We start from the raw sequence: 67,854 nt of genomic DNA on the forward strand, positions 1-67,854 counted from the left end.
TCTGGAAATAGCCGTCAAGAGAAGAGCACACTAAGGCCAAAAAGGGAAGGATATTGTCAGTAACAATATTACGGTGGTAGGCTGTGGCATTTAAACAATGTTCAGTTGGTACCAAGGGGCCCAAAGTGCAAAGAAAACATCCCTCACAACACTACACCACCACCAGCCTGAAAACTTGATACAAGCCATGATGGATCCATGTTTTCATGTTTGATGCCAAATTCTGACCCAACCATTCAAATGTTGCAGTAGAAATTGAGACTCATTAGACCAGGCAGTGTTTTCCCTCTCATATGTGAATCAGGTTCCTGTTCCTAGTCAACAGGAGTGTAGTCTCCTGTAGTCCATCTGCTTCCAGTTACAATGTGTTCATAGATGCTCCTCTGCATACCTCATTTGTAGCAAAGTGATTTTTTTTTATTGCTGTTGCCTTTCTATCAGGTCAAACCAGCCTGTCAGTCTCCTCTGAGCTTTGGCATCAACCCAGAGAACTGCCACCCATTTGGTATTTTACCTTATCTGGGCCATTCTCTGTAAACCCTAAACATGGTTGTGTGTGAAAATCCCAGCAGGTCATCACTTTCTAAAATACTCAGACCAACCCACCAGGAAGGAACCAACAACCTTGGCACGCTGAAAGACACTTCAATCACATTTCTTCCATATTCCGATGCTCAGTTTGAATTTGACAATGGCTACATAGCTAAATGCATTGAGTTGGTGCCATGTGATCAAAGTGTCTGGTGAGTGTATATGCAAAGAGATATACTGTATATAAAATACTATAAAAAATACTATATAAAAATACTATATCAAATACAGTACATTGGTATTATTATTAGCAGTAGTAGTACCAATGTTGCTAATGTTGTTACTACCATTAAGTCTTCTAAAATGTAAGGTTTAAATAGCTAAAGGCATACCAATATTTTTTGTTTAAACATATATTTTATTGAAATTGGTATTGAAAATATATTATGGGGATTTTTATACTAAAGTGAGGGAAGAACTAAAGCATACACATTATTTGTATCAGTATATTATCTGTATCAGATCCGTGATCTGATCTGCTATTTTATAATAATAAATTGATAAAAGGGCAATCTGATTTTGCACAGTGGTGGTAAATGCTTTGATCATTGTAAGTACCTGAAAATAGTGATTGGACTTCTTTTAGGTGAATAGAGTAAAATTGATTGCGTTATTTGAAAGTGTCTTTACACGGTTTATTCAGTTCTATTGCGGCTGCATATACTACTTATCAAAGGTAATGATCATTACAAAAATGTTGATCATGTTGAAATGTTTACAGTAGGGTGAGACATACAATGGCCTGCAAATTAACAATCCCCAAAACCTTAGCATACTCATGCACTCCAGCATACAGATGGGGAGTAGGTAAGTAATATTTAAAGTTAAGCAAGTATAGTGCTTTAAATGTGTACACCCATGCATTGAAAAAAATAAATGATACTGAGAATAGCGTTCATCATTTCAGTGAATTGTTCTCTAAATCTGAACCTATTGAAATAGTGCTTATACAAATTCTGAGTACAGAAGATTTAATGATCATGATACAGTGTACACCAGTACAGTATTTCCTATAAAAAATGAAACTGGTATTATTATGCGACTGGCCTAGAATCCCTAGACAAGGGCCCTGCCGCCATAATGTCTCATTGAGGCTATATGTAGTCATAAAACAAGTACCTGGTGCAAAACTGTCATGAGTTTATTTCACCCCCTCCTCTCAGTGTTGTGGTTATAATAAGGAAGTCCCCATGTTTCTGTTTCCTCTGGTTCCTCTGCATCTCGGTTTAAACAGGAAACTGCAACACACAGAATAAGAGAACTAGAAAAGTACATTTACACGGCAGAACTTGATGGTTTATCTGAAGTTACTGAGGTCCTGACGCTGTAGTCAGAGGGGTGTCCTCTGCAAACACTGCATCTAACTGACACTTCCTGAGATGCCACTCTCCTGGTACCATGGGAATATTACTCGCTCCAAAGCTGAGGATCTGTTGTCACATGCTGGCAAGGATGGCAGTTACCTAGTGCGAGACAGTGAATCGGTTTGCCGGGCGTATGCTCTTTGTGTGCTGTAAGTGACATGTTACGTATGGTTGGTTGGAGATGTGTCATATAGGGGTACATGGATATATGTTTGTAGTATGCTTTGCGTAAAAGCTGTAGGAAAGAGTAAAAGTAGTTCATATCAACCGATCAGTTGTCTACTTTCATTGTCAAAACTCAACTAGAATTAAAGAATCATAATCATTATTGGATGCAATTCTACATTTTCAATTCCAGTTTTCTGTTTTCTTGTGATGATTGACTTTGGTGCACAACTGGTAGATAGGTTTTAGCATGATTAGACATTCATTGCATCTGTTTTTTTTTTCTTTTGTTGGAAAGACTTCTTCATTGTCTTTCTCTAATTTAGTTTCACTTTATTATTGGGCTTGACCTGTCCTGACTTCATTGCAATGTTCCACTGATCATCCTTATCCTTGATCACGGATAATCACTCCAATTAGGGGAATGTTCTTCTAGATAGTTGTCAGCAGAACAAGTGTCCCCGTTACAATGGTTTCCCTTATCTTCTGTGACAATTCAAAACTAAAAAAAACTATAAAATGTTTTATTTTCTCCAAGTTATGTTCCAGGGACAGTATCACCAGGACAAATAGTGAGGGTGAATCTCCTCATTGGGGAAATGGACAGTAAAACACTTGAAACTCTCCCTGCTCTATCCAAACTATAAAAAACATCCTTGATGTAGGTATGCTTTAAATCCCATGTCTGGTGACCAGGCTTATCTTCACTAGAAACTGGGCAGTGGAACCGTACATCCACTTTTGGTGCAGGTTAATTGTTTAACTACCAAAAGTATGGAGACCCAGCATGGGAGGTGCTCTGTTGAGTTGTTCCTGCAGTTTATGTATCCTTTTTTTATATTTCTATTTTGTTATATTCTCTGGTATTCTAAAGGTAGAATCTAGCTGTTGGAATTCCTGTTACTGTCCTGTCCCTAGCAGTCTTATTCATTCTCCTATAGTAGAAAAAAATTCACATTATCAACAATATTCCTATCAATGAGAACATAAGAATTATTCAAATTATATTTATAGATTATTTTTTACAGAGGCAATTGTTTCATTTATGAATCTCTCTGCTTTTGTTTGTTTTTTGCAGCAAATTTACTACCATAAGGGTACACTTCCTTTGGAATTAAGCATTTAGGAACATATCCTCTCAGTTTTAAGTTTTAATCCTTCTTGTTCCCTTATGTTAGTAATTTGGTGATTTGAGAAGCCCCATGGTATAGGAACAGGTTGGAGCTTCTGTTGAGAGGTTCCAGGCCAACTTTAGGCCTGTCCCTGATGAAATGAATGTAGAGCTCATCAAGTAGAGAGGCACTGATAAGAGATCCGTTATGGGACATCTACATAAGATATCTGGTAATGGCTAATATAGTAATCTTTTTTGCAGATCACATGGCCATCTGCAAAGAGTGTATATCAATGACATGTACAGCAGCTATCAAACGCTTTCCTGCATGCACTGATTTTTGAGGATAGTTTGATAGTACTTTTGCATTTAGTTTGATCTGAGCTAATTGTAATTGAAGGGTTTGGATAGTAAGGGTAAGAAAGAAGAAGAGAATTATAGGGGAACCCAGCGAGGGGGGCCTAAACTTACCACTGGGGCCAGTACATCTGTACCTTTTAACTGAACTGTTTGTAATGTAGTTGTTGTATTGCCAAATACACTCTCTATTATCACATAGAGAAAGCCTGAATAAAAGTTCCACATTAAGAGGTTTATCATGACCACCATCAAACAGATTCAAACTTTCCTTGGAACTTTGAATTAGTATGGTTATACATTAAGCAATGAAAAAGGAAGTTATACAACAGAGGTTGTGCAGGTTTTACAAAGGACACACCAGATATAAAAGGAGTATTCAGGGTTCTAACCACAGTGGATTATCTAGAATTCAGATCAGGGAACGAACAATGTCATTGAAGAAGTATATAAGACTGCCATTGCTAACCACTTCTAAAAGTTGCCTGGTTGTCCCAGTTTTACAATGCTCTCATTATTGATTCAGAATAAGTGGGCAGACCAGGTGTTCTTATTTCACAAGTTGCATACTTATAGTTATGGGCCTTTGTTCCAAAAAATACTGAACCAAGTTAGAGATTTTTAAAGATTATCAACATTGGTGACCAATTTTCTTCAGTATAGATTTATTGTAAGGTAAATGTAAAGACTTTCTGCCAGTAGCTACAGTGTTTTTTTAAAGTACCCATAGTTTAATGATTGATATCATTTGTTGCTAGGAATACATTTTAAATTCTGACTTGGTTTGTGTTTTTAGGTTCCAAAACTGTGTCTACACATACCGAATATTACAGAATTCTGAATGTCACCTGTCGGTTGAGGTCAGTGTGATTATCATTACCTAAATGTCTGCCATAGTTATATTCTGTACTTCCATTTTCTTAGACTGAGTTCACAAAAAAGGTAAAAATCATTGTTTATCGACATTGGCAAAGCTTAAAGAACACCAGATGAATATAACTGTTAATCATACAATGGGTTTCTCAATGGAGCATTCAGACTAACATTCAGCAACAGGTTTTTGATTGGCCGTCTGACAGGTAGAGGAATAGGCTGACCATCTATCTACTCAGCACAAATGCTATAATGGACTTGTATGGAAGAGCAGCCAATACGCCTTTCAGTATTCCATGGGATGCTTTTTCAAGTTTCACAAGGCGATCTGGGGGTCTGACATTTACAGGAAATGGCAAAGACTAATTCCACTTTAAACTGACTGCAAATAAGCATCTGAATTTTATTTCGCCTAATACCAACCAAACATTGTTGAAAATCAAGCAACCATTGTTCCTGAATGCAGTATAAATGTCCACAGTGTTTTTTTCTCATGCTTCATAGGACATACATAGGAATGACTACTGTAGTTCACAGCAGAGTTGTATTCACTTTTTGTAAACTGAATAAATATATATATATATATATATATATATATATATATATATATATATCCTGTATGTGTGTGTGAGTGTGCGTGAATGTGTGCACCAGTACAAAGAAGGATAATTCTTCCCAATAAGTACCCTTCTGTGATATTCCAAACTAAAAACGTTCTAGCCAGATATCATGTGTTTAGGCAGCAGGTTCTACTATTCTATTCCCATGTTCTACAATAACTATTGGGGTAACTATTGTATTAGTTGACTTTAAAGCAAAACTCCAGCAGACATAAAAACACAAATTAAGGCAGCTGTGTACTTTTGATACACCAATAAATGTAAACTGTACATGTAAATGTTAAATACCTGCATTTGACCTGGTATCAGCAATCCCCTGTACAGCACACCAGAAGAAGGAGAAAAAGCCCAGTCGTGCTGCAGTGCTCATGTGCTAACAAGGAACATTCTGATAGAAGGAGAACAAAAGGACAGGAATATCTCATCAAACAGTTCCCTTGTATATATTTGTGTAATTAACTGGTGCCTAAAATTTTGCTTCAAACAAAGTGAATGTTGGACTACCAATATTTAGGAAATGTAAAGGCTTTAAAAGATGCCATGCTATATAATTAGTGACCTTTTTGATAACTGAGCACTCTTTTATGAACACTTTCTTTTAAGGAAACCTTTACAGGAGCTATTTTACTGACCTAGATTGATAACTGCCTGGCAGTCCTAACATTTTTATTGAACTCAAAACAAATATATGCCTTACTGCAGGTATGTAGTCTAAAATCCTAATTTGCAAGCATGTTTCATGTCAGTGACACAGAGAGCATTACAGCCATAGGTTCATCATAACAGATGGATAATTAGCATTCCTGGTAGCAGTGGGCATGGGCCAGGGTTCCCTTCTATCTTGGATTAACAATAAATCCCCAAATTCCTAAAATAAGAAGATAGTCCAGCTGAGTCACCAAAGCCAAATATGAATGGATAATACAGCCCCTTTAAAAAAAAAGGTGAGTTTACAGAAGAAAGATTGTTAGCATTGGAAGCATATGTGTTTCAGTTGAAAATCAAGCTGTTTGGTTGGAGAGGAGCTTTAGTCTATAGGTGTGGTAAAGGATCAGGGGGGAAAAATGCACCAGATTGACATTATCTTTATTGAGAATGGAGCTGGAAGTGTATTGTGCATGCACTGAACTGTGTATGGGCCACAATCTGTGCACAAACAATAAAACTTTAACTGCTGCCAAAGTTGTAATTTGACTGGTTTAGCTCAACTTCATTTCTGCAATATAAACCAAGCTGTCACAATTTTTTTTTTAATCAGAAAGATAATTTTTTGCAGAAATTTTCCATCAGATTCTCTGAGTTTCAGTATACATTCTTGTCCTCTTTACTCACTTTTCAGCTTTCTTCCCACCTCCCAAACTGTTATGTTGCTTCCTCTTTCATTTCATTAACAGGTACTAATTTCATGATTATCAAAAACCAGAACACTTAGCTGTTGTATTCAGAAAGCAATGTGCCTTGATTGAAACACATCAGAATAGGTTTTTCTTGCTTGCTATTTTTTATTGGGATAAAAACATTGTTTTGTTTTGGTGTGCGGTGTTCCCATTGCTGCTAAAGTCCATTGCTTTGGTAGCTGAGCCAGCCGCTGAGAGGTGACTGTAGAACATGAAATTCAGTCTCATCTGGAGTGACATGTGAAATACTTACTAGCTAGCTATTCAATTCAATACTTTAAACAGCATAAGGACAATGGTATTTGTTGGTAAGGAAAGGTGGAATTGTTGTTTAGAGCAATCAAATAGATGCATCCTTTCAGACCTGCACCAACTAAATGACAGCTGTCATGTGATTAGTTCCTCTGCGTAGAACTATCCTTTGTTTCACAGCAGGGGTCCCCAACCCGGCCGGCCGTCAGACTCCGCTTGGGGGGGGGCGCACCGACCAGAGCCGCGGACCATGTCCCTGAATGTATCGCAGGATAAGGGCAGTGGGCGGGTTGTGTCTTTGGCGGGTTCAGGCATCATGACGTCACTCTGGGGGATGTTTCTTCCCCTTTGAGTGATACACGGCTCCCCGCGCAGGTGCAGTCGGGAGTCTATACATTTAATGGTCCATAGGTCCGAAAAGGTTGGGGACCACTGTTTTACAGAATAGCCCTGTGACAGTCATAGTCCTGCCATCATCGTTTAAGTAATATGTTTTATTTACCTCCTTATTTGTACTTTAATTTTGATAATGTGCAATTAGTGTAAATATTTTTTTCCTTTCCTATTTACCTTCCCAATTCTATACCTACCTCCAACCTGTGGTTGCAGGATTTCACAATGTTACTATCCTGTAAAATTTTATTTGCTCTGGCTGCATCCTCACAGTATTATAATTACATGGGCAGTTGCCCTTTCAGCCTGAGAAAATCACAGGTTCACATTAGGATTTTAGGCAACAATCATTTTAAATAGATTGGAACCCTTTTTATCATGATATGTTGTTTTTCATAACATAACACTCAAGCTGATGGACTTTACTTTTAACATTACATGTCACATACTTCGCATTACCCTCCTGACAATTTCTAGTATTTGGGCCACCCTCATATTTAATAAGGGAAAATACTCCTTACTGTCAATTGCACACAGCAATTTTACTTTCTTCACCCCTCACTGCCTGGTGGCCAGCACACCTCTTCTGACTTTCAGGTCTTAGGTAGGCCTTCACCGACCTCAGTGCACCATGTTTCTGCATTGTAGGGAATGACTTGATTGCGTGTAACTGCTGCTTTAAGTGTCTTATGGAAGAAATTGCAGGGGGACAGTTACACAGAGTTGAAGTCTGCAGAGCAATGAAATAAATGAATTAAAGTTGCTGATTATATTACCTATAGAGCTAAATAAGCATTTAACTCCTGAGGTTCATAACCCTACCACAAGGTACATATTTGGTAATCCTTTATATAGGTCCGAACTTCAGGCAGGCAATAAAATTTCAGTTACCAAAAAAAAATAGAGATGGGACATTTCTATCCTCACACTGATCACCACTGACTCTTAGCAGCTATCAGTATTTCTTCCTCATTTCTGAAACCACAACAGTTTTGCATGTTAATTTTTTATATACACCTACATTCTAGAAGCTAAAAAAACTTGAAACTATTTCATGAAACCCTGTGTTAAAGTTTTAGCTTGAATGATGAGAATATACTCAAATGATAAAATTATTATCTTGATGAAATCTGAGACAATAACGGCTGCTAATTTTTCCTTCCTTACTGTTATATAGTGGTTTAACACAACTGATGACATTTAAAGTAGAAGTAAATACGAAAAGAAATTGCAAGCAGGCAGTTAGTTTAGTGCAGGACAGAAAATGTCCTTTCTGCAGTAAAATTCACTTTCCTGACTGATCACAATCTTCTTCTACAAAGTACATTGATCAGTACTGTATAGCTCATATACAATATAATAAAAGACATAAAAGTACTCTTGGCAAACAACTAAAATAAAAAAAAAAAACATTTGTATGAGAGAACTGTTGTATTTGTATTTCTGTAATCTTGTTGCAGGACCTAATCTTGTTCTTCTGCAATTTTACTTTTATTTATTACCCTCCAGCTCCTTTGCTGTGTCTGGGCAGTGAATGGAGAAGATCCTACTATTAGTATGCTTGTTGTAACACACCATATTGACTTCTTGGTATTGACCCTCTGCAGTGGATTTATACCAAGTTATCCAGCTACTCTCACTGCTTGTATGTAAAATGTATGTAATGTATGTATTAAAAATTACAGAGCTGCATTTATTTTTACCTTTTTACTGCCCTGATTATATTTCTAACAATGCAGCGCAGATGTGAATGGTTTGGGGTAACTCTGCAACAGTTATCAATAAGTACAATGGAAGTAAATGATTTGCCTCTTCTATGTTATTCTTGTCTGCAATTTTTGTCTTTAGGCTAAAAGACCACATGGGACTAAGATTAAAAATCTAGTGGAAAAAAAAGCAATGTTCACCTTAAAAGCTCTCCATGTGTTCAGGAAATGCCATATTCACTTCCCTAATACAGGCAAATCTGAACCCTGTTGCATAAGACATATTAGATGCAATATAAATATAAATAATCTATACATATATTGTACTTACAACTATAAAATGTCTTTCTGATCTGTAAATTTAAGACATAATTTGGTATAATAATGTGGTATTACAGTACCTGGTTTAAACTTTGTGGCAGTTCTAGTTCATTAAAGCTGCCATTATTTATAATATATATTTGTCTTTAAATGGGCTAGGCTGCTACTATTTTTCAACTCTTACCTTGCTGTGTTAGTGCCTTGGTGTGTGCAATATAAAATACCACCTATTTTTTTGTAATGTCACTATAACAGGCAGTGGGGTCAGAACATTCCAGACACTACTTTACATGCTGCCATAACATTGTGACATGGGTGGTTCTACAACATAAGACCAGCAGTAGAATTATGAAAATCGTTTCCAATGACAATATTGCTGGTGTTCAGGAGGAAGAATGCCTCTTACATTGCAGGCCATTGGGAAGAATGTCACCCCTACAGATCATTGATATCCAATAAACTGACCTGAGAGTCAAAAACTGCTAATTGTTTAGGAAACCTTTGGAGGCGGTATAGGGAGTGCTGTTCCAATAAAGTGCTTAAGGAGTGTAAGGCAGAATAATTTACAGTATATAGCACAGTGCTTTGCAAAGTCCATAGTCAGGTCAACAACTGTCCTTGGGGTTCACAATCTAATGTCCCTACCATAGTCATATGTCATTAACACAGTCTTAGGTCAATTTTGTGGGTAAGCTAATTAACCTAACTGCATGTTTTTGAGATCTGGGAGAAAACATGCAAATGGTGTTCTAACCGATATTCAAAGCTCCAATTCTAGTTCACCAACATCCGATACCAGCCTAACTCAAGTCTAATGATAGAAAGGGTGGGTAACTTGCTCCTTATAGCCAACTGACCCCCGACTACCTGTCAGCACCCTATTAATCTTTCTCTTCTCCACTCCTCGCTTTATCCACCTTCTGAACCTTTCTCCTCCCTGCATCTCCAACTACTAGCCTTCCAGCTTCTCGTAGCACCTGGTCATGCTGGCCTTTCTCCTTACTCACTTCTATCATTTGCTCAGGATTCCCCTTTTTCCACATTTTTTAATCTATTTTTACATCTTAACTTAGTTTTATTATAGCCGTGAGGAATCTGTAGTCCAACAGAACACTTTAAATTATGTTTCTGGGCATTCCTAAATCATGAGCAGAATGGTTCCAAATGATTGTTAAAATGGATTAATGATGATGCACTCACCAAATCTGTATGTAATTTATGGATAGATGCACTATTCACTGGCGTTAGCCTTTGGTAAAGCAACAGAAATGAGACTAGAGGAATGGAAGAAAGTAAGAGTTTTCGGCCATACCGTAGGCACTGCACATGATTGGGACTTACAATGGTAGCTCTTGACCAAGAAGAATGCTTTTATTGTGAGCATTTTATTCCAGTCTCCATCTAATTCTTTTTTTACCTGCCTTCTGCAATATCCATAGGGATTTTTTATCCCATTTCTGGGTATAAGGGTACCACAAGACCTAAAGTTTGGTAAGGGTGTCATGTGAATGTTTTCTTGGATCCCTATAGTGTTTACATAAAAAAGGCTTGAAATCCCCAAACCAGTCATCAGTTACCATACACTTTACAATCTAATCCTTGGTAAAACTGATAATATGCTTGTTAGATTGGCAGACACTAGAGATATGTTGCTAACTAGAGAAAGTTTTAAAAAAAGCAATGTGAGGCTTGTCAACTTACTTTCGCGCTGCATTCTGTCTCCAGCTTTCCTCCTTAGTTTGTTGTTTTTCTGTTTGCAGAGGTGACAATGGTTATTCAACCCAGCTACAACACAAAACACTGATACACTCTTTAATGTCCGACAACCACTAGAAAGTGCTCCCCCCCCCCAATAATATTACTATATGGCTTAATAGGCTTGGTACCTTCCTGGATAGGAAATGAGGACAACAAGCATGTATGCTTCCCATCAATAAATGCCCTCTTGAATTTGGCTTACCAAAGAACAAAGAAGGCAGTGTGAAGCCATCTTCCCTTTGCTGGTTGTACTAGAGGCACATCACAAGAGTAACAACACTGGTATTTAATATTCAGTCATTGTAAAAATTGCAATCTTATGTCTGAATAAAAGCAGAACTAGCCTCACATCTTCTCATTCCTTTGTGAGCACTGACTTCTTCACCCAGTGTTCTTCCAGGTTTGGTCTTTAGCCATTTTTAGCCAGGCTGGAATAATGTGACTCCCCAACGCATGTGTTCAAATATTCTGGCCACCCGCTGTGCTAGGATCTCATGTGCAGCTCATCAGAAGGTGGTGAACAGACACGTAAGTTTATCCTTTTACAGAAGGGGCATATCATTTCCCTTCTGCAATAAACAGCTGCCTGCTCACAATTTTTTGTTTTTACAGTTTAGGATTGTTTTATTCAGCATGAGGTGCAAAAACTGGTGTAATTATTATTATTAGCAACACTTAAGAAAAACTGTGTCTAGGAGGTTGACAATTAATCGTTTTCATATTTTTCACAAATGTTAAAGGAACTTTAAAAATTACACTAGTACAAAAAATGGTGTTATGTAATGTTACAAACATTTAAAAAAAGCAGTCTATATATATATATATATGTATATATATATATATATATATATATATATATCTTTACTTATAAATTCCAGCACTTTACAAAGTCCATGGTCATATCATTTGCAGTTTCTCAAAGGGGCTTACAATTTAGGGGAAACTAATTAACTTAACTGCATGTTTTTGGTATGTGGGAGGAAACCGGAGTGCCTGGTGGAAACCCACACAAACATGTAGGGAACATGTTTGTTCTATTGTGTGATACTTCCCCCAAGCTCTTCAAGACAGGGTCCTCCCCTCCTGTGTCACTTACTGTATTTGTCTGTCATTTGCAACCCTTATTTAATGTACAGGGCTGCAATATATATTGCTATTATATAAATACTGTTTTTTATTATTATTATTATTATTATTTCTAATACCATGCAAACTCCATGCAGGAAGTGTCCTGGCTGACATTTGAACCTGGGACCTAGTGCTGCAAAGGTGCGTCTGAGCCCCTGTGTATACGTTTTATAAACTAATATAAAGTTTTTTTTTGTACACATTAGGTATTTCTTGTAATTTGATATACCCATAATAAAGTTCTACCTTATTTGCATGGAATTAAAATGTGCACATACAAATCATTTTACAGTTGAACAGATGGAAAATAAGCAGCATCCTAATTTTAAAAAATGGCCTAACTGCCATTTAACATAACATGAATTAAGAAAAGAGGAAGTAATATCTGACAGTGATGTGAGGCAATTTTTCTCCACGAGGAAGTAAGGGTTTTAACATAAGTCAGCGATGCCAGGAAAATCAAGACTTTTTTTTTTACTATTGAAACAGACAGTGCAGGAAATGTGATAACATTGAAAGAGGGTATCTTTTTTTACTTTAATGGGTCATCTGTGGTACATTAAACACAATGTCACCAAGTAGTTGTGATGATTTTATTGATTTATTTGCTACTATGTGCTATAAGGCGCTTACAGAGACTCTGGTTTAAGAAGTGTCTGTTCCTAAGGTAAACTTAGTTGTGAAAAGCAACTAAAACATGATCTTTAAAATCACCTACTTTACCACAGCCAACAGTATAGACAGGACTATCCATTAGTTTTCCTTCAAAGTACTTATAGAGCAATGAAAAGATTGGGGCTGGTATGCCTGGCAGTCATCCTTCCGTCCTTCAATACAAAAGTCCAGCGCAATGGCAGCAGAAGGGATAGATGACGTCTGCCCCTATGGCTACCTGCCTGTTCACAACTCTTTAAGTACATTTACCTCTCCTTAAGTGGGCAGGCCAGAATGATTTAAATCCCATGCATTTGGGTTTAATCCTTCCTTATAGCTAGGGGTACGCCCGGATACCCAGCATCATACATTGTACTGTGCATGCATGTATGTTTATTTAACAAATATTCATGCACAGCTTTAACCCACCATTGTTCTTTGCTGATATTGTAGCCTGCCCCTGCATGATTAGGAAAGAATAAGCAGACTCCAGGCATGCCTACCCCAATCTATTCATTTCTGTTTCTTAAAGGAAATGTAAGGGGTCTATTTATAAATTCTTCACTCATCAATTAGAGTTAGAGACCACACTTTACAGTGGTGCCTTGCCGGGGGAGTGTGGCTTTAATGTATAAGTTCAAGTGTATGTAACTAAAACCTCATTTTTAATGTAAATAGTTGAAGCATTGTTTTTTTGCATGCTGGCTGGTAAGTGTACTTGTTGGTTAAGTTCATAATAAATATAGATTAAACATGTAATTCCCAGCAAATACTTCTATGGAAGTAGAACTAAAGGTCACAAAACAGAAAAACTTTGACTAGTGGTGAGGTCTCAGTGCAGTTACTGCTTCCTCAGCTGAGAGCTGCATGCAAACCGCTCTTCCCGAAGGAGGAGTAGTAGTAGTAAAAGTAGTAAAGCTTATAATTTTAATAAGCCACTTTTCTCAAAAGTAGACTAAATCTTCTATACCATGTAAAATCCTATACCAGTGTTTTCTGTGTTTCCTGCCTAAAGACAGTAAGGACACAGGTGGCCATAACTACCAACTGTCTGAGATTAGGAAGAGTTATTTAAAAATAACAAATGCAATAATGTAGAAGTTGAATTATAGACAGTAGAACATTTTTGGTAGTTAAGTTGTAAATACATTTATAGATGTCTATATCTGAAACTAAAAATAGAGACAACTAAAAAGGAAAGAGGAACAGAGGTATTTGGTTTTAAAACAAGGACAGTTCCACCCATTAAGCGACAGCTGGGAGCCATGCAGGTTGCATGCTTACTGAATCAAATTGTACAGCAATCTTGTGTGCCAGACCTGCAGCCCTGTGATGTTTGTGCAGCCCCTTTCTGAGGCATTTCTATCTTTTTTAATAAATCAGCTATTACATTTTTCTGTAGCATTATATATACCGTTTGGAATATTACCTGCTGCCCCTTGGCAATGTTAGAGGTCACAGTTGAGCAGCCCATACACTGATCAGACATGGTGCCACCTTGTTTTTACCATAGCACAGAACAAGCTGACATTCTCGTTTTAAGTGTTAGAATAGAAAAAGTTTGATCCCTCCCCAGACCATTTCTCTGACCCTAATGCAAAGTTTCCTCACGCAAGGTGTAACTTAAACTTCCTGGTTGCTTTCTTTGTGGTGCATTTTATATACCTTTGGTTGCCTGGAAATTGAGATATATATAAAAAAAATGTAATTTGAAGATGGTAATCAGGAAATATAAATCAGGCCTTGATGCTTGGTGCTTGAGCAGCAAGACAACAATATTACCTTAAAGAGATCAAACCTTGAACCAAGCAAACCTCAGTAATAAAAAAATCACAATCCCTTAGTTCTATTTGCTAACAGTACCAGCTCCTAATATTTCCACTGTAGTAATATAGTATATATTCACTATCATTAGATGGATCAAAGCTAAAGTTAGAAAGTTTAATTTTGTAATATAAATGAATAATGATCGATGCTGTAATGTTAATGGTTTTATGGTTTACATTTATCTTTATGGTTTACATTTATCTTGAGGGAAATGATTCATTTAGGGTATTTTCTTGTTTGTTCAAAGTTTGTTCAATATAGAATTATTGTTCTGTTCTTTAAACAATAGGTTTGTGTAACTGGAAGTGAGATACATAACACTTCCTTTAATGAAAACAAGTGTATAGGATCGTGTGAAAAGCAAAACTTCTATGGGTATGTTTACTATAACAAAATATATTTTATTGGTTTAAATTTCAATCTGAAAGAATCATAAAAATATGATCAGTATTTGCTCCCTTTAGTCAAAATATTGAATGATCAGGGCAGGATTAAAAAAGCTGGTGTCTAGGAGACACTAAACAAAAGCTATATTTGTCAATCTCCTTTTATTGTTTCTTAGTAACTAATAGGTAAACTGGCATAGGAACAAGTACTAAATCCAGAGGTTAGAATATTATTTAAGGAGCCACCACAATCTGACTACACAAATGTACTTGCTGCTGGTTGTGTAGCATTTTGTATGTGTTTTCTGTTCATGAAAACAATACATAGGAGACATGTCTATTGTACACATATGGTACATTATAACCATATTGCTAAGGTTTTGACAGGAAACTTACATGTACTAGCCAAATCCCTCAACTTCGAAGATCTAAAATAACACTACAGACAATAACATGCTAGCTTTACCTTTTTCTGTGTTATGTCTCTTCCAAAATCATAATGCAAATAAATGTGTTAAATGGACATTGTGCACAACATCCATCACATTGTGTAATTAAAAAATTAATACACTGGAGTTACAGGTGTCCCCGGGTTACATATGGGATAGGGACTGTAGGTTTGTTCTTAAGTTGAATTTGTATGTAAGTTTGAACTGGTACATTCATTTAATAAATACAATTAGGACAGATGTTAGTCCCAACATAATATTAGGCAGCGTGGTGTCAGTTACTGTATAAAATCCTCACTTTGAGTTAATCACAAACAAAGAAAAAAAAATGTATTAACTTCTGGAGCAAGCTGTGCTTTCATATGCAAAAAGAAACAACTGTAGTTTGTCTTGGTCATTAAAGAGTTACAAGAGCTTGCAGAAGAGCTCATCACCCTAAGATCACCCACAACCTCAGCTGTGTTTAGCAAAAGATTTCCTCTGCAAGTTATGGAAACTACCCCCTACCCTCATCAAGCCTCCATCTTGTACAGGAGTGAGCAGGGAAGCCCAGTTAATATCTAGGAGTCGTCCGTATGTTGGATGTCCTCAACTCGGGCACTACCTGTATTTCAACGCCAAGTCAGGACATGCTGGCAATAGGCAATAGAATGATGACTTCTTCAATCTGCTTCTAGTCCATCCTTGTCCAAAGGCAACAATAATTTGTTCTCCTTGCTGTCCATTCATTTCCCGGTACTCTTACCATAAAGATTGATGTTTTGCTTATGACACATATGACCTTTTGCCCTGTGAGTCACCTCACATATTTTTTTTTGTTCTGTATGAATGTTTGTGAATAATACAGCCAGTAGTTTTCTTTTCTACATAATGTACTTTGCCAGATTCAACTATAAATTTTAAAATGCACCTTGAATTATTAATTTAGGTTGTATTTTTGTTGAGTTGCTACAAACACAAATTAATCTCAAATTATTGGATCAATATCATTCTTTAGAGTTGTTTGTCGGTCTGTTGAGTACTGTTACAGAATTGGTATGATTGGTTGATTTTCTAATCATATAATCATTTAAATTTTGTAATAGGTACTCATCTTCTTGTTCTACAGAGGTCTTTTTTAGATTGTTCAAATTTTCAGGGAACCCCTGCTATATCTATTATATCCACAGGTTACAGTATATTAGTGTGGTGGTCAGTGGATAGAATGCCTTTTACATGTCTGGCCAATGGGAAGAATGTCGCCCTTATATATTTTAAAAGAGCACTCAAAATGTTTTTAAATTTGCCAACTCATCTTCTTTTGTCTTTTGAAACCATCACTACTTCCCACCACTACATATCTCCCCTCCTATTATGTGCTAATTCCCCTACCTACTAGATTGTAAGCTCTTCGGGGCAGGGTCCTGTCCTCCAGTGTCACTGTCTGTATTTGTTTGTCTTTTGCAACCCCTTTTTAACCACCTGAGCGGTTAGCCCGCACCTGGTTTGGGGTAAGAAAACTTGCTACTATCGGTTACCCCGAACCAGGCGCTGGGTAGCTAAAATCATAAACACACATTACAGTGCAATACGATTGTCATACAACATTGTATGACAATCGGATTACAACTGAAAAAAATACTTACCTTGTCCCTGCAGCTCCTCAAGAGATGTCTGTCCTCTTCTGTCTTCATCCGGCGTGTGCAGTGACGATCTCCGGGGTTTCCCGGTGACATCGCTGCAAGCGTCGGTGCGAGCGGGAGGCGGGGCGGGAAATTCAAATAACTTTGCATTGAACTCAATACAAAAAAGCTGTATTAAGTCCAATACAAAGAAATCTTTATATGTAATATATATATAATTGTATTATATATATATTATATAAGCTACTGTACAGTTACATTACATTATACACTATTTTTTTATGCCTAACTTATGCCTAAGAATTATGGCCTACAATCTAAAAAAAATTTCCATGCAAAAAATGTTTTTTTTTTTTTTCACATGGAAGTATGGAAAGAATAAGAACACCCTGCGTTCGTGTATGCGTCCCTCTGCGATTGCTGATGATGTCAGTGCATACATTCATTGACGGTGGTCGTAGTGGGAAATTCAAATATTTTGTATTGGATTCAATACAAAGTCCTGTATCCAATCCAATACAAAATAAAACAAAATATATTTATGTGGTTTTGTCTATAGGTATGTGACATTGGACTCTTTTAAAATTTACCACACTATGGAGGTGTTTTAGAAAAATATATTACTATACAGTATACCAAATTATCGCATTTTCAGTATTTTTTATTTATTTATGTATTCTTGTTTAAGCTGATTTTTGTGTTTTTTATTTAATTTTAATATTAAAGTTAAATTTTTTTTACATGATTGTGTGTTTCTTCTCAATCTTCTATCAGGTTTCATTGGTTACTGATTTTATTTCAAGAAGTAGAGAAAAAGAGAGGGGAGAAAGAGAGAAAGAGAAGAGAAGAAAAAGGGGGGGAGGGGCTGGCAAGGGACAGAAAAAAGAAAAGAGGGTGGGAGGGAGGGCAGGGGAGTGGGGCTTGATAAGCAGTGGAGGCGCCATAATCTCACTGTAGTGGGCGGAGCAGCCGCAAATAATCTGCAGTGGTCTTGAATTCGTCCCAATAATACCAGGTACGTATTGGTCTACGTGTAGAACAGTCCCCTGCACTCACAAGCTCCTCCATATATTGAATATCGTTTACCCTGGTCAACCATTGCTGCACAGTAAGCGGAGCAGTTTGTCTCCACAGCGGGGGGATGCAGGCCTTGGCCGCATTTAACAGATGGCGCAGCAGCGACCTTTTATAGCATTTCCTCGACATTGCTGATACATGAAGCAGAACAAACTCCAGTTTATCCCGTATCCACATTTCTGTCAGCTTTTGCACAATATCAGCAACAGTCACCCAGAATGAAGCTAGACTAGGGCAGGTCCAAAATATGTGTGACAACGTACCTATGTGTTGTCCACAATGCCAACACTCCGAGCTAGTGTGTGGAAAGAGTTTCGCCAGCCGATCGGGGGTTCTATACCACCTGGTAAGGACTTTGATTGTGTGTTTCAAACTTTATTATAATCAGGATATCTACTAGACCCTTTTTCGGACATATTTCTGTAAATTACAGGTCTACAAATCCAGACATCAGTGAAACGCTCCGGTTGGTTAATGTACAGGGCTGTGTAATATGTTGGCGCTATAATAATCCTGTTTATTATTAACAATAATAAAAATATGGCCAAGACATCATTGGTGTCACCTCTAGCTAACCCTGGTGGAACCCTAGTATTCCATGGAACTCTGATTGAACACCTTGGTCCCTTATAATAATCAATGAAGAATGTTAATTTACTTGCACTAGGCTATGTCACCAGAAGTATTTTTTTTAACCTTATATCCCGCAAGTTATTGAGAAGTCATTGAGTGTTAAAACCTTTGACAGGGTGAAACCATGGGGGTTATCAGGAAGTCATATTGTCAGTTTCAGGAAAACATTTTTAGATTTTGGACTGTCCAATGTAACTAGTGGTAAAGCAATGTAATTCCATTTTTGGCATTCCTTATTTATCTGTAGTAAATGATACAAACTGTGGAGTGCAATCAAGTGCTATGCAAAGGAAGGGTGCAGACAGAGCGCTAGGAACGTTGCATTAAAATATTTGATGTGCAGGGTTGCCCTATTAAAAAAGCAACTCAGCAGATTATAAATTATGGAAACTATTGGGGAAACTTTTATCACATTCTTTTTGCTTACACCCTTTGCAACCACATTTTATATTTTAAAGCTGTTGTTTGACACCCAAACTAGTCATATCTACCTGCATGAGGATCCTGTGGTTGACAGAATATGAAACCCCATTGTTTTCTTTTGAAAATATGTGAGATGAGAGAGAAGCAAGGATGTTAATATGTGGTTAGAGGAACAAAGTTATATTGATATTGTAAATGAATATATATATAAAAACAAAATAATTTGTCTGAGGGGACAACCCTTCCTACATTAGTATCTGTATTATTTACATTTTTTTTTCATTTGCTTTTTGACATGGTTTGATTAAATTTGTTGTACAAATGTATTACTGTAGTGGTTCAAGCCCTTGTCATTCCTATCAACTGGATTGGTTTGTCATTATCCTGGTTGTCTAACTCCATGTAATCATCTATATTTTTTAAGTTTCTTTTCTTTGTACAAAAACTAAAACCTTTTCATAAAAACTTACATTAAAAAGGCATCTGTATCTATGTAGAAGAAGCTTTTTCACCCTAGGGCAGGGAGTGTTAGAACTACATGGTATATATTTATAAAATAACCAGACTAAAGGAAGCGGATATGAGAAGTTCATTATTGGGTGTAACTTACATGTAAAGTTTAAATATACAGTTGCTAAACCCTTGCATTGTGAATACATTGGAACTGATAAAAATTTTTTTTTTAAAAACTTAGCTTTTATAACTTTAAAATCATTCTTCTTGCAGGCAGGGCAGATTGATGAATGATGTTGGTGAATAGGGACGAACAAGCATGAATAATAAGTTCGATCCCACGACGAATAGGGCCTTTCTTGTTTACCAAAAATGTAAGCGAGAACGGCCTTCTGATTCCCCGATAGGTCGAGCTCTCGTCGAACAGCATCATGCAGCCCTGGAAATCCTCTGTGATCCCCGGGCAATAGAGGTTAATAAACCTCTAGTGCCCCAGGGATTGCACACTCTTCTTAATGAATGCAGCCAGATACTGCATTCATTGAGATGTAACAAATGTATCATTTGTAAGAGATACTTATATTACAATGTCAGGAGGTTCTCCTTCGCTGGGCATCTTCTCAATGATTGCAGCTGTGTGTGATCTCCGGGCACTAGAGATTAATTAACCTCTAGTGCCCCGGGGATCGCAAACAGGATTCCCAGGGAATCCTGTGAATCCCTTGTGAATCATCCTGTTATAATTTCCTCAATCTTCCGATGGTTTAGCGAAATCGATTTGCCGAAATTTCGCGGGACCATCTGAAGTTCGAGTTCCCTATTCCCAATCCCTATTGGTAAACCACTACACGCATGTTAGATTCTTGCCCAAGACAAATGGTCGTTTGTCTCTGGCAACAGAGTTCATATTGGCAGGATCACCAAATATTCACTTAAGAGTAAGATTTTTAGGTTTATACGGTAGTATTTTATGCTAAAATTGGTTTATGATATTTGTGTTGTTGTAGTTGTGCTGAAAACGTATTTATTTTTATCATACCTTTTTAGTATAGGTTACTTTACTGTTTTGTTCATTACTTACACAGTATTAATGTATTTTCAATGCAGGCGTCAGAAGGTGTCCCCATGCGCTTGTTTGCAAACCTACAGGAACTCATCGAATTTTACCGGAAAGAGAATGTTGGACTGATCACTAACCTTCGCAACCCCATACAGCATGAGGAAGAGGGACCTGAGGAGCCTGATGAAGATCAGGGTAAGGTGTTTACCCTCCATAAATTAGTGGAAAATATGACTTCTGCATCCATCAAATGTGCAGCTAGTTCACTTAAAGCAGCAATACCTCAAATTATGATGAATAACAATGATTATTCAACTGCAACTTCATCATATCTTGTTGTTCATGTATGTGTATGACCTGTTCAGAAAATTATTTTTGCTAATCAGATAATATTTTGTGAAAGATATTTCTCACCACTTCATGTTTGTTAAAAAAGCTATTGGTGAAGAAGATTTAAAATTATTTATAGTTTTGCAAATATTGTGTATATATAGGGAATATTAAATAGAATGTATTGCGCTTTTGTATGTATCATCCTATTATCTTTAAACATTTTTCTATAGAGAACAAAACATATTTTTAGCTAGGTAACATAAAATATTACTTATGAATATGTGAATATTTTCCATTTTTAGCAGTCACACTAAGCTATAGGCATCTTTCTACATTCTAGTTTCACTTTATTGTTATGATGTGATTAACATGGGTTGTACAGATTAGAACTGCAGAAACTACACATGGCTGAGGGATGTGAACTTTGTCCTTTACTTGTCTGCTACATATCGGCCCCCATAGTAATTTTGATTTGGACTGCCAGAGACAAAAGTGAGAAGGTGTTGGGCATTCTTTTGAATTCTACAAATTAGTGGTATAGAAGCCTGCTGTAATTGGTGCTGTATGTGTGGGAAGCAGCCTGGGGTGACAATGCTGTTCTTTTATAGATAAAGTACACTAGGTGAGCATTGACAGAATGTATTACAAGCACCTAGTGAGATTATAGTCAAGATTTAAAAAAAGTAAACTTTTGCAGCCAGCACCAAGGACTGGTGAACTGTAATACAATATTTTTGTTCTTAGGTTTAAATATACTTTAACTAGACTGCAAACTTGTTTGGCACCCCAAGACATCAACGTGTTACACTTCCCTCTGTGATTCTACTAGTAATGGGTGATGATGACATTTTGCCTAAATTTTATACTGGATTTTTTTGCCTTGATAAGAAACCCTCAAAGAAGCAACTTCTAAATATAAATCTTATTTTAAAGTTCCCATTTCATTGTCTTCTACATTTACTGGGATTTTTTTTAAACTCAAACATAATTTACTTCCTGAATCTCATTCTTATGTTTTGAAATTTCTATCTTTGACATCTGGGAGATCAATGTTTTTACACAAGATTTTCACATTTTGTTAAATTACTGACTCTTATGTAATGCGTGTGATAATTTTGAGTGAATATAAGTGATTCTTGGGTATAAATATTTAAACCTAGAGCCACTGGTCCAATGGCAATTTATATTTGAAAATACAAATATCATAAAGCTATTCAATGTTATTTGTGATACTCATATGTCTTCACAGAGCCCACCCCCCCGAATGTGCCACCCAGGAACTTTACCCATACGTTGCTATCATCAGAAGTAAAGGAATTCTCTCTGACTACAGAAAAACATTTTGTTGGGAATAGTTTTCTGTTTTCTGAAACTTGTCTGCAGAGACTGCAGGATATTGACACTCGCAGGTAAGTGTAGAAATTATGATTTGCATAGGGTTTAGAAGGGGAACATGAATCTTGTAGTTATATGTCATGCAATAACAGCACTTCTAATATCAAGGACAGTTCATCAATGAATTCTGCTTTTTCAGTGTATGTGTAAACTTTTCCTAAATCTCTACTCATTTATTTAGTGCAGTGTCCTTTTCTCTAGATCTGTTCTACCTTCATATGAATCTATCTAGTGGGATTAAAGTATAGGAAAAAAACTACACTTTGACAAGCCTTGAAATAGAGATTATAAAATAATAAAAACTATAGTTTAATGTACAGCGCTGCGTAATTTGTTGGCGCTATATAAATCATGTTTAATAATAAAAATAATAATAATAATAATAAACTATGTTGGTATAATACCAGGCAACCTATAAAGGATAAATTACACTTTACTACATAGGTAAGGCAGAATATTTACTCCAAATCTGTCACTATACTAATTAAATGTAACAGTGTAATACAAAGTTCACTTCCATCATTCAATCATGGTGAGTCGTTTTTTCCCCATACCAAGACATTAAGCAGATACATGAAACTCATACAAAAAATGGAATTGGAAATGCTGTATCTGTGCATGACTAAAACAAGCTAGAACTTCAGTGTACTTTGTCCCACATTGGTTTGCAGAAATCTGAAAGGAATGAACTACAAATTCAGATAGGGGACCTTTTGAGTGCACTATACCAATAGTTGTGTCACCTAAGATACAGGATGTGACATGAAAACAAGAAGTTTTCATTTGTTGATGCTAACTTACAATTACAGACAAAGACTGGAAGCTGAATCATTTTTGGTTGTCTGCCAGTTAGTCCTCGCTAGAAGTCGTGCATTATTTACCATTTTAAAAGGCCAAATAGTTAGTAGAATTCATAGTACAAGACTGCAAATTATTGAATGTGTTCGGAAGAAACATCTTGAAATTAATAACAGCATATGCCAAACATATATTGACCCCCGGAGAGAGGAGGAGTAATCAGCAGTTCCCAATAAAGAAGGATATTTAACAAAAAATGATAAATGGTACAAAAGTCTGCTTTCCAAAACCCCTACAAGACATTCGGGACATTTGTGACTTAAGCTACGTACACACTTCCAATAATTATCGTTGGTAAACGAACGACGAACGATCCTGCTCGATATCGGCGAACGATCGTTTAGCACTGATCCTGTACATGCAGATAACGACACGATCGTTCGCAGATATTGTACACACAATAGATGCGATCATTTGAGCGATACAGGAAGTGACGTGCACGACAGGAAGTGAACGAACGTTCGTTCATCACGCATGCTCAGACCATGGACGATCAATGAACGACCGTACACACGATAGATGGTAAACGATCGTCGTCCAATCTGATCCGCCGGTCCGGTCGTTCATTTCCAGCGACTATTCTCGTTCGTCGGCGTCGTTGGTTACTTTTTTTACGAACGATTTTTGACCAATCGATCGTTCGTCGTTCGTTCGTCGTTCATTTCCAACGATAAAAATTGGAAGTGTGTACGCAGCTTTAGTCCTAACTAAAACTGTGCCCCATTTACTAAGCTCTGAGGACAAAGATATCTTTCATGGCTTTAAATAGAATTAAAAACAAACTTTAAGATTAAATTACCAGGCAAGCAATGGTAAAGGTCTTGTGCCTTGGCATGCAGGTGCTCAGCAAGCTCAAATATAGAATGTATACATATATTGTCTCCAAGAACTTTTCTGAGTGCTAGAGGTGTCAACCCAACAAAGGTTCTCAGTTCCACATTGGGTGAAATGCCTCAAATCACAGAACCGACAATCGACCTGGCCACCTTCCAATAACACATTGGAATAATTTTGTGATTGTTTCTAGTGACGGGAATGAATGAGCGCTGTTATGTTCTATAGAGAGAGGAGGAAGAGTGAGCGGCATCCCGCTGTTATCTCCTAAAAGTTCAGCAGTTAAGATCTGGGACCCAAGGATAAACTATACGGATACTCTATATAGAAACTCTATATACAAACTTTATAATACAGTTATATATATCTCCCCTGAAAGAATATTCAATTTTTTTTCAAATTCTAGTTTACTTTTTTCTTTAATTATCCCTTTCTTATTAGTTATCTTTATTAAATTATATGCATTTACTTTTCTTTTACGTTTTAACTTAAATTGTAACATTTCATGTTACTTCATTTTTATGGTAACATTGTATCATTTTATTGTTATACCTTGTTACCTTGTAAAACTCAATAAAAATTATTGTAACAGAAAAGTTCAGCAGTTATCCCAGGGTGGGGTGCTGAACATCGAAGAGACCATCGTACACATGCTAGATTTTCTCCTGAAATGGTCATTATCATCAACAGTTATCTAGCATGTGTATGTAGCGTAAGTATGGCTAAACAGGACTAAGAATGTTTACCATAGGGAAAGGGCCAGATGGAGGGAAGGGGAGTCATTAGCGGTATGGGATTTATATTCTAGAGATAGAGCTCTTCTATCTAGAGATGCCATAACCAGAAGATCTTATCCCCCCATATTATGATCAAATATTCAGTCCTTGCTGCTCCCATTCTTCCTTTAGTGCTTCTTGTAGATGCATCACCTGATTGACCAAATACATAGTCTTAAAACAGATTATTGGAAGTATGTATAACTCACAAACAAGTATCTTTTAACAACCCTGCCAGGGTATCACTGTAACCTCTAATAAATATATTTTTACCTCTGTAGTGCCACCAGATTCTTTGGGCCTGATTTAATAAACCTCTCCAAGACTGGAGAAGATAGACTAATATGGGAGAACCTGGGTGATCCAGCAAAGCTGGAAAGGATTTCTTAAAAATAAATTGCTATTAGTTAGCAATTTTTTTCAATCATTTCTCTTAGTCTATCTTCTCCAGTCTGGGAGAGTTTTAGTAAATTCGGCCCATAGTATACACTTCTTATTGACTCTGGAATGACCAGAGAGGACTGGTGTATATACCTAACATTTGCTGTATATCATGTTAGCTGACTGTTTATGACTACTCTATGTCTACTTCACTAAAACTCGAAATAAAGTTTACAACACAACGAGCTTTACAAAGCTATAATTTAACACCCTGAAAGCCATTGTTATCGAAGACCGACTTAAGTATATGCACAACCTGCTATGAAGAGCACAAAACCTACACCTAAAAACAATGATAAAAAGTTATAATGTGGCTCAGACAGTTTTTTGCCCCATTTCCTATACCTAAAAGCTAAACCATCCTACTAAACCAAGCCTCCTTCTTATGAAACAACTTGTCATTTAGAATGTGATGTAGTAATTGAACTACAAAGACTCTTGTGACCTTCAAAGAAACTCTACACAATTTCCCACAATTGCCTCATTTTCTGAAATAAACAAGATAAAAGGTTCTTAAGATTTTTTTTTTCTTTAGAAAGAGATCAAGAATTTTTTCCGAAAAATAACATTGACAACATTGAGTCTTAATTTTTACCAATCATGCCTAAAAAATACTGTCCGTGTGACAACCCCTGCCCTTCAGTGATGATGGTAAATTTATTTATACATGTATAATGATTCAAAGACAAGGAAAAAAAAATAAAATGGCAAAAATTAAGTTTATTTTTCACAGTATTTATATAGCACTGACATATTTTGCAATGCTGTACAAAGTCTATAGTCATGTCACTAGCTGTCCCTCAAAAGAGCTCACAACCTAATGTCCATACAATAGTCATATGTCATTAATACAGTTTAAGGTCAATTCTGTGAGTGACTTTTTACCCTTTATAATATGTTTAATGTTAAGCAGCGCTGTTTCCTACAGAAAAAATAGACTAGTTATTTTATAGGACAACAAAAACACCTTTCATTGGAAAGTGTATTATAAATAAAATAACTATATCTATATATGATACCAATACACTAAAATGTAATCTGATCCAAATATACCTATCTAACTACAAAGATTTGAATATAAACCTAGGGCACAAAATGTGGTTGCCATTGCTAACATGTGGGACAATAATCAATAGAAATATCAAAATTATTAACATGAAAACATTTATCCATGATGGTTATTTAAAACAGATAAAAGTATTTTGGAAGTTTAAATTAGTTTTGATGAGACACTTACTCTTTGGGATATATTTATAAAGCAGTGAATCTGACATTCACTGGACATATTTTCCACTAGAGAATATTTTAATGAATGTCAGGTGTGTCACTTTAAAAATTGACCCCTTGAATGATCTTTTGTGAATTGTTGTTGTCCGCCAGAAGATGACACTGTATCCTTGTGTAAGGTGTGTAACGCACTTTGATAATAGGTCAGACAACAAGAGTTTGTTATACACTTTACATGGTAGCACAGCACCATCTAGTGATGTAACTTGAGTATAAAAAATGTTTCTTTTTCTAGTGGCATTTTCAGGTAAAATAATCTTGGTTTATACTCAAGTATATGGATGCGCATCACTAAATATTAACCTACAAAGGGAGGAGCCAATAGCAAGATATTAGTGATTTTTTTTCTTTAGTTTTTAATTCAACATGTATTTATTTCCTTGTTTTTGTATCACAGTGTTCCAGAAGAGCACTTACAGGCTATTCGCCAGTACCTTAGTCTCCACATCACCAGCGATTGTGAGATGGTGCGGAATGGATCCCAGCGCCTCCCACAGTTCAAGAAGCTTCTGATGACTCTTTGTACAGGGCTGTACGGGTAATGACATACACTCATAAACTGCACACTGTTTTTGTTTTTTTAACATTTCAGGGACAGAAGTAGGTTTTACCAGACGTGTTTAGCATAACCATTATGTTGCTTCTTTGTCTGTAAAGCACCTAGAGTTTCCTGTACATACCATCCCCAGATATAATCACACCTGATTGTAAGATTCTGAAGTTTGCCCATCTATCAGACATTGGATGCTGAACCCTTCAATCAATGGATTGGGCAGTGAAGCCCTATCATTGTGACGGCCAATGTGGAGCACTTCCTTTTGTCCAGTCACCAGGCTGGGGTGGTTGTTTAGCCAAGCTTTTCTGCTTACACTGAGCAGTGCATTGGTCAGAAGACTGTGTGAGCAGAATTACAAGTCTTTAGACAAGATACATGTAGTACAACAAAGCAGCTGTAAATACAGAGCATGGACAGATGGAGCCTCCTAATTCTCCTTATTTCTAGGGCTAGCATTTGGAAAAGGCAACTTGGGCTCAGGGCCCTTGCCTTGTTAAGGGACACTGGAACTCCCCACCTGCCCACCTCCTAGCTTGCATCTGAAAAGCTGCACTGTTTGCAGCTCACTGATTAACTGGGCCCCAGCTACAAACGGAAAGCAATACCAGGCCCCATCTTCCTCTCACTGCTCCATCCACTGGACACCATCATCTCATAGCATCAGGGTCCATTCACCAGCCTCTCACAGCACCAGGTTCCACCCACCTTTCTGTCACCACTCCAGGTTCCACCAACCTTCCTCTCATAGCACCAAGCTCTGGGAATCCTCCAATCACAGCACCAGGCTCTGCTCACCCCTTTTATAACACTAGACTCCATCCACTTCCTTTCACAGCACCAGGCTCCACCCACTTCATTTCACATCAGAAGGCTCCACCCACATTCTCTTTCAAAGCATAAGGCTCACCCACCTCGTCTCACATCACCATGCTCGACCCACCCCATATCACAGCACCAGACTCTCCCTCCTCCTCTCACAGTACCGGACCCCACCCACCTCATCTCACAGCAGCAGGTTTCACCCACCTCATTTCACAGCACCAGACTCCCCTCCTGCTCTAACAGCAATAGGCTCCTCCCACCTCATCTCAAAGCACCAGGCTCCACCCACCTCATCTCACATTACCATGCTCCACCCACCCCATATCACAGCACCAGACTCTCCCTCCTCCTCTCACAGTACCGGACCCCACCCACCTCATCTCACAGCAGCAGGATTCACCCACCTCATTTCACAGCACCAGACTCCCCTCCTGCTCTCACAGCACCAGGCTCCACCCACCTCATTTCAAAGCACCAGGCTCCACCCACCTCATCTCAAATCACCAGGCTCCACCCACATCATATTAAAACACAAGACTCTCCCACCTGCTCTTACAGGACCAGGCTCCACCCACCCCATCTCAAAGCACCAGGCTCCACCCACCTCACAGCACCAGGCTCCACCCACCTCATCTCACATCACCAGGCTCCACTCACCTCATATTAAAGCACCAGACTCTCCCACCTGCTCTTACAGCACCAGGCTCCACCCGCCTTCTCCAAAAGCACCAGGCTCCACCCACATCAATTCAAAGCACCAGGCTCCACCCACCTCATCTCACATCACCAGGCTCCACCCACCTCATAATAAAGCACCAGACTTTCCCTTCTCCTTACAGCAATAGGCTCCTCCCACCTCATCTCAAAGCACCAGGCTCCACCCACCTCATCTCACAAACCAGACAATACAAATTAGGGAGTAGGATTATCCACAAGGTAACCCAAAGCAAGAGTTTACAGGTAGTCCCCGGGTTACATACGGGATAGGGACTGTAAGTTTGTTCTTAAGTTGAATATGTATGTAAGTCAGAACAGATAAATTATTTTAATAAATACAATTAGCACAGATGTTTGTCTCAACATATTATAAGGCACCGTGCTGTCAGTTACTGTATAAAATCCCCACTGTGATTTAATCACTTTATGGAGCTTAGACATTGATTAACTTTTGGAGCAAGCTGTGCTTTGATATGCAGAAAGAAACAACTGCAGAGTTTGTCTTAGTCAATAAAGAATTACAAGAGGCTGCAGAAAGAGCTCATCCCCCTAAAATCACCCACAAACTCAGCTGTGTTTAGCAAAGTATTTCTTCTGCAAGTCATGCAAACCGTCTCCTCCCCCTTCAAGCCTCTGTCCTGCACATGATCGAGCAGGGAAGCCCTGTTCATATCTAGGAGGCATGTTCATATCTTACCCGGGGACTACCTGTACTTAGCAAATTTTCAGAGGGCCCAGCTATAACCTACAAGGGGGAAATAATGGAATTACTTAGAGCTGTGCTCACTTCACAAGGAAAAATACATTTGTAGACGGTTGTTGTCTGTCTGATGGAAAAGATCCATGCTAGTGTGGACAATACAAATTTGGAAGCTTCTTCTATGCCCATTGCAATCCCTATCAATGTCAATTAAAATGCCAAAACTGCAATCTTCCCTAGACCCCCATTCATCCTTAATCCATCTCTTCTATGTAAAGCTATGTACACACATGCAATTGTTCTCATCCAATAATTGGTTTAGGGCTGATATAGTACGAGAATCCTGCCTGTGTACATCCAAACAACCGTCCTGGCGGATCCACGAACGATGGACGACGAACTACAGTAATGAAAGTGAAGGGGAGAGAGCACAGCAGGGTGTCGGTCCGTCATTCTCCCCCTCCCCTCTCCATAGAGCAGAATGATGCTGTATGTACAGCACTCGTTCATGCATCATGCAGTCGTTAGTCATTGGAAAGGATCTTGAGAGATTCTTTCCAACAACAATTTTTGCACGTGTGTACATAGCCTAACAATGATAAATAGTATTTGTTTTGTTCTAACCTAAATAAACAAACTTAAGGTTATGTGGGCTTTAATATAATACCGTTACGCATAGGTTACTTCAGAATTCACTTAGACTTAGCAGTCAATGATTCATTTGTTGGGACAAAGGCTGGAGGACTCACAAACAGCATAAAGGCAAAATGTTTTTTTTTTTTTGTTACTTTCTTACAAATTTCAAAGGACAGATCATTTTAAAGATTTCATATGGTCATGAATCGTATTGTAAATAGTAAGCCCAATGTAGATTTGGGATCCATGTAATGAAGGAGTGATGCAGCCTCCTCCCCTTGTGCACATCTGGGACAGACTCGCCCTTTAGTGGCTGCCTTTAGTCACTGTGGAAGACAGATGGAGAAGAACATTCTCAGACCGGTGACTGTTCTGCTTGTTCCTGAGTGCAATGCACAGCTATGGAAAAGACAAGTCTCACCTATGTGTAAGCATATCTTCCTTGCAAATAAAATCTTCCTTCTGCTTCAGGGAGAGCATCCCTGCTGTCCCCTCCCTCCTACTGTACTGAATGCAGAGGGAAGGCAGCCAAGCATCACAGCACAAAGGAAAGGTATGGAGAGGAGGGGGCAGAGGAGTTCAGTACTAGCTGTCTAAGGTAAGGGGAAGTGCTGCATCTCTTCTCCTTTAGTCTCCTTTGGGCCATTCACCTCATCATTTTCATTGTATAATTTGTTTCATACACACATGCATGTTCTCATTTCCTTTGTATGAATCTTTTTGTCACATACCCAGAAATTAGGCTTGATATAGTAATATTTCATGAGTGTTTAATAAGTCATCCTTAAATCATAGTATAATAATAGACGTGTAGCTATGTTTAAGGTAAAGAATGACATCATTTCAGATTTACCTTTTAAGTCTGGAGACACTCCCATTTTGCACTGTGCCTACCCCCTTTTTATTCCTTTCTTATCTCATTGCAGTGGCATCACTGATAAAATATGTAGTTATTTAGATTTACACCCACCGCAAACAGTCACATTGCATCCTCTGGTGCCAGTTATATAACAAACCACACTGACATAATAATTTGGTTATTCTTTTCTCTTGTTCACTCATTTCCATCAACCCACGGGGTACCTTTTCTTTTCTGTGCCCTGCCAGACTGCCCACCTAGTTACAACACCGGATACTACTGCTACAGGGCAACGGCATTCTAATTAGCTGAAAGCCATAGCTATACGCTGATTTCTAATTTACCTTAGGTCGGTACATGAGGGGCAGATCTTCTAGGTGAGTGCAAAACCAGCTTATTTTTAAATTGATTTTTAATAATGACAGTCAAAGGCTTCAGTTTTTATGGAAATATCAGCGATCAAACATCTGCCATTAGAGTTTACCATCATGCTGTTGCTTTTACTGTATCCCATATACTACAGGACCATGTAAGTAACGCACATATTGGTTGCATGCTTGCAACTTTTTTACATAGAAATATTTTAAGGTATTTAATGTGCAAGACTATAGGAATTGTAGTTTTTCCATGTGTAACTGGAGAAAAGTGAAATCTTGTTGGTTGATATGCTAACGTAGATCAGTGAGAATACCACTTAAAGGTGCCTAATTTCTGTACAAATTTCTTCTAATATATTTGTTGTTCCATAGTGAGGTGACCCGTACTCTTCCAGCCCTGGAGTCACTGCAAAACACTTTTGAACCCCAGTTCTCCCCTGGATTTCGCCAACGATCTCCTGTAAGTTCTACTTGTAAAATTGTACACAACATCAACACTAAATATAGGCGTGCTTGGTCTTTCTAAGAATAAATTACTATATTATCTTTATATGTAAGCTTTGCTACAATATAATGAGGACCATTTAGGTAATCCAAGATATAACTATATATTATAGGGGACTTCAATTAATATAAATCTGACACTGTCATTATAATCCAGTAACACTAATTACATTTATAGCATTAAGATGCTACTAAACTACACATATACATATTTAGCCAGGCTTACTAACTGCTGCCTGCCTTTACAAATCATTATTTAACCATAGAGATCTGGAACACCTATGTCACTTGGCCCTAAAGCAATCCCATGACCTTCTTTAATTGAATTACACATTGTTTATTGCATTGTTTTTATCCCTTGGTCATTAATGCACCACTTTACTCCCTGTTATATGCAAATTGTCAGGTTTCACCCTTATTTTTACTTTATTCTTTGCTTACAATTGTACTATGACTTTCCTATTCTTGTATCCAAAATATTCTTTAATTTTACTTTGCTGAATATCCCAATCTTCTTTCCAATATCCTTTAAGAGAGTTGGCCCCTTTTTCACAAATTAAACTGCTTCTAATTATATATGTTTCTGCTAAATTTTGCATTAGTGTGTACAGTCTTTTGAGATATTTCGCTGGATTTTCTTTTAGTGTGTAGATTTTTAGGCAGCATTGATTATGTTATCTAGTTACACAATTCTTTCCATTAAATTGATTTTAGCTTGATTACATAAGTTATTGTGATAAGGTTAATTTAAGCACAGGCACTAAAATCTAATATCATCATTATCATATCACTGAAATAATATCTGGTGATTCTGCAATAAGGGTTCAGGTGCTTCTAATTATAGTTATGGTCAACAAGTCTCCCAGTTGTTCTCCTGCTTAGTCTTTTTTTCATATGCCCCATGGCGGGGACTAAAAGCTGCTATGCCCACACAAACCAAGCCAAGCACTGTATATATATATATTTATTAACTAGTATTTTTATAGCACATATTATACCAACATATTACAGAGCTTATTAAAGTCCATAGTCATGTCACTCAGAGGGGCTCACATTCTAATGTCCATACCATAGTTATATGTCATTAACACAGTCTAAGGCTAACTTTTGAAGGGAAGCCAATCAACCTTCTTACATGATATTGGGATGTAGGAAAAAAACAGAATATCTAGTGGAAACCCACACAAACACGGGGAGAACATACAAACTCCTTACAGATAGTGACCTGGCTGAGATTCAAACCTGGAACCCAGCGCTGCAAGGCAGGAGTGCTGTTGAATGATCCAACCATTGTGCCTGGTTATATGATGTTACTATAAAGTATGTTAATATATAGGTATGATAGTATAAAGCAGCAGTCGCCAACCGGTGCGCCAGCCGTGGACCATGTCTTTCCTACTGATCGGAGGCTCAGGGCAGTGGGCGGGTTGTGTCTCTGGAGAGTGGGTGGGTTCTGCCTGGTCCGGAGTGCGTGGTCCGGAGCCTGTAAGTTTAGTGGTCCATAGGTCCGGAAAGGTTGGCCACCACTGTTATAAAGTAACATGGAAAACCTTAAAGTGAATTTGTGAGATGGACATTTAAGCATTTACATATTTTTAACCACATTTAAATTAACCTTAACAACCCCTCACTGACCTCTTTAGGGGTAAGCAGTATTGGGTAGTTTATTGCCAAGGTTTGGGACAGAAGCTCAAAAGTGTTATCTTAAAGCAAACCCCCTCCTACAGCACCTGCACTGTGTTTAGTGGGAAAGCTGCCCAACCATTGCTGGATAGGGGTAGCAACGTTATTGTCCATATTCTAGCCCGTATATTCTCTTTAATGTATCAGAATCAGGTATAATAAAAAAAAAGCGTAGCAAAACATAAAAAAAAATACAGGAAAGTGAAAATAAAAAACTTAAATGCTAGGATCAGGAACAAGTCCTAGCAGTCTGGTATTGGTGCATTTCCCTCTCTGGTTATATTCGTTTACAGTAAATGATGAGTAAAGAGCTTGTTGCATTAACTGAGTGGAAACAAATGACTAACACTTTACAGCCAGAAGCTGGCCACAGGATGTCTTTTAATCAGATGCTAAAAGAGCATTGGCTAAATTGCAATACCCAGAGCAAGAATTCTAAACCATTCATTTCCAGGATGATCTAAACTATTAATCATATGAATTGTACATTTAAAGCACCACTTGGGTGTAGTGACATGTCAGTGCAAAAACCCCCAACATATTTAGCATATTCCTGAACACATAAACATGTCTGCATGCTTTACGCTTTAATGTTTAAAGTGCAGTATTATACCTAGTGATCCGTAGAGGGGGATATTCAGGGGTACAATTTTGTAATGAATAGACATATTATCAATCCTTAATACTAACATAACTGAATTTACTATTGATCAGGATTTTTATTGTTTTCTTACTTTATATACCTGGTCTTTTGTAGGTTTCTACTGACCCTGGCACAAGTAACATGATGAGTAAACTCACCCAGCTCACTTCCATGGTTTCCAGCTTAGAAGAAAAGGTGGGATAATTAGATACTCCCTGGCAACAGGGTTTCAATGGATTTATGTAAATTGTCTATCTTCCTAAAATAGAATGCACTCTCAGAATGTGTTTTGAGTTTACGATAAAAAAGGAGGAAAGGGTTTGATGGTCCATTTTTTGATGACTGCCAAGTTTCAAATGATGCTGGCCTGCCGGGTTGCTCTTATTCCCAGTAATATAGTGTCATGGTGAGCCTACTTTAATGTCAGTCAACATTAAAACCTAAGCTTTCACAACAGGACTAACAATGTGGGTAAATCTCACCGCATAAAAACTGCCATCAACCATTTCCCCTCACTATCCAAAACTACAAAAAGCTGGAAGGATTTCTGCTCTGACATCATTCATTTTGTAATATGTTTGCAGAACTATTGTTTAGTTAAAGAGGATATGTTATTCTGAAAACTGGACATTTATTTAAAAAAAATGATTATATTTGCTTCAAAGAGATTCTGCAGACAGTTTTTTTTTACTTTTTTATATCAACCGATCATATGATTCAGCAAAAGTAATTCATACTTATGCTCCAATTTGTTCTCTTAGCTGCTCCTGTCTACTTCTAGTTATCAGTACTGTAAGGTTAACAGGAAACTGACACTTTCAGGTGTCCCTATTACAAATAGCTGTCTACTTGCAGTCTCCATCTGTGAGCCACAGCCCTATCAGCCGGAGAACTGACTGGTCATTTAACTAGATCAGGACGCAAGGGACCTAGAGCGGGCTTTGTCTCTCAGCTGCAGTACATTGTTGGAGGATTTGAGGAGCTTATCACAGTGACTGTAATGTCTGCAGACACCAACATTTTCAGAGATCTCCTAGGACTGCATAAATCACTGATTACATTTGCTTTAATTTTCAGTGTGAAGCTTTTCTGGGGACTGTTTTAAGAACTCGATGACATATTGGCTGGGTTACGGGTGGGGGAGTGTCGGCAACTGGAAAGATCCAACACTACTGGAAGTGTCAATATCTTGTTAACATTGCAACTCTGATAACTAAAAAGAACAAGCAGCGACATATTATACTTTTGCTAAATTAAAAGGAAAGTTTATAATAAACTGCGGAAAACTGGGGACAAGTTCTTAAAGAAAAACTCTTTTTTGTGTCATATGATATGATTAAATGGTTATGTAATATATGATTTGGTAAAATGAACACCAAGGCAGAAGATGTGTTTTCATACCATTTGCCTATTATTATTGACACATAATACCAAACCTTTTTTTTTACTTTAACTTTATCAACCCAGTAGCCAGTATCAAATAAATAATTAACATTTACAAATATGAATGCAAAATAGCAAAACATATGTTGAGTATACCAGAATAATAATAAGACTGAAAATAATATAAAGAATATACTGTCAACCAATGAAAATGATGCAATTTTTAATTTGTGACAACACAACATCATATGAAAATACCAACTTTGGCAGATGTTGCTGGGCTTTGAAAAGTATATAAAAATGTATATATATTTTCTTTTTCTGCCCAGAGGAGCTTCCCTAGTTTCCATAGTTGTCCTTCTGAAAATACCTTGTTTAGCCTTGCTTTTTGACCCTGGCAAGAAAATGCAGGTTAGGGTGATTTGCAAAGGTCTTAAACTCCAAGTTTACATTACTATCTGTATATCAGCACTGTTCTGCTTTATGGAGAGGGGAGGGGGAGAACAACGGCGCGGCACCTTGCTGCGCGTTCTCCTCCTTTCCTTGCATTAGCATCGTTCGTCTGTGGATCCGCCTGGACGGTCGTTCGAACGATGGACAATGGGTGCTGTACACACGCCAGACTCTCGTATGATATCGGCCCTGGGACGATTATCTGTCCAATCTAAAATACCCATGAAATTGTATACTGGGCCTGATTTATTAAAGTTCTCTAGGACTGGAGATAATAGACTATTATGGGAAAATTTGGGTGATCCAACAAGCCTGTAATGGGTTTCTTAAAAATAATTTGCTTATTTTCATAACCCTGGTTCTCCCATCATAGACCCTGATTTATTAAAGTTCTCCAAGGCTGAAGAGAATACGCTTTCAACAGTGAGGCTGAGTAATTGAGCAAACCTGTAATGGATATCCTAAAATTAAGCTATTTGTTAGCAAATGTTTTCAATCCTGGACAAGATCCATTCCAGGTTTGCTGGATCACCCAGCTTCACTGATGGAAGTGTATTCTCTCCAGCCTTGGAGAACTTTAATAAATCAGGGCCATAGTCTTTTTTCTTCAGTCTTGGAGAGTATGTGCTTCAATGAATATATCTAAACTTTGTGTGTAACAACATTGTTTTTGATCATTTTAGGTAAAAACAGTATTGATGGAAGGTTCTGCAGTTAAACATCGCAGATCGCTTATCCCTCCAATCATATTTGAGGTACGGTTCAGATTATTATTCCCTACAGACTATATAAAACAGTGTAATATTTTAAATTTGGAAAATGTCCTGATAGTTTTACTTGCATTCCCATGAACTATAAAGGTATATTTTTAAAACAAAACACTTTTTGCTTGTCTTTTTTAAAATGACAAATTTTTTTAATGAATTTAAGAAATAATGTTTACAGCTGTGCAGTAGCTGATGCCAGTACACTTTTGTTCTAGGTTAAAGCAGATTCCCTAGGAATATTCCAGAAGACTCACCTGAAAGTTGATGTTGAAACTGGAAAACTTGTAATTAAGAAGTCAAAAGACGGTCCAGATGACAAATGTTATCCCAGCAAGAAAAGTATGTTTATGGTTCAGATGCATGAAATCTAGATTTTGTATTAGTCATAGATGAAGACATATAGATGCAGAAAAAAGTACTGTAGTAGGGGATATTGCAGCAATATTTTGTTGTTTTAAACTTTGTTGTGTTATTTTATCTTTTAATATCTTATTTATTTATGTCTTGTTTTTTCAGAATTAGTTTAATTCTGATTTAATTTGATAGAACCAAACCAATAGAACCAAATAATCAGCTTGGATAAGCAGAAAAGCAAGGGAAATACATCAGGTCCAGTGTAGCTATACCTGAATAAATAAGAACTTCCACAGACACACAAGCAGATACAGAACAGTTGGAAATAAGATGTTTGTCATATAGGATCAGTTCACCATGTCACAATTAAGTCACAATGACTTTATTCAATTTTGTATTTAGGTCTCATGATTTTTATGATGTGGAAGTCACCTGGTTTCACAAATTTGCAGCAGAAACCTGGTATTTGTTTCATTTCCATATTTTAGTTATTTCCATAAGTATTCTGTTCTTAGTCATGCTTCAACCATGCAACTACTACGTGTATGCCTGCATTGAATGTGACCTACATTGAATGCAGTGTATGCCTGCATTGAATTGTTTGCCTAGGTCTTAAAGTTATATTAGATATACCAAAAGTCACCTGAATAGTAGTAGAACCTATAGGCATCCTAAACAGAGGGCGTTTATCTTTTACTATTATTATCAGACATGTTGGCCTCTGAGAGATTGATACATTAATGGATGAATCAAATCTCTATTTTATTTGGATCATATTACTTAACAACATTTATCATGTGGACAACTGCACGAACAGGTAAAGCTTCCTGATGGATGTGTTTTCAATAACAGTGATTGAGCCACTTACAGTAAAAGTTTGGTGGATGTCACATTTACTACTTTATAAATACATTGAAGAAAATTGTAATATTTGTTTTTGATATGTAGGTAAGAACACATCTTACCCATGGTAACTTTACCATACTAACAGCATATGAATTGCCTATTCCTAGTTCTGCAGCTGATCAAATCCCAGAAGTTACCAAATAAATTAGTAATTGTCCTGGAGACAGAGAAGGAAAAGACATTGCGTAAGGAATATCTGTTTGCTGATTCCAAGGTACTTCCTTTTGTCTGATACATACCTAATGGCTATTATATCTGTGCTAAAATAAAAAGAAATCAATAGTGTCTGCATGTCACATAGAAATAGCAGCTATTTTGTTTAGCCTTACTTGACCTAGTTTTGAAGGAAATGCATAATATTTAAACAGTTATTTCAGATAGATATTACTCATTTATCAATATAATGTTTCCCAAGGTTTGATTCTATGTATAATATACAGTTACCGGTATTTGTGCGTTATGGGGTCAGCCATTATACTATATATACAGGCCCTGCAGTCTATTCGCAGTGCTGCACAAAGTAAATCTTTTGCATCCTCTTGCGGCTATGTTATAAATCTTGAATACAAAACTATCAAATAACAAGCTTGTAAAAATTGAAAAATCATAGTACAAAAAAATATTGCAATATTGCAATATTGATAGGTTGTAACTGACATTTTACAGAAAAGAGAAATAAATGCACATAGTAGTAAAATGAAATCTGAAATATAGAAGCCTGTGAAGTAATACAGACTGCAATATTTAAATATAAATATATATGTATATACTATAGACAAGTTATTTACCTTGTTGCAGTGATTACGCACTCCAAGAAGAACATAGGGCTGTGAAACGTGTGACATGTTGCAGTTCAATAAAAAAAAACTGTTTTAAGGTCAAAGTATAAACAATGTATTTTACATTTGCTTTTGCCTGAAATAACTTTAGTTGGTGAAATTATCTGTTTAAGCTGTCTGTTATTGTGTTTTGCTCTGTTTGAAGACACAATAATAGCTTAGTGATCGAGATACCAAACAGAGGCCATTCCTATCAATGGTATTGTGACCTTGGTACTAGGAGCCTGGCCTGCTGAGGGCTCCTATTTCAAAAAAGAAATATAGATTCAAAAGCCTGAACATTTTTCCAGGAAAATCCAATCTACAAAGGACAGCATTTATTACTGGTAACATACTTTTATGGGGTATGGGTTTATCCCAGGGGTTGCAAACATGTGTGAAGTCAACAATTAAAAATGTTTTATACACAAGCTTGCACAGGTATAATAATATGAACCAGAGTTTCAGATTATTTTAAAATCAGATATAACACAAAGCCTATAAATGGGAATAATTTGGAATCTTTATTTGGCAAATCAAAACCACTTACCGTATTTTTCGGCGTATAAGACGCTATAAGACGCACCCAATTTTAAATGAGAAAAATCTAGAAAAAAAAGATTCTGAACAAAATACCAAAAAATCACTCTGTGTCAATGTATCGCCTTCTAATCACTCTGTGTCAATGTATCCCCTTCTAATCACTCTGTGTCAATGTATCCCCTTCTGATCACCCTGTGCCAAAAAATCATACTCACCCGATACCGCGATCCCGCGATGCTGTGGGCTTCTTCTTCTCCTCGCTCTCCTCCTGGCTGCAGCGCGTGTCTCCTCCTCCTCTGAACGAGGAGAAGCCGGCACACGTGCCCTCGCGATCCCGTAAGCAGGCTGATCCAGCCTGCTTATGGGATCGCGGGGGCACGGGTGTCGGCTTCTCCTCGCTCTCCTCCTGGCTGCAGCGCGTGTCTCCTCCTCTGAGAGAGAAGCCGACACGCATGCCCCCGCGATCCCATAAGCAGGCTGGATCAGCCTGCTTACGGGATCGCGAGGGCACGTGTGACGGCTTCTCCTCGCTCAGAGGAGGAGGAGACACGCACTGCAGCCGGGAGGAGAGCGAGGAGAAGAAGCACGCAGCATCGCGGTATCGGGTGAGTATGATTTTTTTTATTATTTTTAACACGTATTCGGTGTATAAGACGCACCCACTTTTCTCCCCCAGTTTTGGGGAAGAAAAAGTGCGTCTTATACGCCGAAAAATACAGTAATACATTTTCTAGTCAGTCTGCATATTAATTTTGTTTTATCTTCCACCATACAGAAGCGAGAAGGATTTTGCCAACTCTTACAACAGATGAAGAATAAACATTCAGACCAGTTAGAGCCAGACATGTTGACAATTTTTACTGGATCATGGAATATGGGTCAGTCACTTATATGCCATAGAGCTAGATATTCCCTCTACCAGCACTAAGATCTAAATTTCATATTTATTGTTGGTGTATTATAACAGGTGATGCTCCCCCTCCAAAGGATATCACATCCTGGTTTCTATGCAAAGGTCAGGGGAAGACACGTGATGAGACAACGGATTACATTGACCATGACATATATGTGATTGGTACACAAGAGGATCCTCTGAATGAAAAGGAGTGGGTGGAAATTTTGCTCCGTTCTCTAAATGAGATCACCACTGCTGAGTATAAACTGGTAATATTACAGGATTTTAAAAAGTATTGAAAATACTGGTCTGTTGCCATAAAAGAGTTTAAAACTAAATTTACCCTAATCTAGATAACAATCCAAACACTCTGGAACATAAGGATTGTGGTCCTGGCCAAGCAAGAACATGCTCATCGAATCAGCCACATTTGCACCAACAGTGTGAAGACTGGAATAGCCAATACACTTGGTAAAGGACCAATGTTGCTTTCATTTTTTTATATATATTCTTTATGTATTAAAGTAAGAAAGGGAATAACAGTAACTTTAGGCTAGCATAATCAGCAACAGTTTACTAATAGAGAAAATGCTAAGGAAATAGTGTAGTTTTCATGCTCTTCACATCTATTACAGAATCAGCCAGTGAATAAAATCATCCGGTTATACAAAGGTGGAAGGGCACCCAGAGTGCAGCTACCCATACTAACTATAGTCACCCATGCCATCCAAACCTAGATAACGCAATATTTGCAGCTGTTTGGGGGACTCTTTTTTTCTTGTCTTTCCAGTAGTGATGGGAAACTGTTTTAAAGACGAAAGTTCAAAGGATTAGTAAAAAGCAGACTTATCCAACATATAAAAAAGACTAGGATTAGTTTATTAACTTCAAAAAATAAACAGTGTTGGGGAAAGAGAAAATATATATCCTGAAAAGCTTATTACTACACCATTCCCCTGAAAAACAGTTCAAATACTGTCCCACAGTATGATTTTGGCTGCATTCCTCTCACCTAATAGGCATTTTGAAAAAAAACATTAACTCCCACTGAGTTTTACTTGTGTTAAAGAAGGAAAAGGGGGTAATATAGACACCATAATATGTGACCAGTAGTTTATACTGGTCACATATTAAGATTATACTCAAGCAATGAGGCTAATGCTGCACTCCCAGCAATTACATAGACCTGCTGACCCTGTGTACATAAACCTACTTTCTCTCTGTAAGCAATTTACATTTTTAGATTAGAAAGAGTGAGAAGAAAAGAGGGACTGTATCCTAGCGCAGGGTGTAAAAACCTGCCATTTATTCAAAAGCTTATTTTGTAGCTTTGAAATAGATTTAGTAAAGGCTAAGCAACCCCAAACACAGAGAGGGAAATATAACAGCAAAATAAGGAGACATATTATGCATTCCAGATTTCAATGTATGAGAAAAATGTATTCATAGTATAGTGCACTCCTATTCCCAACATAACTGCAAAAGGTGTGCAGCAGACCAGACAAGGGGCTTTAGCCAGGTTCATGGTGATTTTAGTATTAAAGAAGGAGGAATCCTGTTCTAATATTTCTCAGTAATGAAGCAGCTAGGTGGATAATTGATTAAATAGTAATTACTCTCCAGATTGACATAAAAAATTCTAACAGCAACAGTTCATATTTATGCTTGCTTAAGTAAAGATGTCTTCACCTTGAATTACCTGGTCAGGATAGTGCGTGGGGAAGTTAGTGCTGTGATTGCTCAAAAACCATGTCCAGCTAGTAAGGTAGCCAGGGATGCTTTCATCTTTTAACATATAAACTGCCTGCAGACTATTAGTGATGAACTAAACTAATATAATTCATATTCTTTGTTGCTTTTATCACTGACATTACTTTTGAAAGGATTGTATGGACTTTTATAGTAAAGTTCCCTTCATATCCTTGTATGCAGGAAACAAAGGAGCCGTTGGTGCCTCGTTTATGTTTAATGGGACTTCTTTTGGTTTCATTAACAGTCATCTTACTTCTGGGAGTGAAAAGAAACACAGGTACTGTATGACATCTTTAGGAACATCCAGCTTGTGTACCTTTTTGGTAGTACCCCTAATATTACTAACTGCCATCTGTTTCCATTCTCTTAGGAGGAAACAGAATTACTTCAACATATTGCGCTTTCTGATCTTGGGGGACAAAAAGCTTGTTCCTTTTAATCTCTCTCATCGATTTACCCATCTTTTTTGGCTAGGGGATCTCAACTACCGTATTCAACTTGCTAACAGTGTGAGTGTTATGTAGACAAGAATCCTCTGTATAGTTAACTGGTTCACAGAGCTTTTGTGCATAGTAACCATAATGACTGTGACATAAAGTTGTATATAGCATTCTTCTTTATAAAACTGTAAATCTGTTTTTATTATAAACTGGTACGAAAGTCTGCTTTTTTATCCAAAAACAAATCACTCTTGTCCTTTTTAGTATTGTCCAGAATCCCTTAGATTTATATAAATTTACAAGTGCAGCCACTGGTTTCTATAGCGTCTCTTTGCCAAACTTCTAGTCAAGGATACTCACTCAAAATAATGAAAATCACACAGTCACCAACCTTGGGACTTCATGTCCTATATTGTAGGGGATAAAAATAACTTTTAACAAAAAACAGGTTCTAGTGCTCTGGGCTGCATGTGTGTTGGCTTAGTCAGCATCCCTATGTTGGGCTGTAGTTCCCTGCCTAGAACACACATAAATGATGGCTACAGAGGAGCTCCATTGGCACCCTGACCCTAAAGGGCAGTGAAATCACCTAAAAATAGGGAAATCTAAGTTTAACAGACTTGACAGAGTTTACATATGTGACAGGTTTTGAAACAAAACTAAGTAGCAAACATCATAATTACTAATAACAAAAGTTTTTGGCTCTTGACAAGAACAAGTTACAAGTTTTGTTTTAGAAAAGAACTGAATATTTTGATGATTGTAGGCTGAAAATCAAAGCATAGACTATTAAACGTGAATGTTAAATGATCCTACCTATCCAATTGTGCAGGAAAAATCAATAATTTGTATTAGAATGATATTTATAAACTTCTGTGCAACCGGCAGGAGGCAGAAAACATTGTACAGAAGATAAAACAACAGCAGTACCAGGAACTACTGGCCTTTGACCAGCTGAATATGGAACGTATTGAGAGTCAAGTGTTCCTCGACTTCCGTAAGTTATTATCCTCTACTCTTTGCACAGATGATAAAAAGTACAGGGATGCTCCACTGCTAATCCATATTACAAGATGCCATTTATGAAAAGTTGTGACCCTGCAGTGCAATGGGAGGGAAATTTATGCCAAGTATAGCCTCTAAAATAGGTTTGGCTTATTTCCAGTTCTTGAAGTATGAAGAGTGCATTCTAAAGCTTGCTCTGAGGTTTACAAATAATTACAATCCCCTTGAATATCACAGTGGGAAGAATGATTAGCCCATTCTTGCCTTCTTCTTTTAATCCATAACTATAGATGAAGAAGACATCACTTTTCCTCCAACATATCGGTTTGATAGAGGAACCAGAGAACGGTACTGCTACATCAAACAGAAAGCAACAGGGGTGAGTCTAAGTTTACTTTGTCCATTTCTACAGAGAAATGTATAAGAAATATGTTTGGGGTTAGGTTAAGGTATAGGTATGGCTAAAAACAATAGTATGTTAAACCTGACGTTACTTGTCAGTTCCAAAACCTAACCTACTCACTAACAAGATAATACATGAATATATATATATATATTTAAATATATATATATATATACACATACCCCCTGTATACAATATATATATTTTGTGGGAGTTTACCTTCGAATAGTAGTCAACACCAGGGGACGGCGTCTCTTTGGGGGTTATTTTTTGAACCCAAAAATGGGAAAGAAAACACATCAGTCCTCCCTCACAGGAGTGGTGTCAATAAGTTCACAGTCCTTTAAATCAAAAGTATAGCCTCTTGACTAGCAAAACAAATTGTACAGGCTGGCCTCCCAAAGCAGTGCTTCCTTTCAAGCAAAACCCAGAGATGGAATAATCTCATGCTGGATTAATCTCAGTAGCAATATTTGGATGGGTATCTCACATATCACCCACCCAACTTCTTTGCCTAGCAACCTCTTTGTCCTGTGTTGCAATATATTTATTCCTGGGGCTGTTTTGCAGGATGGGAATAACCCTTTTAAGCATTACAACCATAAAACCCAATTTGTGCCTTTAGTACTCTTCCTCAAGACTAATTAGTTTTACGTACCACTATGAATACACTACTTTTTTTTTTTTTGCAGGTTAAGTATAATTTGCCTTCTTGGTGTGATAGGGTCTTGTGGAAATCGTATCCTCAGATGCATGTCTTATGTCAGTCCTATGGTAGGTATATCTATTTTAGGTAAATATTTTTTGAATACAGAGTTGCAAAGTAGATACACACATATAAATATTGTGGCACAGCACAGGGGGATCGCTCATGGTAATGGGATGCTTACAGGGCAGATTAGAGGCAGCAGACTCCAAAAGTCCAAAATAACAGCAGTTTTTTTTTTGTTTAGGCGAGTGTTACAGCACACTCTCCAGCACTTCACAACAAAACAATAAACAATAGCTCGGCTGGGCCCCTGGACACCTCACTTAGGTGCCCTCTCTTACCAACACATACACTATATCTGTACTGTTCCACTCACAGTTTTGTAGTACTGTCTGGCCGCTGGCTTTCCAGGAACCCCCTGGCTCTCTCTCAGCCTGGAACACTCTGGCTCTCTCTCAGCCTGGAACGTTCAGGTTTTTTCTCAGCCTGGAATCCACTCTGGCTTTCTTTTAGCCTGGAACTCTCTGGCTCTCTCTCAGCCTGGAATCCACTCTGGCTTTCTTTCAGCCTGGAACACTCTGGCTCTCTTTCAGCCTGGAACACTCTGGCTCTCTTTCAGCCTGGAATCCACTCTGGGTCTCTCTCTCAGCCTGGAATCCACTCTGGCTCTCTCTCAGCCTGGAATCCACTCTTGCTCTCTCTCAGCCTGGAATCCACTCTGGCTCTCTCTCAGCCTGGAATCCACTCTGGCTCTCTCTCAGCCTGCAACACTCAGCCTGGAATCTACTCTTTCACACCCTTGGCCGGCTCCAGGGCCCTAAAGTACCTGGTTTTCTTCTCAAAACCTATACATCAATTAACACTTTCTATTCCCTAGAGCCATAAATGCACTTTCCCTGCCATTTTTAAGACACACACGCATGCACGCACACACACATTTTTTACATGCAGTAGACACAGTACTGATTTCACTTTGATAGCTGTGCAGAACCACCCTACAATTTTATTATGAGACCAAAGTTTTTTGCTAAAATATCTAGCATGTGTATACATTGCAAAAGCAAATTGCAAAGCTTACGGCATATACGAATGTGATTTTCCTCTTTGTATTCCTTGTGGTAATAACTAAAGTGTATTTGTCCACTCTCTCCTTAATAGGCTGCACAGAGGATATCACCACCAGTGATCACTCTCCTGTATTTGCCACATTCCAGGTTGGAGTAACTTCGCAGTTCGTCTCTAAGAACAGTAAGACATATTTTCTTTTTCATTGTATTGTACTGTATACTAAATTATTATTCCAGAATATAATTAAAAATGGCTGCAGGTTGCCCTATTTTACTTTTTACATCAGGCACTTTCACACAAGCATGATCCTGGGAACTAAATAAAATAACTTATAGGTGGCATAACCCTTACGTAATTCCTTTTTTATGCATCTTCTAAAGTGTCTAATTGTATTGTTTGACGTGTACTTGTAGTGCAATGTGCATTTTTTGTCCACTGTACAATTGCTTTCTGCTTGTACCTAACAGGCATCTTCACATAAAGGTCTTAAGTTGATAGGCAGTTTTTCCTGCATTTGACTTACTTAAACCTATAAGACTTCTGTTGGAAATTGTCATCATTTTACAGTAATCACTTAACAAACTTGGGATACTAATACACTGGTTTGTAATAAACATTGGTCTTCTTCTGCCCTTTAGTAACAGGATGCAGCAAGAGTACAGTTACTGTATCCATGCATTTTGTAGCTGATAAATGATATTAAGAGTCAAATTAATATAATCTATGATTTTCTGTTGTTTTTGTTAGATCCTGGGGATTCAGATGAACAGGGACACATTGAACTACTGAACTGCAAAGCTACTCTGTACACCAAAAGCCACACCAAATTCTACATAGAGTTCTATTCTACTTGCCTAGAAAGTAAGTAGTTCAGTTGAATGGGATGAATGGAAACTTTCTAAAACTGAATACCTTACCTTTAAAATACCCTTTCTAACTCTACAAAGTCTGCAATCCCCCTCATTCCTCAGTAGCCAGCACATTCTTCTTTTTTCTGTTTTTTTTTTTGGGTCCAATGCCATTCTGTTGTTTTTTGGTTTATTGGTTGAGTATTTTAATGTCCATGCACACTGAAGTTCATTTAGCCTGTCTTCCTGCACTTACTGCTGTAAATCTGTACACTTAACTGCCATGTGCAGTTGTCAGTGTGCAATTCACAAAAAAATAATGCTAATTGGTGGAGGGAAATCTTTTATGGTTATATTTTATTTTTATTTGAGGGCCTTTCCTTCTGTGTTGTATCTAAATATTTTTTTCTTATTTCCCAAACAGATATGGTGAAGAGCTCAGAGGCTGATGATCAGGATGGGTGCAATGGCACTTTAGTGGTGAAGTTTGGAACCCTACCAAAGGTGATTTACCACTACTGAAAATTCATCTGTCACTCCCAAGTATCTGTCAGTGTACGTATTGTCATCTGCCCATGTCTGCTCCTTGTAAAAACATCATAGTACATATTCATTGAAACTATATCAACAGTATATCTGAAAACCCCTCGATAAATCAGAATTACACATACTTGATCAGTGATTTAAAAAAAGTTTAGGCCAGTCAGCCAGGTAGTTGGAATTTTAGAAGGGGAACCTCCAATGGCAGCTTGTATTTTGACAACAGAGGAATAACTACAAATCTTGGAGGTCCCAGTGAAGCTTTAAGGGTGTCTCCTCCTAGCAGTTACTTCTATGGTCCATCTACCCGGAATCACATGTGGTCACCATAAGACCACTTTCTTCCCTTATGCAGAGAAAGGCAATGTTGAAATAAAAGTATACTACCTTATCCAGTATCAAGATCTCCTTTTCTAACCACCGTTACACCGTTTTGTGGTCTTTTGGATCAGTTTTCTTAGCAGCTCTGCTCCCTAATCCCAGCAGTGATTTAGAAGTCTTCCAATCTGATGTAGACACAAAGCAGGTGCTCTGGGAGAGTGGAACATGATGAACTAAGCTGCCAATATAACCTCCTAAACATTACAGAGTTTTATCAAGCCTAATTCTTTTTTCTTGATAGTGTAGAAAGAACACTTTTGAATTTATGACGGAAAATGAAGGAAAATCTGCCCAATTATGACACAGATGGCAGCATAACCTAACAATGATAAAAAACAATATTGACTGTAACTGCAATGTATTTGGCATTGGACTTCAGGAGCTCGACTGAATTGTTTGACATAAGAAGCAGGATTTCTAGACACCTGGAAGAAAATGAAAAATACTCTAAAAAGAGACCTTTGAAGAAGTAGAAATAAATGCCACTTCCATAATGAGGTTACCAATCCCAGCTCAAAAGCACCACTGGTATTCACAATAAAATATGTAGATATTTTTTAAACTCTGTTTTAGTCCTTAACAATAGCACATCAAGAAGTATTTATAAAAGGCATAATATCTATGCTGTCCAAGCATTTCAACAGGTGATTAGATCTGACCCCTTTTGGTGGCAATGTCCTTTATTGTAAATTCAGCCCTTCTGCTATATAACTGTGTTGTTTATGTTCCTCATTTTCTATATTATACTGTGGCTTTGGGCTTCTTGTTTGGAGTGTTCTAAGTGTTTATTAATTTCTTGTCTTTCTTTGTTCGTCTTTTGTCTTTCATCCCCTTCATAACACCTATAAATCTACCTACATACCATCTTATATTGTTTCCTACTTGTTTGGTCTCTATACATTACCACAGTTTTCTACTTACAGCTTACACCGATCATCTCAGATCTGGAATATCTCCTGGATCAGCATTTACTGATATGTATCAAGTCATCAGACACAGATGAGTCATACGGTTAGTACCAGAATAACATACATACAGTGTATTTTAGAGATGTTAGTGAATGAAAATAAGATAAAGTGAATCCTGTGAAATGAAACACAGAGTTTAACTGAAGGGTCAGCACGATAACAACATTTTGTTAAGGAAGTCAGCAATCGGTTTTCTTTGGGATCCATTCACTCTTGTTCACTTATGTTTCAGCATGTAACAAAACTCCTAGGTGTTAATTGTACCTTTTTTAAAAGTACCCTAAGCTACAGTGCATTGATGAGAACCAGCAAGTCCTGTCTGCCCAGGACCTAAACATTCACCTTCAGCTAGAGGCATAGAGCAACTGTGCAGGGAATGTACCTTCCCACTATCTCATGTTTGTATCAAGACTATAATCTATTCTTCACAGTCTATTTCACCTACTGACATGTTCCTGTCTGAAGGACAAGAAAATTATCCTGATAAACCCCAATAAAACACAAAAAATGGCACTCCTAGTCATTGTCTGCTACACATAAGCACAATAAACTTCCATGTCATTTATAATTTTTTAGGCATTCTTACTAGAAAAAAAATAGCACTGACTAATTAATATCATATCCAGTTACATACATTGGCACATAGATCCTCTAGTACCAAGTCTTCTGTCAGTTGGTAGGAACAGAAAACATCATACTGTAAGGCATGCTATGAATTTTGCCTCATTTATTTAAAAATAACCCAAGATGTTTGGATCATCTCTGTATATTAATAGAGTTCCTCTCTCTTATGCTGTCAAAGGCAACTGTGCACACCCACACAGTCTGCAAAACAATCTTTATTTCAATCTGTACAATACTTTATTCATTATTATCAAATGGCTTGCAAGCATATAAACAAACATTGCAGAATTTCTGCACTTGTGGGGCAGAATTTACAGAGATTATTACTTTGAAAACAAAGGATATTTTGTACAAACAAAATGTAAACACATTTATAATTGCAGATCACATTCCCAGGTATTTATTAAGGGAAATAACTAAAAGCTGAGGCAGAACTATATTCCAACCTATTGCCTTCCTGATATGTTAACTATCGGAATGAAGGAAACTCAAAGAACTCTTGAATCAGGCTTGGCAAGTTTATTTTAGAGAAAAATATCTGCAAAAACTTAAATCTCTAAATTGTGATAAGAGGAATGTTATTGATATGACCAAATTATAACTTGATAAATATAGCTGTTTTTAGGGTTTTTATAATGACACAGGTAGTCCCCGGGTTACATATGAGATAGGGACTGTAGGATTGTTCTTAAATTGAATTTGTATGTAAGTCATAGTTACTAGTTAGTAACTATGACTAGTTAGTAAGTTAGTAAATTATAGTTAGTCATAAGTAATAGTAATAGTTAGTAAGTTATAGTTAGTCATAAGTAATAGGTCTAATATTTCAAAAAATGCAATTAGGACAGATGTTTGTCCCAACAAATTAATTGGCAGCGTGGTGTCAGTTACTGTATAAAATCCTCACTGTGAGTTAACCACAAACCAAGCAAAAAAAAAACTTTATTGAGCATAAACATTCAATAACTTCTGTAGCAAGCTGTGCTTTGATATGCAAATAGAAACATTTGCAGAGTTTGTTTTGGTCTTTAAAGAGTTACAACTGAAAGACTACTTCTGCAAGTCATGTGAACAGCCTCCCTCCGCCCCATCGAGCCATACTGCACACAAGCGAGCAGGGAAGCCCATTGGTATCTAGGAGTTGTCTGTATGTCCTCAACTAGGGGATTACCTGTATATAGATGTATTTTTCTGTGTTAGTAAAAAAATTCTTTGTTGTCTACTGATGGACACAGGAAGTATTTTACCTTTAGATACTGCCATCTACTATGTAGTGCCTACAAAACTGTAGGTATGCCTATAAACAACCCCTTTTTTTGCCTGTGTCCTAGGAGCATTGAAACTTTTCATCAACCCTGCTGAAAACACTTTTTTTTACTAACAATTCTTTTCCTACTTTTTACCCTTATAGCCTAAGCTGTACATTGAGCAGTCCCATTGCATTGGGTGTTCTCCAAGGCTTGAGTGAATATACTTTCATCGGTGAAGCTAGGTGATTCAGCAAACCTGGAATGGATCTGGTCTAGAATTAAAAACATTTTCTAACAAATAGCTAAAGGATTTCAGGAAATACATACAGGTTTTCTGTATCACCCAGCTTCACTGATGAAAGTGTATTCTCTCCAGCCTTGGAGAATTTAATAAATCAGGGCCTATGAATTTAGTATGGGATTATGTCTTTGCTAACACAGTATTTATTGGGATCTCTCTAGCCCTGGCAGGTATAGCTGAAGTCCCTGCCCATTTGGCTGAGGCTCTTACTACAGTTAAGCAAGACACTATAGCCAAATTAGCTGAGCTCAGTTAAAATCCCTTTAATGGATCCTAAACCAGTCAGACATCACTACGGCAGTTGAGTTCATCAATTATTAGGGAAGAACAAGAGATGGCATGGAGGTAGTTTGGATCCTGTTTAGGCAAAACTTTACATTCTAGCCCTGTGTACCATACAGTTGTTATCTCAGAAATGGACAATTAGACTGGTTCAACCATTATCACCTAAACATGAAGGAGTGACCCTCGTATTCCCAAGAATGTTGTGGTCTGCATGATAGGTAAATGATAATAAACCCACTGCAATCCTGGTTCAGACATATGCTAAATGGGGTTGTCTCCAAATACATGAATCTTCTGGTGGATACTGACTTTGTCAGTGATTGTCCTTAGTCTTTACAGTCATCAAGCATAGGTTCTATAATGGGAATATTACAGCCTCATCTGATGCTATCTTAAGACAAAATTTCCACGGGGTGGGGGGCACTTGACTTTCAGGAATTCCCCTGGTAATATCGTGTTAGAGGTTGTTTGTTGCTTTGCCTATGCCTCAATTGGACTTTTTTTTGGATGTCCTATAAGAAAAGTAAATGCTTTATATCCCTCTTGGTGGTTGAAGGTGTAATAGAATTTTTGCATAGAGTTTTCTTTGAGTCCAATAAGGGACACAAGTTTCTGATCATGCTTTTGGTACTGCTTTGGTACTGTTTGTGTCCAATCATGCTGTAGGTAGATAGGGGACAGCTTAGGAACAAGGCTATACAGACATGCTCCTTGGCTCTGTAACAAGCAGACTGAGCATGAGTTAACCAGCTGAAATGGTACACAATTTTATATTATAAGTAGACAGTTCACTAATACAACATAGCAGATTTCATTTTCAACAATGTGGAGGGACACCTAAACCAACACTAGATTTTTTCTAAAGGTGATCACAAATGATCGTGATGGGTGATCAAAATCAAGAGTGTGCATAGACCATGAATCTAACCTCTACATCTTTTATAGACCATGAATCTAACCTCTACATCTTTTATAGTAGATGTGTAAGACCTAAATGCTCTCTGTAATTCGTCATATGTGTTTGGACAAATCTCCTTCTCTCCAAAAAAACTCTGTGTGGACCCATGTAATAAAGGTTGCACTGTTACTCATCTCTGTCAATGCTGAACCCTGTATAGAAAAGTATAAAAAAGTATTTAAGTTCTTTCAAAGGAAAAAAAAAGCTCACAACAAAATCAATCACAACAAAAGGCATACCCACAGGAATTTAAAGACATTAAATGGTGTAGGACTTCAAATGAGCCTTAATAGAGCCTTAATTTTTATTTGTGTTGTTATTTCAAAGAATTGTCTGATAATTTATAACATACGATTCTGCTATTCTTGGCTTGTGGGTACAGGTGAGGGCTGCATTGCTCTGCGTATGGAGGATCCACAGCAACAGCCATTCTCTTTTAATACTCAGTTAACCCATCACGGAGAGGGAACAGGCTGCTTCCAGGGAGAGATCTGCCTGCACGCTCCTTGTGGAAAGCAAAGGGAAAAGCTATATGGTAAGGTACTTTGTAGGTCATTGCAGGTCATAAGTCATTCAGCTGTAAATATTTATACCTTAAATTACCTATTGTTTTGGAAAAACCATTATAACCTTTTATGATTTTTTGTTATTGATTTTGCAATTACTATCTTTAGTTGTAGAACAACCCACATTCCTCGTTTTTCACATTTTAGTAAAAAATATTGGTAACTGTATGCTGTAATCACCACACCAATTAGCATGTATTAATAATACTCCATACCAAGAGTGCCCAACCTACGGCCCACGGAGCTGCCAGATCCGGCTCTCCGCTCATTCCCTCTTTGCTCTCTCTGCTCGTTGTCTTGGGGCATGTGCATCTCCTATGTTTCTCTATGAGGTTGTGCTACCAGGAGAGGGAGCTTCCTGAGCATGCTCAGTGTGAGCTCCCCAAGAGGGGGCGTGTACTATAGACATGTTAATCAGCTGTGAGATAATCCCAGCAGCATGAGAGCTCTGTCTGTCTCCATGCAGCTGTCATTACCCCTGTGTATAAAGTGTCATGTCTCCTACACTGAGTGTCATAGATATGTAAAATTTTCAGGGTACACAGAGGACATTGAGAGCTGCTTTTGAATCAACCAGCCCCTTAAACGTAACAAGTTGCCAGATACAGGGTCACAAGCATAAAATCCTAATTCCAATCAGGGATATTTTCAAATTAAGGCAGCTATTTCATTACCAGGTTCCCCGAATTGAGTTTGCATGTTAGGGAATGGTAATGAGCTTTAGCATGATGCTAATTGGCTCTGTGCTTTGGTGCCCCAAATATAAACTTGCTGGTTCCCAAAACTTTAAGGCTGCATTGAGACTGGCAGTGAGGTTGTGGTGCAGTTACCCATTTGTTATGCCATAGAATCCTGCCTAGGGGGAGACACCCAGTACCTCTCACTGCCTACTGGAATCATATCTGCAGATTCTGCGGGTGATGGACTGAGTGGGTGGTAGGGTGCCCGTTACACATAGCTGGTCATTTACCTTCTCTGAACCCCAATATCTCTTGATGTTGGCAACTATAAATATAGAAGCCAGTAGGAAATGCCTTTTGTCTTCCCACCATAAAATGTTATACCCATCATATAATGTTACTCTGTCACACATAGCTATCCCCTTACTCTCGATAAATGCCAATTTCTCTGTAAGAAAAGGGGAATGTAACTGCAAGTAGAGGACTCTTGTGGCTAACTCCCCCTAAAATTTAATCACCATGTCATACCGTGCTACCCTGTCACACATCTGGCCACTTACCTTCTGTGAAGCCTAATTTCTCAGGAACAGGGAAATGTAGGTACCTGAGGAAGAACATGTACCCCTTGCCTATCTGTCACCTGAATTGCATTTTTCTGTAAGTATCCATTGGGGTACAGAGAAGGTTAGCAGCCCCCTATAACTGACAGAACACACTGTATTGTACAGTTTTTGTTATCAGTTTACAGTTTCTGCTATTTGGTACAAGGAAGGTTAATGTTTCATTAATAAAATGAGCATCAAATAGTGACTGCAGAAATTCATAATTTTTAATTTTCTTTATTTGGTGCATGTACATTTTGGTAACCAAAAAAATTTCAGTTAAATTTTATTTTAGACTAAAAATATTCTGGTTTTAAATATACATCCTTAATGTTTGTTTGCATTGTGGCCCACAAATTCTATCCCAATGTCAACAGCGATCCCCAGATGAAAAAATGTTGGGCACAACTGTTTCATACAATATATTAGAATACAGGGTCCAAAAATAGTTTTCAAAATGTATAACTTGTGTAGGGATTTTTTATAATGCCATAAATATAAAGATTAACTGAACATGTTTTAACCCACATGGGAATACAGTAGCAAGGTTTATCAAATACACAACCATCTTCACCACTAGCACTGACTAACTTTCAATGTGGCACTGACCTGCTTCCCCCTGAAGTATGCCAGATGTGGTTGTAGGGGCAAGTGTGGCTTGTAGTGCTTGCTGCATTTACATGATTGTGAGTTTAGAGGATACACAGTTAGAAAATGTTTACTTCTGCTTCAAGAAATTCTGGAGATGGGGGATCTCAGATTGATCTCAAATGCAATAGACATAAAATCTAGCTGCTTTACTCTAAAGGCTCTACTCACTGCTTATGGTTGTATTTTGAAACATTCCACACATTTATGTTATCATCACCTAATTGTAACAGCATAAAATAACAATGTTATTTTTACACACTGACTTATGTTGGTGCTATATAATTACTGTTTATTGATATTAATAATAATATTACTTTTGTGCTATCATCACCTGATTGTAACATTGTAAAATGACAATTTGATTTTTTTACTCACAGACTTTGTTAAAATTGAGAAAGATGAAGCAGTTGTACAAAAACAGTTAAAAGCCCAGTGCAGCCAGCATTGGGAACATTCATTCAGGTAAATATTATGTATTGTGTATTAATGTGAATGTATAGTGATTTTAAATATAGATTTTATTATAGTAATGTTTAAATAAATATTTATAATAATAATGTATTTTAATGTTATTTTTTCACATTTCACACACACACTTTTCCTCATTTCCTAAGAAGATGTACACTGAAAAGATAATACTTTAAGAAATTTGAGGCCAAGCAACTGCTAGACTCTAGTTGACACATTGGAAGTACAAAAACTTTCCACTACTAAAAATCATATGCCAAGGCAACAGAATAAAACAAAAAACATATTTAGTACATCCCTGCAATGCATGCAGAACTAATAAATAGAATAATAAAAAAAAACAATAGTATTGTTGTAATAATAAAAAAAAACAAAAATAATATAATATAATAAAAATAATACTGTTGATGTACCAGAATTATAGTGTGCCGGACAACACAGTATAATTTTAGCTCTGACATTCTGTAGACATGGTGTCAACTTTACCTACCTAATTTTTTATTTATTACAAACAACACAGATCTCTGCTCACCTTCTCCCCCTCCTCACCTCCATAACCCCCCCTTAGACATTGGCAGGAAGCACGCGAATTTATCAGCTCATACGTTTTCTGGCACAATCAGCAAGTAATTTTTGTCACTTATCAAACAGATAAAACAAAACACTTTCAGTTTATTTAACTGACCAAAAGAGAGCAAATAAAAGATCCTTATTCTTGGCCTTTACATAACACTTTAAGTCTTTATTCTCTCCAGTCCCAATTTGTTATGTCTGTCATGGGGTTTCTGTGCATTTATGTTTTCTGTTTGCTTCCTGTTTTCATCTGTTTCCAGCACAGATCAAAATGTGCCAAATCAAGTATTAGCTAACCAGATAAAGCAAAGCCCTCCCGGTACACCGGCGGGATTTAAAGTGAATGAACAGCGAGCCAAACCAAGCTCCCCTGTGCAGGGACGTGGTGAAATACCAATCATTCCCCCTGCTCGTATATCAACTCAAAAATTTGCACCTTGTCCCAATGCTCGAGGACCTCTTAGTACCCGCCAGCAAGAGCCATTGTAAGTACATTGGTTACTTATTTTCCCATAAAGTTGCTGTGTTATGTCATATATAGTATCACTCAAATTAGTTATCAAGAAAAGGCCTTCTTTGGTAGCCAGTCTGGTAAAAGATAGTGGAATATCTCTCTGGAAGCGATTTAGTCCTCCAGTTCACCAGCTCGGTAAATCACCAAAACAAAATTATCATTTAGTTTAAATGTATATTGGTAAAAAATTAAAAAAACACTGTAAAAATATCATGTTAAGTTCCAAACTATTTATTACGATAACCTTTTACCACTTGCTACCCCAATGTACCTTAACAATCACATTACAGAATGCCCTACATAATGTGTTTGCAGTATCACACCACAATGGCTTAGAAAGGTGTAAAGGGCCATTAAACATTATATACATAATTATATACCAGAGCTGCTTTTCCCAATGCTTGGTTGGCAAAATATAGTTGGCATTTACTGTTATTAGTATAATTTTTTTTACTGCGCAGGAGGAAATCATCTCTCGTTTCCTCTTTGTTCAGCTTCCAAAGTCATGTGAGACTTACGACACAGATGCAACCAAGAACCTGCAGCTGTTTCTTAGCAGTGCTGAAAAAAGTGCTGAAATAAGTCATATGTTGAATGCTCTGGAGTAGCTCCACTAACTGACATAAAGAACACATGTAATATGTGTGTGTAAGAGCCTGTGTCAATAAGACCTGGCCTTGTGTCAATGAGCAAAGGCAGCTTGCTTTCAAATGTATTGAAGATCATTTTGGTGCATTTGACCTGCAGCTTCTTGTGACCAACAGATGGGTCTCCCACTTCTATGAGAGAGAAGCAACTCTGACGTGAACAAAAGCTTATTGCTGCAGGCCTTAAAGCAAATAATACTTTCAGTTTTTGATCCAATGGAATTACTGAACTTCTTGTCTTTTTTCTTCCTGTATTTGGTTCATTCTCTTTTGGGTTTGTTTTCACTCACGCTTTATTTCTCCACAGTCGCCCTCTGGCTTCATCTGACAAACCAGAAATGATTGATAATCCATTATATGGCCCAGTCAACACCGGCTCTAATCCTCCACCAGGTCAGAATCGTCCTCATAAACCTCCTGAGCCTGCCCCTCGCAAAAATGCAGCTGGTCGTCAACGATCTATGACATATTCCACTTCAGAGAAAAAGCCTGCTGTTCATGACAAAGCTGCAGCTAAGAACGTTCTTTCAGCCATGGGTCCAATAAATGTCACCCGGCCTGAAGTTACCGCACCTAAGCCTCGTCCGCCACTGCCTGCTAAAGGTCACGGAATACGTGATGCCCAGAACAACTAATTGCATCAATTTTGGCTTTTCTCTTTAAGATTGCTTTTTTCTTACAGCAGTTTACATCTATTTCATCTGTGATATCATATTTTTTAGGAAGAAGAAATTACTCCTTAAATGTAGGTTCTACAGGGAATTATGGGGTGATATGCTCTGTTTGCCTCTCCTACTGAAGTTTTAGTAACCCTGTATTGCAAAGATTCTTATTGCCAATTTACCCTTCCAAAATAATACTGAGCAACACTTGCACCATGGTTTCAACCTGCTGGACTCTTGGCCTGAAAAAATGTGGACCCACTAAGCATAGTTGTGTCACGCTGCCACTGGACTCTTGGCCTGAAAATATTTGGACCCACTAAGCATGGTGGTTGTCACTCTGCCATAATGCATGCATCACTTAAAAAATGAAAAAACTGAACTAAACTGAACTGAAACAGATTCCTTTTATACAGAGAAATGTTTCAATCATAAGTAATAGTTATTTCACACATTTTGTAATTTCAATCCAATGTATAACATGTGTACATTCTGGGTAGAAGCTGGATGAATCTTGGGTAAAAACATTAAAAATAGATTCTAAAGATATAAATATTACCATTTAGTAGCCATATTTCATGTTTGCTAAACATAACCAATATGATTGGTTATTATAGACAATTACACTTTGGTCTTTGGTATATACTTTATTAAAAATTAGCATCAACTCATTTAAATAAATTTAGGGAGGAAGCTTCTTTAGGCTACGTACATATGTCAGATGATTCTTGTCCGATAGTTGTCTCAGGACTAGTATTGGATGAGAATCTGGCGGGTGTACAGCGCTCATCCTACGTCGTTCATGAATTTGGATTTAATGGAAGTGAGGGGGAGAGAGCTCAGCGGGGTGGCACTCTATCGTTCTTTCCCCTCCCTTCTCTAGAGAGCAGAACGACGCTGTATGTACAGTGCTTGTTCAGTCTTTTGTCGCTGGAATGACGATTATTGAACGTACGTAGCCTTAGAAACATAGAAAGATATCAACATAGAAATACAACATTTAGTTAAAAAAAGTAAATTTCTTTAAAAGTCAGCTAAAGGTAAAGTCAGACACATTCTTAACAATCAGTAACATATCTTTAAAACAAGTATTTTCTGACTTCTCTAGCTCTTTTTAATGTTAGGTTTTCCATTTTAAAGATCCTGACAAATCACTACAAAGGCTCTGGAGTCAGGCATGAGTCCCCTACAAATGGCTTAGAAACACCTGCTGGTTGTTTACATTAGTGGCAAACAGTCTGCTAAGATTTCTGTTTCTTGAACTAATTTCCACAATATATATTGATATACAATTGACAGAAAGAGGGCTTGTTTTAAAGTGCTTTAACTGTCTGTTCAGAATATATAAAATACCTGTGCAAGATCTGGGCACAGGTTTATCCTAAGTTTTATGGTACTCATGTAGTGTATAAAAGATCTGCTTTACCAATAGGAAGGAGTAAATCTGTCATTCAGTGAAACATCAATGGTGGAAAGTCTCTCAGGCCTGTGTGTTTTAATGGCAGTAGCTGATTCTCCAACAGGAAAGGTTTCTGGTAATGCCAGATTTACTGCTTTAAAATAGACCCCTTAATGTATAATAAATGTATGAACCTAAACAAAGGCTAATAGTAGGAACGTTTTTCTGTTGAAGCAAATGGATAGAACAATTAATTGAAAAGAATAAATTAAAGGAAAGGGTAAAAAAACAAATAGCAGTGAGCTTTAACATGGTGATCAGGCCTATGTCAATGGGAACTACTCCTATAATTCTCAGGCTTTAAAAATGATATACATGGAAAAAACACTGTAGGCAGCAAAGGCTTACAATGATACAATGTACAATGAGTTTGTATCTGCTTATCTTTGTCTATGATTGTGTTCGGTTCTGGATTGGCATTTTTAGGAGAAGATATAGAGGAAAGGCCAGTAATGGCAACCCCCAGCTCTTTTGTTTAAAGCTAAACTCCAGGCAAACTCCAAAAACACAAACTAAATGCACTTCATGGAGCCATTTACCTGCCAACTATTTTGTATTTTTTTCTCTCTAGTCCTGGGATCTACCAAGCTCATTAACACAGAACAGCAAGATTGTGCTCTGCTGTAGTTAAGTAATGAAAGTTAGGTTGTTCTATTGCTCCCAGTCTGTGGTTGGAGAGGATATAGAGATGAGGGAGATGTGTTCATCACTTTGTCATCTGGCTCTATCCTCCTATTGGTACAGTCAGTTAGCTTATGTACACTGCAGCACAACTGACTGGGCCATTATGTTGCTTGTTTTGTCCTGCAAGAGGTGCCAAGTCAAACTCAAGTATTTTTTACTATTCAGAAGGTACAAGTTATTTTATATCAGTCATACAACTGTAATGATTTGTGTCTATGTATATACGTTCTAATTGTTTTTTCACCCCTACTTTATAACAGGATAATGAAAGAACAGCAGATGAATTCTCAGATCACTATTGATCAAATCATCCCTTTGCTCATTTTGCTTTCCTATCAGCATGTTTTTATTTAATTTCCATGTTGCACACCTTATTGGTATCTAAAGCTGTATTTACCTCTCCTAGTCTGAGCACCTATGTACTAGGGATAGTAGGCAGCTCATACTAACTCAGATTTAGGTATTTACACTAGTTTCATTATTATACATTTACTGAAGCATCAATGATGAGAGAACTGCATTACTTGTGTTTTTTTTTATATCTGCCTGGATTTCAGCTTTAAAAATAAAACCTTAACACAATTTAGTTTTCTAAAAGTATCCTGTCCCCGAACTCCTTCTGTGACTATTGATGGGATTGCACTCTGGCTGTAACTCATGTGGTGAAAATGTCAAGTCTTCTTTACCAGTAATTGCACTGTTGAATATCCATCCATACCCTGTGCTGTGCTAAATGCACTGAAACTGCACAAACCACAACTCCAGAATCTTTATAGCACGACATTCACAACTATTGAACAGGGCTACTTAAAATAATAATAATGGTTTATCTTTTCATGGCATTTACTCTGCACTTGTGGAAAAGATGAGAAAAATATGAATAATTTAGGTACAAGTCAATTTTTGTGCAAGGTCATTTTCTGATCAGTATATGTACTAGATCAATATTTGGCATTACTGTAAATAGGAAAGATTTAGCTTTTTGTATGACTGTCTTAAAGATTATAATATATAAATGTAAGTTGAATAAAATGGGTACTTTGACTATAAATTTGTGGAATAATTATTCAGTAACAATGGTCATGGCTGAAAATGTTTTTATTGCTGATAATTACACCAATATGGTAGTGCTATTGATGTTTTATAGCACAATTTTTGGGTTTCTTTAAAATTGCATCTCTGCAGAAAATAAAATTACAGTACATTTCACTAAAGTAAAACTAATATAAAAGTATAAAAAAACTATATAAAAATAATATAATATTTTTAATGCAAGAATCAGAAATATTATCAGGACTACCAGTCTACTAGGGTTGTATTTATACATTATCTGCCTGTCAATTTGGCTGACATTTGGCTGTTTATTTGTCAGAATGTATAGCATTTACTATTATGACTGCTGTATTTTTTGATAATTAGCAAATAGGTGGTAGAATGAGTCTTGGTTTTCTTATACAATGAAACAAGCAATGCAGGGGGATTCAAATGGCTGTGCATGAAAATAAAGTCTAATGGATGGCCAAAAATCTCTTGAATTTCAAGCCCATCATTTTCAAAATTTTCAACAGAGTAGGGAGGGTTGGTTCTTTGTGTCACCCCTGGGAATATTTTCTCACACTTCCAGTCTCTTTAACAGATGTTAGACAAAACAGGAAACCAGAAGGGAGCCTGGAGACAAATCCTCTTTAGACAACCGGAATTGAAGGAAATGGGGACACAATAGTAAAAACCTGACAGCAGTTAAATCCCCACAGGGGCTCTAAAATGGAAATAAGTGATGCTCTGAAGAGAGTAGGGCATGATAGCCTAGGGGATCTTCAGTGTACACTTTAAAGTATTACACAGATATTACCAGCCATTTCAAAGTTCCTGTAAATCACTGCATAATTATACACTGTAAATTAAAAAGCAAGCAAACTAGAAAAACATTAAGCTGAATTTTAGGCTCCTAAAGCCAATTACCAGACAAAAATGAATTATTACCAACACCTGCCACTTATGCCCCATAGTTTGGGGTTTTCCTTACTAGCTGACTCAAGACATACTCAGGTTACTTGATGAACGCCACTTCCGGGTACAGGGGCCCACTTATTCAGCACTGGACACCGGCCTGTGCCAGCCAGTCCTGTACCATCCCATTACAGTAACAACACTGCTTCTGGATCCAAAACAGATCTCATCACTGAATAGCCAATATGAAGTATCAACAACTTTAAAACAGTGATGTAAGGAAAAGGAATAAAAAGAAACCAGGGACTAAAGCATCATGTGACCTCCATTTTAGGTGAAAAAGATGGGTTTTCAGTTCAGGAATAGTTACCCCTAGGAATGTTATTGTTTGGAAATGTTGGTGCACAGAACTGTAAAGCTAGAAAAAAAGTCTTCTAGCATCACAATAAGGGATGTTTCAGGATCACCATTCAGCATTATAAATAGAGTGTGGTAGACTTATTCTGTATAGCAATATCTACAAAAAATTGAACTACTCAGTAGGTAAGATATATTCCCTGTATGCGTCTTAACTTTAATTAGAGTATACCTGTTGTGATAAATCTTCCCCCCTTGTCAATTTTTTAATCAGTAAAAACTAGCTGATTTTTTTGATCTGAAATGCCATTAGGAAAGGAATCTCAATTTATACTCACGAACTGCATTTGTCTTCCGTTTGACGAATCAAAGCTGTCAAAGACAAGCTGTTTGTAACACTCTTTAACAGAAAGACATGGCACTGTTTACTGACAGCCAACACCCAAGCACAGAAATATCAAAAAATGTTAACCTGTTAAGAGGGGAAAAAAATATACAGGCTTTCTCTTTTAGACAAACGTTTTCAAATACCATTAGGAATGTATTTATTCACATTCATTTTATTGGCATTTCTACTAATTACTGTTTGAAATGTTAGCCTCATTTTGTGCCGTCAAGTAAATTTTTTTTTTCCTTTATTGTTCTTTGGTAAAAGCAGGTACCTATATATATTTGAGTTTATAATTGAGCATATATATATGCTTTGTGTTATATATGTATGCTTTGTTTTATGATCCTGCTGGTGCCTGTATATTTATTCTTTCACTTCTGCTTTGAAATTTTATCTAGGTGGCGGTCTTTTAAAGGAACAAATGGGAATCATGGTGCCCGTGCACATGCTGGTAAAAAAGTTTAACAGCAGCTTTATGGCTCTTCTAGGCGTAGCATAGTCAGGTAGGTATATTACTTGGAGAGGATGCTGAAGGGGTTTTATTAGGGTAGCCTGAGGTGAAATGCTTTACTATATAACACAGTAACACACTATGTCATGAGGTGCACAAAACTAACTCTGTGTACCCTAATTCAAAAGTACAATAGGTGCCAAGGCGCTTGCATTGCAGCATATCACAGCCATGTTAAAAAAATATTAAGGTACATAGCTAGTTTTCAATTCATTGCCATACACAGACAGTCTGTTCAAAATAACCAGTCATAGGTAATGTTTGAATTGTTGCACTGCAACAGAGTGTAACTGTATTTGAAAAATGACATTATATACATACATGAAAGGTATGGAAGATATATCATGTAACAGAATTGCTACAAATATGTATGTGCAAACTCCAATACATGTGCACAAATTCACATAATTGACATTCAAATTATTATCCTATGCAGCCTTCACCACCTCAAGAATGATTTGCAATGCAACATGATTTTCCTTGTTATAAATGAATGGATAATAAAAAATAATAATAATAATGATAAAGCACAATGCACATAATAGAACCCCATCATGAAGCACTGAAGATTTCTAAACCTGTTTGATTCGCAAACGATAAATTCAAAAATGTAAAAAAAACAATAATTTTTTACCAGAGATTGTAAAATGATCTTTCTACTTTGAATTTTAATTTGGAATGTAGAATGAAGTAATGATTCTTATATAAGAACGTCTTATATAAGAACGAATTATCAATGACTTGTTGTGCCTGTCTATAATACTGATTCAGTTGCTCCTTCCTAAATTAAGTTGCTATGACAACTACATCCATGACGGAGAGATTTCGCTTATAACATGCTGTTTTACAGCAATAAAACAGTGCCAAAACCACCATTTTGTGACCTATTATTGTTAAGCAAATAAAGCATTACGTAGATATAAAATGAGTCTCATTGTGTTGTTGTCAGCAGTTTTGACTTTTCAGCACCATCTGAATTACTAATTTACTGTTGAAGTGATAAGTTTTTCTTTACAAACTCTCATGCTGGAAACACAATCCTGTTTTAATTTAACACATATTCTGCCAGGTAAGAAGACTCAATCTGTGAAATGTAAGGAGACAATCTACACAAACTATTCAATCACTGTGAAATTACTGGCGTGTTTTCTAATATTTGCTCCCTTTTAGACTGGTAAATTTACCAGTGAATATTTTGTAATATCTATTTGATAAATGCAAAACAATACTTGTTGATCTGCCAGAAAGACAAGTTCCTGACTCAGGTAGCTCGGATGTTCTCCAGGATTACCCCACCGACCCAAACTCTACCTGTGCCTCCTCCCTTCACCTAACTCTTCGTCTTCCTTCACCGAAAAAAAAACATACACCATATATTTTGGAAATGGCTAAATGACCGTTTATTAACAAAACTTTTTAATGTAAACAATGCCATATATGGAACATCTCCATATCAATCAACATCTCCCCATAATAATACCCCATCAACTATTATCTAACCCTATAGCATAAAACAGTACCATTACTCTCCTCCAGGTTGCAGGTCCACAGAGGCATTGCCCACTCCAAGTATTAATATACCTTTAATCCCGCAGATCCCCCAATGGCACTGGTCCTTCCCACGAACCAATTTCGCATTGTCCTGGAATTACTCCTCGTCCCAGCACAGAGGAAGCGCCATGCGCCACCATTTTTTGTCTTCTCTTCCATCTTTTCCTTTGGTCTTCCTTCTCCGTCTCCCAATCTGGCACTGTGCAGGTGCAAGGACCTTTACCGCCAACACTCAACTACCCCACCGCCAGGGGTGTAGTTGTAAAAAACAAGAGGTGGCACGGTACGTGTCCGCCCCACTACACCCCTGCCTGTGTCACTCAAATACACCTCCCCCAGAGTGACTTCATGATACCAGAAAAATGCCCACCCACCCAGCTCCCTAAGCCTACAATTCAATGCGGGAGACATGGTCCGTGGCTCTGGCCAATGTGCCCCCCCAGCGGCCAGAGCCATTTACCACCAAAAAAATTCTATGTAAAAAGGAGTAGGCACTCCTGAAAAAAATGAACGCAGTGCCGCCCCACTACACCCCTGCCCACCGCCCACCAAACCACCCTTTTTCCTTCCGCTAACAGATGGTGGGAAGCTTGCACCTCTCTGTTACTTCAGTGCCCACTTCCTGTTTTTCTTTCTCTTGATTCATCTCCTTCTCTACCCCTTAACTTAACATTGCGCCAATCCTCATTCTTGTCCCACTCCACTTACGCCTCCCCACACATAACACTGCCGGATCCCCCTAGCCCCTGGTCATGCCACCCTCCACTTCACTCCTCCCCTCATCAGCTCCAGACCTTTCTGATTTTTGTGTAGCTGAACATACTATCACTCTGAAATCTGGAACAGTGGTATCTGCCTTGAGGGAACTTCATCCTTGCCCCATGGAATAGTTAGAGGTAAGCTCTATTTGTTGGGAAAGTTGAGGGCTGCCAGAAAAGTGGACCCTCTCTTTGCCTTGAAGATCCGCTTTAAGCTAAACTTTAAAGATTGTAAGCTCTTCGGGGCAGGGTCCTTTCCTCCTCCTGTGTCACTGTCTGTCATTTGCAACCCTTATTTAGGAGTGCTGGGTAATATGCTAGTCCTATATGAATCCAGTTTATTAATATTATATTAATAATAATAATAATAATAATAATAATATTAGTTGGATCAAATCAGAAGCAAACAGAATCTCCTATGCAGGAACGTATATAATATAAGAAGTGACCTTATTGTGCTTTTGATTGGAAGAAGTAGTTTTTATTTGTAAAGTTTGATCCCTGCAAAAAAATGTCATCAGCAATCACAGATCTGCTGGGTCAGACCCCCAGTGACTCACTTCCAACACATCTTGTTTGTTTATATATATTGCAATAGACATGTTGTCGTTTTGTGGTTATCACCTACCCTTCCCTTGTCTTCTCCTCAATTGTTTATCCCCTCTATGACACAATTAGTGCCTTATTTATGCCTTTGGCTTGCACTGTCATTTTGATGTACATTTCTGGTTTGGGTTTTTCTTGTTTGGGGGCTTATTTTTCTTTGCATATTTTTAAATAAAGAATGTTATAATTACATTACATTACACTGAGATCAGACTTCACAGCTAAATCTATGGGGTGCTAGAACAGGTAAGCTATGGCTGTTACACCATTCTTTGGTAAATGGGGGGGGGGCAGGCAGGCAGGTCGGTGTGTAGACCAAAATGGCTAGCCCCCATCCACCCAACCAGATAGGAGAGTTTAATATGAATTATTAACTTATGTTAGATTAGGATAGTAAAATGCTTAAAGCTCTGTGTTCCATCCAGTCTTACCATCCTTCAATGTAGCCTTCAATATTTCCTCCTTATACACAACTTTTTACCTGCGGTCTTCACATCAAGCCTCGGATGTCACAGGTCATTTATCTTTTTATTGAAATGATGGGGGTTGTTTCATGATAAGGAAGAAGCCCACAACCAAGGAGAACAATACTTGCTCTCAATTTCGAAGCAACTGTTGAACACAACATATATAATCAAGTTTTGGTGCCCATTCACTTCAGTCAGATGCAATGCTGTGCGTTAAATGTGCTTGTGTTAAAGCAGACTGTGCACTGTAAAATTGTACCTGAAGGTTGTTTCTGTTATCACAGCGGATCTGCAATAGTACTGCATTGCAATAAGTTGTGAAGGTGCATTGGAGAGCCTTTAAAAATGAATGTTAGCTTTTGGTACTGAAGGGTGTGTGTGTGTGTGTGTGTGTGTGTGAATGGGCCCCAACATCATAAAAATGCACATGAAACTACTGTAAACTGACATGCATTCAGAATTCTATTTTTGTTACAACACAAATGATAGCACTGCAACAATAAATATGCATTAAATTGTGTTATAAGTACAACTAATGCAACCATACTATGAATACTGACATTTGATGCATTTCTCAACTAACATAGGACATCTGGTGGCCAGAGCTGTACATTGCATAGAAGAAGTTGTAAAACTTTTTATATGGGGAATTTATATATATTTATCAGGTAAAGATGTGATGTGATATATATATATATATACTAGCCTTAAACAGTGGTGCCCCTTTAAAAGTTATTGCAGGAGTCTGCTTGGCACCTGCCCTGTAATTCAATTCATGGCTGTGGGCTGCGTGTGTTTCATTCCATGGAGGCCACACAGAGCCACCCTGTTCCCGTTTTAAACTGTGATCATAAATGACAGCACCATGGCTGTGAATTGCTGAAAGCTGGCCTGGTGGCATTGTGTTTTATCCTATTCTGCTGCCGCTAACCATGCTTTCTCTAATTGAATGCTACAGAAGCTCTGCAGTTAGTGGAGTAGCAACTGAGACCTATACTGACATTATCCATGGACACTCATACATTCAGTGGACTATATAACAAATGTATTAGTGGTAAAAAGCTGTTGGCCACAGTTATTATGCGTACTAGTACATAGGTATCTAATATACTAATTGAATGAACTGTAAATAGATGGAATTGTGTGGTCTCTGGACTTTTGGAGTATTTAAAGTACAGCTAAACTCTTTTAAACCTCTACAAGTTCCATTGACAGTGCCAACATCTTAACCTGGTCCCCTTGGTCATCTTGTTTAGCCAGGCCAAAATTATGTCATTCCCACACATGAGCACAAGAGTTAATTCCTTCTCAGCAGCTAGCCATGCTGGGATCGTTTACTGAGCTGTACATAAAACTGTAAACAGACAGAAAAGTTTGAAGGGACATAGCCTGCCACAGAAGAGTTGCCTGCTTGCACTTTTTTCGTTTTTTAGGTTTAGTTCAGCTTAAAAGTGGGACAATTTAAGACTACATTTACGTTGCCTGCACATGATATTGTACATGCTTAACCTGGTCCCCTTCGGCCATCTTGGTTAGCCAGGCCAAAATGACGTAATTCACAGACATGAGCGCAAGAGTTGGTTATTTCTCATCAATAGGCCATTGCCAGAACAGGTTGAACTACGCCCATAAAAAAACTACCCTGTTAGACATTGCTGGAGGCTTCCAGCACCTGAAGCCCAATTTCCCAGGAACGGTGCGTTGCAGGTGAACAAAACTGGCCTATTGATGAAACGCACCGTTCCTGGGAAATTGGGCTTCAGGTGCTGGAAGCCTCCAGCAGCATGTAACAGGGTAGTTCTTTTCTTTATGGGCAGAGTTCCATCTGTTCTGTATTGATGAAATTTTAGGGGGTGTTAGCCACAGGTGTCCCCCACTTGCACCTCCAGTTTTGTTCACCTGCACCACACCATTCCTGGGAAATTGGGCTTCAGGTGCTGGAAGCCTCCAGCAATATGTAACAGGGTAGTATTTTATAGGCAGAGTTCCACCTGTTCTGGCAATGGTCTAATGATGAAATTTTAAGAGGTGTTAGCCACAGGTGTCCCCCACTTGCACCTTT

At 37.6% G+C, this 67,854-nt stretch overlaps 1 protein-coding gene across 5 annotated transcripts; it reads left to right on the plus strand.

Moving 5' to 3' along the window:
* The first annotated feature begins 1,846 nt into the window (after positions 1–1,846).
* On the plus strand, positions 1,847–60,252 carry INPP5D (inositol polyphosphate-5-phosphatase D). 5 transcript variants are annotated; one of them, XM_072407783.1, is made up of 27 exons: positions 2,041–2,104; positions 4,388–4,451; positions 12,135–12,180; positions 20,671–20,818; positions 22,206–22,365; positions 26,945–27,085; positions 31,587–31,674; positions 34,159–34,239; positions 36,564–36,635; positions 36,863–36,986; positions 38,015–38,121; positions 40,044–40,146; positions 40,236–40,432; positions 40,517–40,634; positions 42,096–42,192; positions 42,286–42,424; positions 43,244–43,352; positions 43,651–43,739; positions 44,456–44,537; positions 45,631–45,720; positions 46,288–46,401; positions 46,813–46,892; positions 48,233–48,320; positions 52,078–52,230; positions 54,572–54,656; positions 55,496–55,720; positions 56,704–60,252. In XM_072407783.1, exons 4-27 carry the CDS (start codon positions 20,689–20,691, stop codon positions 57,029–57,031), a joined length of 3,000 nt encoding a protein of 999 aa, XP_072263884.1. In that variant the 5' UTR covers positions 2,041–2,104; positions 4,388–4,451; positions 12,135–12,180; positions 20,671–20,688; the 3' UTR covers positions 57,032–60,252. The 5 variants fall into 5 exon arrangements, with proteins under 5 accessions (XP_072263885.1, XP_072263883.1, XP_072263884.1 ...); XM_072407782.1 differs by lacking the exon at positions 12,135–12,180 and having other exon boundaries at positions 1,848–2,104; XM_072407784.1 differs by lacking the exons at positions 12,135–12,180; positions 55,496–55,720 and having other exon boundaries at positions 1,847–2,104.
* Positions 60,253–67,854: the final 7,602 nt, after the last annotated feature.

The sequence above is a fragment of the Pyxicephalus adspersus genome, chromosome 4, assembly GCF_032062135.1.
Source record: "Pyxicephalus adspersus chromosome 4, UCB_Pads_2.0, whole genome shotgun sequence".
Taxonomy (NCBI): Eukaryota; Metazoa; Chordata; class Amphibia; order Anura; family Pyxicephalidae; genus Pyxicephalus; species Pyxicephalus adspersus.

Coding starts and splice junctions, on each gene's coding strand:
- INPP5D (XM_072407782.1), top strand. CDS start 1,971: ATGCCACTCTCCTGGTACCATGGGAATATTACTCGCTCCAAAGCTGAG. Junction 2,105..4,387: donor GCGTATGCTCTTTGTGTGCT/GTAAGTGACATG, acceptor TTGTGTTTTTAG/GTTCCAAAACTGTGTCTACA. Junction 43,353..43,650: donor TCAAGTGTTCCTCGACTTCC/GTAAGTTATTAT, acceptor CCATAACTATAG/ATGAAGAAGACATCACTTTT.